This window comes from Clinocottus analis, unplaced genomic scaffold, assembly GCF_023055335.1.
Source record: "Clinocottus analis isolate CAN_PGR_092001 unplaced genomic scaffold, fCliAna1.0.p SCAF_27, whole genome shotgun sequence".
Taxonomy (NCBI): domain Eukaryota; kingdom Metazoa; phylum Chordata; class Actinopteri; order Perciformes; family Cottidae; genus Clinocottus; species Clinocottus analis.
In genome coordinates, this window is record NW_027176009.1 from 2,270,001 (window position 1) to 2,325,000 (window position 55,000).

Below are 55,000 nucleotides of genomic sequence, written 5' to 3' on the forward strand. Positions count from 1 at the left end.
GGAAGCAAAAGCCAAGGTTAGCTGGTGGATTTGATGCTATGACGCTACTCATGGACATGGATGGACAGTCTCACTCTGGAGCTCTCGTTGGATGTCTTTGCCATTGTTGAATTGCTGCCATGATGGTTTCTGAAAGTTACAAGGATTACATGCGAGGGTTTCCTGAGAACAGCAAACTCTCTTACAATAAAAGTGAGTTGTGTGTTGAGAGTATGACCAAATTTTCCTGGAAAACATGCTACAGCTTTTGTTAGGATCAACCAATATGGTGATGGACTGCAAATGCGCCAGCAGGGACATGGAAAAGGACTTAGAGGAGTTAGCAAACAGACACCAGTGTGGACTTTGGTTTAGACCTGCGGGTGACTAACAAATAAATCAGACAATGGTTTAGTCTAGTGGGAAGCTAAGGCTAGCTAACGGACCAATCTATACCAGAAAGGCCTTCCCCCTCCTCCCCCTCTAGTCATTCAACCCAAACGTTGAAGTTTGACCCTTCTGCATTAATCTGCGCCTGATATTGAATATGCTCTCTGACACCACTTTTCAACACTTTTCAAGGGATAACTAATGCAAATAATTGTGCTTCAACCCTTAAATTACTAGTCTCCCAACACGTTGTTGTATATATATATTCATATCTACTTTTATTTTATTTTAGTTCTCTTTTTTTCATATAAAATATTTTTCTTCATATCTCTTCCGGATTTTGTTGTTTTCCTTTCAACATCCTCATAATCCTTTTTTCCTTCAATATTTTGCTGCGGCTCTCCTTTATCCCTCATCTGTTTTTTCTGTCTATGCACCTACATGCCTTGGACTGGTAAAGAAAACATAATTCTGCCTCTCCACCCTCTTCCACTGGTCTGGTTAAAAAAAACAGAAAACATTGTTTTATCTGCTTTCTTCCACTGGACTGGTAAAGAAACATGCTCAGTAACCATCAGTACCAGATGTCGGGTTTCTCCCCCTCACAGTCTGTTCCCACAGACTCAGTCCTTCAACCTGGGCTTATGACGCTTTCTCATAAAGCAAATGGTATGAGAAGAGGAAAATGAGTTAAATGGTATGTTTCATTGAGGCTCAAGAAGGTGCTTATAGCAGACCGGCTGTTTTATGGTACGGGGCCAAACCAGGCAGGCAGAGGCAGGAGTCAGGAGACGGCCAGACCAATTTTTGCGTTGTTATGAAGCATTATACATCTTCATCCTGTGTTCCTTGACTGTCAGACCTTTCTCACTCTTTTTGCATGACCTTTCTGATCTTCTCCTCCTTCTCAGTCATGTCAGTTTTCTGTCCCATTGAGAACTCTTTTTGTTCCCTTTTCAGCTTGTCTTTACTGCAGTGATTTTTCCTCTGGATACTTCTTGGCTTTCCCTCTCTATTTCCATTCCAGCAATTACATTTCTGAATGTATGTAATCTTTTCTTTTTATCTCGTCTTTTGTCTCTTACCCATCACTCACCAAATGCCATGACTAATTGTTGTCTCCACTCCTTATTTGCTATTTATTTACTCGTTAAAAGGGCAATGTGTAGGATAAAGTCAACATTTTTGTTCAAAACTAACATTAATGGAATGTGAAGAGGTCAAAGTGACGACGTTATGTCAAAGACGACTATTCATTGTATGAGAGATATCTACTGAAAAGAGTCAGCGTTTCCCGGACCATACTTCCTTGTAAAACCACTTGTTCATTGAGAGGCGATAGTGAGTCACTGCAGCTCCCGTCTGTCTTCAGTCCAGAGCCTGGAGTCAGAGGTCTCCTACGAGGCTTGTCAATAACAAATCCTCGATCCCCGTGCATTTCATAGTGTGTTCTTTGGATTAAATTCAAAGTGGCAGAAATAAGAGAAAGACTGGCACCTTCGCCCTGTCGTCACAACTGCCGGTAGGCTACTTCACAGGTACTACAGCGTGCTGCGACTCTTACACAGCCAGCACAAACCCCACCGGGACTCTGATCCCCGGGGACTGCTGCCCCGACTCACCGCCTGACGAGCAAACATTCTCTTGCTGCCGTTACACAGTCGAGACCCCGCCCTCTCCGTCTCCTGGCGGTGGGTTTTCTAGCCGCCACAGCCGCTAACTAAAGCTTGTCCCCCCTGAGCCACTGCACACTCCTCTCCCTGCGGAGCAGTCTCAAGTCAGCGGGGAGGACACACACCTGAGTTGTTCTCTTGTCTTCTCCCCCCTGGATCCAAGTCAATAAACAAACTATGTTCACGCAATGTTACAAGGACCAACCAGGCCCCGTCTAGTGGCCCAGTAAATACACAGATGGCTCACGTAGACTTTATATAGGCCACCGCCACATGTGAGGATTATAAGATATCAGTGTTATTTTGACCTGCTTTGATTTGATTCCTTGTCTTCTTGCCCCACTGTTAGTTAGTATTTGACTTTTTGAATACAATTTCTGACTGTAAACTTAGATCGTAATATGACCCAGTGGTAGAGATGTAATGATACCCCTAATTATTTTGGAGCAGATGGCTTGGTATGACATTGCAACTTTAATGTTCTTTTTCCATTTCAACTCAAATATCAGGATAAGTGTCCCTTCACTCTCACACTATGCCCCATCTCAAACAGGAAAAGTCAAGAAGGTCCAAAATATGATTTTGGGGGTTATTTTTGATATATTCAATCAGTCTCAGATGGGGGGGATCAGAGTGAATGGCCTCGAGCTGGCTAACCTAGCACCCAACCTTTGCGATGGCTGGAAATCAAAAGATTTGTGTGTCAGAAATCCCCCTGGAAGAAATTCTGGATGGATTTATGTGTGTGGACTTGACTGGATTAAGGCCCTGAGGCGTACTTTCTTTTTTTAAACAAAGTGATACACAGGTGCCTTTGCTGCTGTTGGTAAAAGCACATCACAGTCTGAACGTTCACACTACCCTCAGTGGAACATCTGCAAGTGACTCTGGAAAAAACTATATATTTATCAATCTACCTATCTATTTAGTTTTCGGTCTTTTTCCTCCTCTTCTCTCCTGGTTTTGTAGAACTCTCAGTATATTCAGCTGAAAAAAGAACAACTCAATCCTGGTTTAAAGTTTGATTTTCTGATGTGTTCCCCTATGGTTTTATTCTTGATAATAAAAAAAGCACAAATTATGCCATGTATATAACAATACCAATAAAATAAAAAATAAAATACTATTGTTTTTAAAGAGAATCTCTGGCGTCTTCAGTGTTGTTGATTTTGCAATTATGGCTTTTATGTTTCTGTTTTTCCCCGACGATTACCAAAAACTCTACATCATTTCATATGATTTTATTTTTAATAGTTAACTGGCTCTAGAGGTGTCCTGCCACAATTCATTTCACAGACAAAACATTCTCAATATCCAATTGATTTAGCTTTTACTTTAACAAATATTATTGTATTCACACAAGAGACACAGGGAAACAAGCTGTGAACATCTGAGACACAATCAAAGATGATCTCTGGATAGTTGTTTATGCACCATTATGCCAGTGTTCTTTATATTTTACAAGAAACATTGTAGAGGAAAATTTTATTGCTGCCTGAATTATGTTCAGCGGCAGCCTTTTGGCAACAAAAGAAGAAATTTTCATTCTGAGTTCTGAATGTGTTTAGGTTTAGGCAACAAACGCAGTTTTGTTAAAGTTTGGGAAATACTGTATTTTGGGGGGTTTGGATACTGGTCCAGCAGGTCCTTCTGTGTGGACCCTGTTCTCCCCGTGGCAGCGTGGGTTCTTTCCGGGTTCTCCAGCTTCCTCCCACAGTCCAAAGACATGCTGCGTAAGTCAATTAAACTCTAAATTGCCCGTCGGTGTGAATGTGAGTGTGAATGGTTGTCTGTCTCTCTGTCTGTCCTGTGATGAACTGGCGACTTGTCCAGGGTGAACCCTGCCTTCGCACATTGACAGCTGGGATCGGCTCCAGTGCCCTAAAGGATAAGCGGTTTGGATAATGGATGGATGTATTTTTTGTCAACTCTTAATAAAGAGAACATCTTGAGTCTTGCTTCAAGGCAGTATTGACTTTTTTCCACGTTTCCCCTCGCCTTAACCAGATGCTTTAATGAGTGCTAAAAGCTCATTATAGAAACTGCATATGATGTTTGAGTTGTTTTGAAAACATTGGAGGGAAAACATAAAGTTCTTTGTGACTGACACATTCAGTATCAACCATTTGCAACTTGGCAGACAAATTCCTTCAAAATGTGTACTCTTTATGTGATGGAAAAGGTTTTCTGTAGGAACATAGTGGTATAGAAACGTCAATTCAGAGTGACAGGGTTGATTGATACAATAGCAGACAGAGACAGTCCCTAAAGTACAACATGAAATCATGTCTCTTCAATGCACATTACTAACTCTACTTCTTCCCGGGAGCCTCTGTTCTTTCTTGCATCAAGTTTCCATTAATAGTCACAGTGTCTGGAGCCCTCCTCTCTACGTTCTTCTGCTGACCTGCATGGATCGTGTTTATCTGAATCGTGGACCATGCCTACTACTCATTACATGAATAATCTAATTGAATGTGCTGTACCTCTGTTATATTGTTCATTCTGTGCTCATAACATATATTACTTCTGTCCATCCAGGGAGAGAGATCCTCCTCTTTTGCTCTTCTGAATTTCTTCCTTATTTACCCGTGAAAGGCTTTTTTTTTAATTCTTTGGGGATTTTTTCCTGGTCCGATGTAAGGTCCCGGAACAGGCATGTCGTATGTGTACAGATTACTTCCTGTACAATTTATCCAGGAAACTATACCACATGTATCAGCTGCTCCATAAACACAAAAGCCCCAACAACCACCGTACCATCTATAATAAAAATGAAAAAAAACAACCTTTTATAGCACTTTTATAGGTACACAAAGATGCTTATTAACACTAATATGCCCCATCCAGAATGATAGATGGATACATGCAGAATGAATATGATGATGCATCATAACAGATCTCCCTTTGCCAAAAAAGGAAGAGATCAAACATCTTTGAGAAACTGGCAAGAGTAAACTTTTTTTTTTTTTAAAATCCAACACCAATGTTGCCAACACTTTTCCACTGAAATTAACGAGCAGCAGTAGCTCCAAAAGTCACAAATCTAACACCAAAGTCAGTCTACACTGATCAGGCAGGCAGGTGCAAGCATTTCATTTGAAATGCTTGGACAGGCTTTTCACAACCCTCAACAGCCACAGACTACAGATTGTTAGAACAATCAATTTATGTAAGGAAGTAAATGAGAATTTCAACAAATATAACATGTTTTTGAAGAAGATTAGCTAGCTATAAGTGAGCTAGATGAATATACAGATTGTAAATCGTCAACTTGATGAGTTTATATAATAAGGGTTATTCATGAAGTCCGGCTTATTCCAATCAAGGTATTCTTAATAACAGGCTTTAACCTGGTTGGTGGTTATGTTTTTATTGTGGGCTGCAGCACTCTTGACCTGATGATTCACCGCAGCACACAACCTCCTACCTTCTCTCGCACGATGTCTCTTTTCTCGTGGGCATCGATGTTCACCCAAACGCCTCACAAATGACTTCCTCTGATCTTGTGTTGTCACTGTATCTTTTTGAAGTATTCGACCTGCAAACGTGATATCATTGTTACATTCATGTATTCACTAGTACAGTTCAAACCTTTCTAATGTATACGTTTACCTTCAACTGTGACACATTAGGAAATGGAAACAAAAAGCTGTTCTTGACTACTGGCAATGGGAAAAGAAGTTGTTCGTCTATATTTTAGCTGGTCTGTATTTTTATATTAAAATCCTGCATATCCACATTCACGTACGTGCTTTCATGTCAGGATGCTGTGTAAAGCACTTTATTTTATTGTCTTTTTAAATGGTCCCATTGACCCATAAGCCTGTTGACAGTAATGGGTTAACTTTAAAAAAAGGGAGTGCAAGCAATATTCCCCCATCTCCCCCACTTTACTCATCTGGTGTCTTTATCCATCTCAAGTAGAACGAATAAAATGTTTGTTTTTTTACCACACAGCAGCTGCACTATGACATGCTGAGGTAAGAGAGTAATGACTAGGGATGGGTATCGTTTGGGTTTTTGTCCGATACCGGTGCTAAACCGATACTTTTAAAACGATACCGGTGCCCAAACGGTGCCTGAACCGATACTTTTTTATTGCCAAGGCCATTTTTTTCTTCAAATTGAACAATACATTAACTGTTTTAAGAATACTATGAATATAAATACATACAAAACACTTCAAACTACAGCTTCAAACTCTTTAACTTCAAATTATAAACAATATATATATGTATTTAAAAAAAGACAGACCAGCTTAAGGTGGCCTGATAGGGATTTGCAACAGAACTCGACTCAGAAACGGTTGTCTTCTACAAACTCTGCTGCTTTACTGGACAACACGTCATCATTAATATCAACTGGAGAGCTTCACTGGACTACAGCTTTGTTCCAACAAGCATCGCACTGCAAAAGCTCCTGTATTTAAACAGTATTTAAATCGGCCCAGGCACCGAAAGGAAGCACCGAAATCTGCGTTGTGTTTCGGGCGGGTAGGTACCGGACGTCTTGGAAGCGGTGCCACATTAGCACCGGTTCTCGGTACCCAACCCTAGAAATGACACATTCACTCACTATCTGTCGGAGTTTGGATAGCTTTTCCAGAACACAGAAATGAAGTGAAATGATTTTGTAGGCAGCATTGTGCTCATTCTTGACCAACCTCAGGTTGGAGCTTGCTCACTCTGAACATACATAGGCCTTTAAAAAAAAAATGTTGGCATGTCATGGTGGAAAGCACAGGAGGAAATAATAGACTGTGGCTTACTGGGACATTTGAATAAAGCAGAGCTATCTGTAATGACATCCACAACACCTGTGCTTTACCTGCTATAACAAGTCAAAATGTCCAGTGTAAAAAAGGCTCATTGAGCAGAAACGCAGAGAGAGACACAGCCAATGAATCTAATATGGGACAACACCCACTTGGTGGCCACGGCTGTGGGCAAATTAGATACTTCAGCACACTTAACATCCATTTCAGTCCATTTGTGGACTTTGGGAATAAATTCAGTCCATCATTCAAATCCTAGACATAAAGAACAGGGGTTGAGGGCACGGATCATCACACATAAGTAGTTCGAGTTTTGCAGCAGCACTATTACAGTGTTGACCCTGTATTCCTTATTAGCCGTGACCAAAAGTCGGTCTTGCCTACGAGCATGGCATTTAGTAAAACCCATTGAATTGTCCTTGCAACTGCGGAGAACACTGGGGACATTGATTGTATTCAATTTGCACTTTCAATCTTGTGAATTGTGAAAACCAATGAATTGGCAAATTGGATAAGAAACAGTATCCATTTGGAGTATCTTAAAGGTTTTTTTGCTGCAAAATCCACAGAGAGCTCATTCATCACGGTAGCTCAAAGAAATGAGACTGAACTGAATTTCTTAGTTAGCTGGACAAAGACCCGAGAGTGGTTTATGAACAGATAACATCTCCTAAACCCTCTGAAGTATTTTTTAAAGCTAATTTCAATAGCAGGATGGTCTGTAATGAAGAGGTAAGCTAGTGAGAATTTAAGAATTCAGCTGCATAACAGAACTAACGAGAATATTGTGCTGGGATCTCTCCAGCCGCAACACCAAAGTAGACCAGGGGCACAACGTGGGGTGGCCCTGTCAATTTGACCTTCATTTGTATATCAACTACACACCTGTAAGGTGTAGTGATTGCATCTTGCAAGGTTGTACCGCTTCCACAGTGATCAAATCTGTGAACATTGCAAAGTACTTCAAACTAAACCGTTCATGGTATTTTTCTCGCTGTGGACTAAGAGAACCTCCCAGCAAATAATACGAGAGACTGACACAGAGTTTATTGTGGAAATGGAGGATGATGAAGAAATCACTTGTGAGCATAAAAGTCAACAGAATGAAGAGCCAAGACCAGGAGGAAGATGTAGTTCAATTGTATGACCAAGAACAGCCAGATTGACGCAAACAGGCTACCTTTTGGCATGTTCTCTCCTCCCTCCTTCTGTCTCGACAGTAGTAGATGGAGTGTTGGTATAATTATCAGAAATGTTTCTTTAGAGAGCATGGGGGTGTTGAGTGGCTTTGAGTGGATTGAAATTAAGTTCTCATCCCTTTTCCTTTTGCAGCTATGAGCTCTGACTGTTCTAGCTCAGGTGCCTTGCTGGTTTAACTGCTGTTAGCGTGAGTAGCATCCATAGTCTAGGATAAACAATACCAATGAGACATTATTGATAAATTGACGCATTGTCCCTTTTATGTGTGTTACAGTATTACAGGGGTGACTCATTGTGTTCCAGAGTCAAATGGCAGCATTCACATGAGCTGCCCTGACAAACCGCTGCTTATCTATGACACTACTGCACCTCCCCCCCGCCCCCCCACACACACACACACACAAAGGCCCAGTATTGTCAGTGGATGATGAAAGTGTGTATTTGAACGACGAGCGCCGTCAAAGCCAGCAGAGGACAGAGATAATATTCTCTCATTTCCTCCTCGCTTGTTGAGACACATTACCGAGGAGAGGAGAATGGTTCGGTTAATCACGACGAATGAGAGAAGAAAGGAGGGAAGAGCAGGTGAAAATGGAAAAGGAGAGAAATGATGGTGGAGAGGTGAAGGGGAGATAAGGTGCTCTGTTTCCATGAATGGCCAACACAGTTTTTGGCCGTTTCATAACCAGATGTGCAATGTGTTGAAGAGGGAGGACTGAGTTATCAGTACGTGTTGTGAGGCCTGGCGTCTGTCATGGCCGCCTCCATCTGCTTCTCAAATCCTTCATACCTGCTGCAGCTTAGTCTCATAAAGCAGAGAACACAAACTGGCGAACCTCAGAGATAAAAATGAACGGACAAAGTGTCCCAATGTGGTCTGGAATATGCAAAGGAAAATGTGTGATTGTATGGCTCCCCAGACGTGTCTCAAAAGGCTTTTTTTTTTATCTCCGTCTAGAAGGAGAAAACACTTTCAAAAGCCTGCACACCATGTTCTCTGTGCATCCATGTTCATGCATGAACGGCTCTGTGTTAGTTTCAGTTCTGCTTATTTTTTATGTCTGACTAAGTTTGATGTTTGATGTTAGGAAGAAACACTGTAATAGGAAAAAGAATAATCTGTTTATCAATGCATGGACGGATGTCAAGCAGAAATAATGCTGTTAACAGAACTGGAGAGAGCTACAGAAATTTTGGTTCAAAAAATATATAATCTGGTTGGCTCCAGAAACTGGCCTTTCAGACGAGGATAGTACAGAGTGAAGGTGGTCCTGAGGGAGTTCTTGGAAGACCTGCAATATTATGGAAATATCTCATCCATGAGCGCCCAGAGGCCTGTCTCACGAAGCTGGATTTCGGTTTGGCGAGGTAACTTCTGGATTAACTCTTTTGTTTTCCGTCTCACGAAGCTGGTTCACGTCTCAGCCGGGTACCTTGACCCGGTAACTTACACTGAACGCCTAACCTGCTCCGGAGCAGGTTAAATTCCTCAGCAGAGATATAAGACGCCGACTGGCCAATCATTGTCCTGGAAAAATGGCCCGCCCATTTCTACAGAAACCCTTTGAGGAAGGCGCACGGACAGTAAGAGCGGCGCTCCGCAGAGAGCGTGTGTTTCGTGACCGGCAAAATCATCCATCATACATGAAGCCTGGAAGATATTATAATAAACTCACTGACCGCTTTGAACTACGTTCTTGTAGTTTGTTTTAACTTCCTCTCATGTTCTTGTAGCTCCACTGGGGTTGCAACTGAAATGAGGTTAAATTGTTAAAACAAAAAAAGATAATAAAACATAGGCACATACATTTGAGACAGTGATTTCATATTAAAATCCCAGTCATTTACGCAGCAGGGTTGCATTTTGCTTTTTGATTGTATTCTTTCTCTATATTTTTCGTACATTTGTAAGATTACGGTTTGCTCCTCCGTTGTAAAATACGTTGCTGTCGGCGGCTTCTCCCTGGTGCACGATTGGTCTAACGGACTTAACTCCGCCCCTTTCATGTGCACGAGCACAGAGCTCGAGGAGACACTCCTGGGTTGACTTAACGAGTTGATAACCGGCTTCGCGAGACCAAAAAGCGAGACCTCGGACATCTGGTTAAGTGCAGCTGGATACCTGAGGGAAACCCCGGGTACGTTAACCCAGCTTCGTGAGAAGCTGCAGCTTTGACATAGAAAGTTTCAACATTTTTCAGAGTAAAGTGAACCAAATCCCTTCAAATTACTAACTAACTTTTAAGGCCTATTGTTACGCAAGCAGTGATACAATCGACGTAAAGCAGATTTCTGCGGAGGAAGAGCCATGTATGGTACATCACCGCTAGTTCATATCTGTCTACATCTTGAGGTTCAGACAGCAGGCGGTGGCTGCCTGCTGGTGTTTGAGCGAACAACTTGAAAAAATAATGGAGGAAGAACACTCACTGCAAATATAAAGAGCACCAGCGGACTGTTTAACAAAGTTCAGTGATGTGAAGAGAAAATACAAGTGTAAAATGATGATCTGTATGATCTACTGCTGCAACCACAGGAGGTCTCAGTCTGTTTCCTGTGCTTGTGGTTCGCGGATGTGTGTGGACAATCTGTTCATAGAAAATCAACAAAACACACTCAGTTGCTCTTTAAGGCAGTGAAGTCATTCACTTTGTTTCTTTCTGCATGATCAGCAGGATAACCACAGTCAACATGCATGTTCCTTTTGCAATGTCTAATAATGTGGTCATGCGCGACAGTAAAGTCTTCTGAGAAAGTCATGCCAACTCAAAACCAAGTATAATGGTGTGAAGTTTGTTTTATTTCACTCTCAAGTCGTTCTCTTCCGTGTAATTTATATATATATATATATATTTTTAAAAGGAACATTTTCTTAACAGGAAAGAGGAAGCTGTGCTAGTGCTATGAGTATGCACCAACATGTTAAACGATGAAACGCCTACATTAAGTACCGTTGTGAAGCCACAGACATAGATATCTAAGCAACAACAATAACACAAGAGGTTATCTGAGACCTTCACTCATTTGCAAACAGCAAATGCCAACATTTTCAAAAAGTGATTTACACCCAAATACATATAAAGGGCCACTGTGTAGCATTTATGTATAAACTATTATTGAGTATGTGTTCTTTCGTTGATCATTACCAGAAATTGAGAATTGGTGTGTTTCTCTGCTCAAGAATGAGCCATTTTTATCTACATATGCAAAATATGCATGTGTGCATACAGATGTTGATATAATTCTAATCACAAGGTTAATTTGTTAGGTTCTCCTACTACCTGAATGTGAGTTGTAATTAATGGTATGCAACAATAATACTATTATTATTAATGTATAATACACACTTTTGATCATTAAACATCCAGCAAACGTTATGCATAAAAGTCAGTTTGCCGAATAGTTTTGTTAAACTTCAGACTGATCTTTCAGATAGTATGTTGCACGTCTACACGACACAGTGTGTGTGTGTGTGTGTGTGTGTGTGTGTGTGTGTGTGTGTTTGTGTGTACTTGTGTTCCTATATGCAAATGTACTGTCTTTATGACCTGAGAGCAAGCGAGTCGCATTCAGTGGAAAGGGAGGGGCTTCAATCTGGAAAGCGTGAGAGGACGGGTAAGTTAAATACTTTAAAATAGTTAAATACTGTTCAGACTTTGCCCTGTGATGAACTGGCGACCTGTCCAGGGTGAACCCTGCCTTCGCCCTTTGACAGCTGGGATCGGCTCCAGCGCCCCGCGACCCTAATGAGGATAAGCGGTTCAGATAATGGATGGATGGATGTTCAGACTTTGGTTGGACTAACCTGATAATTACTGTGTAAACTTTGTAATCCTTTGATCGTCATTTTCACGATGAGAGAAATCTTTACTTTCTCTTGCATTCTTTCAGGTGAGTTCATTTTTGTCTGGATTCTCTGTATTTCTACATCTTAAAGCTTGTGTGAGTGAATGCTGTAGTTTTATCTATGCTTTCTCTTTCGTTTGCTAAATGATCCATTTAGTGGTTTATTAAAAAAAAATCTTTTTGCCAGCACAAATAGTAAAAATGGACCAATATTAAAAGAAGTGTACATAGACAATATGACAATGGCAAATATGTTTCCTACATTTTCCCCTATAGCTCTGAGTTTTGTGGAGATGAAGATTCTCAACGTAAACGGTCGTGTTGGGCAAAGTGTGACATTCGAATGCTCAGACTGGGACGTCTGGATTGAGGGAAAAAGAAACGTTAAGTACTTTTGTTACAGTCCATGTTCGGAAGACTGTCACATCATCATCAAAGCAGCATATGGAAAAACTACACATAAAAACAGAATACAGTTAAATAACCAAGGAGAAAGCTTGTTTGTGACCTTCAAGAATCTCCAAAAGTCAGACTCCAGAACATATTTTTGTGGATTGGAGAGATTTGGTGGTGATTCATATATAAAGGTGAATCTTGAAGTCATGGATGGTAAGTTTATGCTTTTTATTTTCTCATTTTTTTAAAAACACTCCTTTGCTCAAACGTAACTATATCAAATTGTTGGTATATTTATATGATGTTTGTTTCTTTCAGCTCAGATCCACAGTCCCAAGACGACTCCAAAAACAGTCATTGTTGGTTCCACGCTCTCATTTTCAGTTACAAACAGCTCCACGATGTCTTCAAGCAGCTCAGATGTTACTGATGTGTCGACGTCACACATGACCTTCAATACGACACCACCTACTGCAGCACAAGCATCTGGTAGTGAGTGCAGTCATCTGAACCAGGACTCATGTTAATACATTTACTGCATATATTTTAATGTTGATTAAAGTTGCCACTCACAAGTATTTATATATAAATACACAAACACACACAATAGTCAATGCAACATTCTTGTTGTGCTCGGATACACACACATTGGTGAAATGCACCAGCCTCGTGCCGGTCACCTGAAATTTAATGATGCAGTCCATGCAACAAAATATCAGTATTCACGTCTTGAGAAAAGCAAGTTTGTGAAGTACCATGAAGTGTGATTGATCTTCTTCTTTTTTTTTTAATCTGTCTTCCTCTTTCTCTGTCTTTGTGGAGGAAGTGTACCATATTTGGGTGCAGGTGTCATCACCATAACAACCATACTGATGCTTTTTATTTTCTCATTTTTTTAAAAACACTCCTTTGCTGAAAAGCTAAATATATCAAATTGTTGGTGTATTTATTTACTGATATGACCACGTCACTCATAACCCTCAATATATTAACATCTACTGTCACAGCAACACAAGGAACTGGTATGATTGGCTTACTTGGTGCGTACGCTTCCCTTTTAACTCAAATTGTAATGCAGAGTACAAATGATACATCTGGTGCTACTGCAGTGATATTATCAAGCTGTTGACGTGAAACGAGAAATATGCAACTGAGTGACGAAAGAAAAATGTGCGATATGCGTTATTATTATTATTACTACTATTTGAGTTATGTTTAACAGACATGGAAAGGCACGACTGTGATCAAGTAGCTTTTGAGTTTTAAATCACATGACACGTGTTTTAAACCCAATCCATTGTCACAAGCGCCTCTTTAACCACGTCTTGCCCTTAAATCCTGATACAATAACACTTCCGTCTGATGTCATCGTATTTGTATTCATTTATATGACCCTTTAAGTGAAGAGCGAGCAGCAGGAAAATGTGTGATGAATCTCTTAATGTTTCTCTCATTCTCTCATTGGCCAGGAGTTGTACCATATTTGATTGCAGGGTTGATTTTCATATTAACCGTTGTGCTGGTCAGCCTGATTCTTACCAGGAACATGATCAAGAAGAAGTTGAGTAAGTCACACGAACCAACTGTGCACAGTGGCGGTATGATGTGGTGGGAATATTAAACATGGGACTTTATTGTTTAATTGTTCTTTAAGTACTTGAATGAATCAGGGATTGAAATAAGCATAGTGCAGTACACAATTGTGTTTTAATTTATGGTAAACATCCATTTTATTTTACATTTAAATGTAAATTTGAGTAAATGTAACAACATCTTTGTGGAGGGTGCTGACTGAGAAGCATCCACGGCCGCCACTGAACTGTGCACCTTCTGTTATATATCACCCAGTAACCATTATTTAGGCCTGATGGAATAACAAATGTATTTTTTCCAGTGTGCGTTAGCGCTCCACAAGAAGCCTCCAGAGAGGTGAGTTTTTACCATTTTAATCCACTTGGAGCTCAATGCCATGCTTAAATATTTCAGCGTAGTATTTTAGCTCGCATTTAAACATATGTATACTTTATCAGAAACACGTGTTCAACTGTGCGTTACCGCCAATATCTAATCAGCCGATCACGTGGCAACGACTCAATGAGGCAAATATATTGACAAACACGTCTGAATGAATCGGAACGAGGTCTGTAAACCAGAAGTAGACAACAGATCGGAACAAACAGGAAGTAGCTTGTTCTGTGGCTCCCTGTGTATTCTTTGAAGTCAGCTGAAAACTGTCCGACTCGACCGTAGAGGTTTTGTCGACGCCCCCTGCCGCTAGCGCCTGCTCGCGTCTGCATTGCGGGCGAGACGCAGGTTTTTTTTTTAACAAGTCTATAGGAAGCAAGTAAATGATGAGTGAGAAGTGATTGGCAGATGTATGAGAAATGAATGGCGGGCTTGCAGGAGTATGGTCTTCTGACTTAACTTACACGATAGCTTCATTTGTTGCCTCTGCGGTATCGAATATCAAGACACTCTTGGTCCTAAAATAATTTCTCCTCTGCACTTTGGCTTGTGAACACTAGCTTTAAAACCATTCAAGGGCACTTTGTAAACTTCAGTTCAATTAAATTAAAATACAATGCAACCCACTGTGTCTAATTTGCGAGTGTGTTCCCCAAGAGTGCGGGTCCTGGTGAAGTCTACCAGTCGCTCCACCCATTGACGATGGATGAGGACCAGGTCTACAGCACTCTCACTCCTACTGAAAGGATACGGCAGTCCACACATCTATGTCATAACTTTGAATGATCGCTGCAACCCTCGAACAGTAGACGGATGCAGGCTTGTACCGGTTGTACCGGGTTAATCCTTTTAAAAGGTTTACGCACATTTTCCCAGAAGATTGCTGAACACCAAAATACTTTGTCTCATGGGCTTTTATTTGCTATGAATTTGAATTACATATACTTTCTTTGAATAAATGCTTTTTCTTAAGTGGATGTGTCTTAATTTGCTAACAGGCTGAACTTCTATGGTGTCTTGTACACTTTTATTTTGTGTCGTTGTCTTAAGTGTCAAATCCGCGGTCATAAACATGATCTTTTATATTGCACTTGTATTTGCTATCTGTTCAATGTCTGAATAAATAATATTTTTAAAAAAAAATGTATGTCCAAGATTTTGTGCACACACATAGTCTTACACACAACACTGTAGGCGTTGTGTGTGAGTGAGTGTGTGTGTGTGTCTGTGTTTAGGAAAGGGGAGGAGTTGCAACTGATGACAGGAAAGGGAAGTGAAGGGGAGTTTAGCGGTTAAGACTGTGTTGAATGACCTAATGATTTCCATACACTTGTTCACTTCTCATTTTCAGGATGATAAACATCTACGTGTACTCTTGTCTTCTTTTTGGTAAGTTAATTTATTCTGTACTCTCTGGAATTTTCTCCTCCTGTAGCTTGTCTACAAATGCTGTAGCTGGTTTATTTTGCTAAATGAGTCATTAGGTTTAGCCATCACAAATAGTAAAAAATAAAAAGGATCAATATTAAAAGAAATGTGAACATAAAATATGACAATAGCAAAAAAAAAAAAAAAAATGTATTTTCACCTGCAGGTCTGAGTTTTGTGGAGATGAAGATTCTCAACGTAAACGGTCGTGTTGGGCAAAGTGTGACATTCGAATGCTCAGACTGGAGCGTCTGGTTTGATGGAAAAAGAAACGTTAAGTACTTTTGTTACAGTCCATGTTCGGAAGACCGTCACATCATCATCAAAGCTGCATATGGAAAAACTACACATAAAAACAGAATACAGTTAAATAACCAAGGAGAAGGCTTGTTTGTGACCCTCAAGAATCTCCAAAAGTCAGACTCCAAAACATATTTTTGTGGATTGGAGAGATTTGGTGGTGATTCATATATAAAGGTGAATCTTGAAGTCATGGATGGTAAGTGTATGCTTTTTATTTTCTCATTTTTTAAAAAACACTCCTTTGCTCAAACGTAACTATATCAAATTGTTGGTATATTTATATGATGTTTGTCACTTTCAGCTCAGATCCACAGTCCCAAGACGACTCCAAAAACAGTCATTGTTGGTTCCACGCTCTCATTTTCAGTTACAAACAGCTCCACGATGTCTTCAAGCAGCTCAGATGTTACTGATGTGTCGACGTCACACATGACCTTCAATACGACACCACCTACTGCAGCACAAGCATCTGGTAGTGAGTGCAGTCATCTGAACCAGGACTCATGTTAATACATTTACTGCATATATTTTAATGTTGATTAAAGTTGCCACTCACAAGTATTCATATATAAATACACAAACACACACAATAGTCAATGCAACAGTCTTGTTGTGCTCAGATACACACACATTGGTGAAATGTATCAGCCTCGTGCCGGTCACCTGAAATAAAACTGATGGTGTTAATTAAAATATCAGTATTCACACTTCTTGTGAAGTACCAAGAAGTGTGATCAAACTTTTTTTTAAATCTGTCATCCTCTTTCTCTGTCTTTGTGGAGGAAGTGTACCATACTTGGTTACAGGTGTCATCGCCATAATAACCTTACTGATAGTGTTACTGACGGTTATGAACAAGATGAGGAAACAGAAAATAAGTAAGACCCACAAATCAAAACACACCTTGCTTATATGTGGCTACCCAGTAAAGCCACACAAAGACATATTAACTAATAATGTCTTATATGTTTACAGAAGTTGTGTCAAGTGCTGATACGCAACCAGAGGACGCACAAGAGGTCAGTTTTTCTTCCATAACCATCTGGAGGGCAAATGGTTTCTATTGGCTCTCCACTGAAACAGCTTGCTTGAAGTACTTTCAAATACTTTCCTTCGTGGGTAAGGCACAGGCTTTTTCTCCCACAGCTCTGGCATTATTTTCTCATTTCTAACTGTAATGCCACTCAGGATCATGTTACAAACACACAAAGAACACCTGGAATATGGGCTTTGAATTACATTTTTTTCATAGATTATTGGCACACAGAAACACAACAGTAATGTGTCCCTGAAGTAGCATGGAGACACTATTTTCAGCTGGGTGCTTATTTTGTGCAAACACTTTGGAGTGTCAGTGGCAGAGGGGGAGGGTAGTTGCTGGTGTGTCACTTCCAGCCAGAAGGCTCCACATCAGGTGTGGCAGGAGACACGGCAGTGGACGAGCTCTCAGAAGGAGCTTGATTTTCTGTTGTTTTTTATTGATAAAGACCTGCAACTGACTCCGCCTCTGACTTCTGCGGCGCCATTTATATCTGGATCCTCCGACCAATCCCGGTTCAGGAGACACAGAGAGAAGTAGGCAACGCATCGAGTGAGATGGTGAATGACAAAGCGTAGAAATGAAACATGAGAAGCATCATTGCATATAGTGATGCCTCGCACATGAAATGTCCCTTCATATCACACGTTACTCTGCAATTATATATTCTCGTTATCATTAAAAGTCAAATCAGCATGCTTTTCTGCTGTATCGTGTAGATGACTGTAAGCATGTTTAAATTGCTACTGATATAAACCAACTCCAACCTCAAATAATATTTCATCAGGAGCGACTGAACCACCAACACTTGTGGTCATGAGACATTCCTCTGCTGTAAGAGGAACCGCAGAACAGAGCCTCGCTAGTTTTTAAAAAAAAAATCCAAATACGGTGAATACATCACCAACTCCGATGTGAGTTTAATGAAGTGTTTGTGAGTTGAATCGCTGCAGTGAACACAACTTTTTTCCTGAGTTCGTTCGCACTGCTTAAGCAGAAGAACTGGAGTGAACGAGTGTTCTTCTTTTCGGTCTCAGAGATTCACGTGAAGACCATTTATGCATCAAATGTGGACAGGATGGGATTTATAAAAGGAAATGGCTCACAGGCATACACAAGGTTTCATAAATATGAATATATGTTGGCATTCGTGCATTTCCTCCTTTGCACGTCCGCAAACATTTAGTGTGTTCCCCACGCACTGTTTTATAAATGAGAAAATTAGACCCTGGATCTGTTTTCAGCACATTACACTGCTTATAATATATTCATTCAGCATTATGTGTTGAAGTAAGTGCAAGCTTAGAAAATAGTTGCAATCTGACTTACACTGTCAATAACAAGTTGCCTTTCATTTGTTGTGTGTGTGGAATATATTATACCAACATAACATTTCTTTTTTTAATGAATTAGGAAATGTTTCTAATGTGATTGACTGTTTAGCACTTCTATGTGCTTGCCACCTTGTTTCAGTTTAGCGGAACTTAGTTTAACAGTTTTTCTGTTTCCTATTTCTAGGATGTGCAATATGACGAAATAAGACCTGAACACCAGACTGACACCAACGTCCTCTATGCTAATTATGAATTAGCAGCTGAGAGCGGTAATAGAAACTCAAACGATCTTTATACAAATCTACTTTCCAGATGTGTGGTCGATTCAAGGGGCGCGTGTGCAGAGAGCAGAGTCTCTAATGACTTGCTGTACGCTGTTGCTCAACTGCCTGAAAATGAGTCTCTCTACTCTCTGGCTCAGCCATCACGAGCGACCTGAAGGAGACGACTGTGGGGGGAAGGCATGAAAAAGCTTTCTTCATTTTAATTCAGATCTTTATAGAAATTTAGAGCTGTTCTATATTAATAGACAAGACAGGAAAGATAAGGAAATGATACAATTAGATTAATATCCAGACACAATATCATTGCTTTATGACTCCATTACTTTATGATAGTGGCATCATGTTAGCCAAAGAACTCAGAGGGCAAACGACTCATTCTCCCGGAAATGTTTCCCTTGAAGCATCGCAACAGGAGTGTACTTTCTTCAAAATGTTTCTTACAGTTTTTTTTCCCATTGCTAAACGACAGTGGGCACAACTGGAGTCACATGTGTAAAACTCTAACTACCAACAGTCACCTGAGCTAAACAGTTCACATCACCTGCAAAACTCATTCCAAGCAACACAACTCTTAACACATGGCTCAAAACACGCTCAGTGCAGCCAAACACTACGCACAACCCTCACTGAGATAACACACACTGTCACTCAGAACACACTGAGAGGAAAAACACGAGCATCAAACACCAACACGGAAAATACAAACTGTTCACCTTCACAGTTTGAACAATTTCAGTGACGCCACACAAAATAATATTTTCTTCATAGAAAAGAGTGACCTTCTTTCACATGATTTATTACATTGTTTTAGAACGTAACAATTCTTTAAGGTGAATGAAAATTAGCAGTTTGCTTCAATAGTCTGTAGTCATTTACGGAATTACAGTAATGAGAATTGTAACTGTAATTCAAACAAATAATGGAGTCGCTAATCCTGCCTCTCTCTAGCATCAGGCCACATGTTTTCATCAACATCCCATCTAATGTTCTCTCTTGCCATGCACCTGGGGAAGAACCTTCTGGAGTGCCTCATCAATGCACCTTTCTCCCTCCACGAACCCGTCTTCCTGGTTCCAAAATGAGTCTTTCTGAGCTCTACCTATATATACTGTAATATATATATATACATGTGTGTGTGTGTGTGTGTGTGTGTGTGTGTGTGTGTGTGTGTGTGTGTGTGTGTGTGTGTGTGTTCACTAAAAAGTCTAAAACAAGACCCCTGCTCAGCCTTCCAGCTGAAGTTGCAATCAGCAGTGTTTGAAAGGCACGAGGCTGAAATCTCTTCTGTTTTGAATGTGTGGTTCACAGTTTTGACAGCAGTGTGTTAGCATTTGAACAAAGTGCTGTAAATCCACAGTGTTGTGCAGGTTGTGGTTAAAGTCATGCAATAAGTGTGTAGAGTTTTGAAAACTGTGTTCAAGCAATGAAAAACGAACTCGAGTTTGGTCCCCATGAACTGCTGCTGTGCAGACTGGAGGTAGAGTTTTGCACATGTGACTCCAGTTGTGCCCGCTGTCGTTTAGCAATCAAAAAAAAACTGTAAGATGCCTTTGTCTGTGTACACACACACACACACACACACACACACACACACACACACACACACACACACACACAACACAGCCAAATTATCAATAGGAAATTGATGCACCCTGCCAGTAATAGCTGTGGTGTATCTGCCTTCGGTACCAGGATCCTTCAGTAGCTTTAGCGGCTTCTTCTGTATCTGAACAGTCAGAGGAAGACTTCCCTCCCCACAGCCACATTACACGGCACACAACTGTTCTGCTTTCACGACTCACACTGGACAATTTAATACAAATCCATTACTATTCAAATGCGAGGCACCGCCAGCCCTCTTGTTTCTTTTTTTAATATCATTATTCCTCAGATGTATTTGTGTCTAAGCTTTGAATTTACTTGGGTTAGCCCCGAATGGGTGTCTTGTTATTTCCTTATTTTGTACTGAAGCAGAAGTGGCGCTTTGCATAACTTGACCTTTGTGAACCTTTTGTTAACTTATTAGGATATTGCATGGATACATTACTCGTGGTGTGTATGTAAACTAAAAGTAATTATTTACTTTGATCTGTTTTTAATCTGTTTGTATGAAGGATGTTACACAAATAAAATGATTGAAAGAACAATTTAGAGAATTGTGAAGATTTGTTTTCTTTAAATCTATGAAAACTTTGATTTGAGGATGAGTCAACATGTATTGATTAAGTTTCATCCTGTTATGGAAAATAAACTATACTTTAATTTCTACCACTTCCTACCACTCAAAGCGCTTCAACACTCCGTGTCATCATGTCATCATTCACCCGTTCATACACTGATGACAGAGGCTACAATCTAAGGTGCCACCTGTCAATCAGAATTATTACACATTCATACCTGTTCGTGGCACAGCTTTCGGGAGCAATTTGGTGTTAAGTGTCTTGGCCAAGGACACGCCGACATGGACTAGAGAGGAGCCGGGGATTGAACCGCTGATTATTCTGCTTGAGGGACGAGCCGCTCTACCTTCTGAGCCGCAGTCGCTCCGCTGTATGTTTTCATGGGCATTGTTCACATGAGTGAGGCCAACAGTCATCACCTGTTTCTCAAATGAATACATGAAACAAACAGAAATGTTATATTTACATTGTGTTGTCTATGTTGTCTTTCACCGTTTAAGGTTTGTTCGTTTGTGTTACTCTCTCCTTCTGCAGTAGTTTGATGAGACTCTACTTGAGAAACAAAACCATTGCAGATTTCTACAAATTCAGGCAAAATTTGCTTCACAGTTGGATGGAAATGTGTGTGATATGGTAACGTTACTCCGAGGGACTGAGAATAGTAAGACAGCACAAGTTAGACACATGATGAGGCAATTATGATATGCAATATCAGTCACCATCTAGAAGAAAAGTCATTTATATACAATACTCAGTCTACAGTTTGACACATTTAACTATAGATGCGAAATGCACTCAGCTAGTAGACTGATTGTTTTTTGTTTTGTTTTGGGATTGTTTCAACATATAACTGTAGCAGCAAGTCATGAATGAATAAGCCATAAAACAAATCCAGGAATGGATCTTTATTTCGTACATTTTCCAACCAATATCTGTCTTTTTTACACAATCTTTCCTCATTCTCTTTTTTTTGCAATTTGCCATGCATGCACGGTCGCACAAAATACGACTACACACACACATTCACGTGCATACGAACACACAAGCTAAACACAGTAAAAGGCGTGCCTGACAGTAGCTAAGCTAAACATGAAATTGATGCAGCCAATTCTAGTTGTCGTGTTTGCTACCATCTTTATAACAAACTTGATTCGCTCATTATACAACCCCCTGTTCTAACACACACACACACACACACACACACGCACACGCAGCCAGCAGAAGTCACCTTGGCAGCGGGAATGCCCTCCAGTATCTGTTCTTGTTAGGCTCAGAGAGTGAGAGCAGCTTGATGTTGATGTTATTGTTGTTACAGTCGTTGTGTACCACCAGGGGAAGAGTGCGGCCTGGGGTATCTACTCTGTTGTCAATGACAGTCAATGACACTCTGCTGCTAAGTGAAAAGGATTAGCCAGCTCTCTCTCTCTCTCTCACACACACACACACACACACACACACACACACACACACACGTTTCCAGGACAGATTGCTGACAGTTGCCACTAGAAGGCATATTTTGGAAAAGGTCCTGCACACCTTCACAGGTGTTATCACTTTTACACATTTCATTCTCAACCATCGATAGCCTTTTAAAAGCTGCTCAGCTTCTGGAACAAATACTCCGTCTCTCACAGTCCACATGTGAGGAGTGTGCATCTTTTTTGGAAACATTATATCTGAGATTGCATTGTATGTATGTGGAAACTTAACTGGATCATCATTATTTGTAAAAAAATGTGTTCAGGGGAACACAGTAATATCATCATCCAAAGTTGACGCTTTTTTAGTTTTTTCATCATGAACTTGAGTCTTCAATTTAGAGGCATATTTTTTTACTTTTAAGCAAGACATTGTAAAAATCCTATTCAAATTAATTTCATCAATTCTTCCACGAAAACAAGATCCATTTGAGTTTCAGTCTCGCTTAGAAGGGAACACAGCACAGTCTGCATTTGTTATAGTCATAAATAATATCAGAGTGAGTGCAGATAATACAACTGTCTTCATTCTTCTCCTACTTGATCAAAGTGCTGCATTTGATACCATCGATCATGAAATACTGCTAAACCTACTTGAAAATGAAATTTGTTTCAAAGAAGCCTCGTGTTTTGTTGACTGGAAGTTGTTTTCACATTAATTTCAATTCGGACTGAAAAATGTTTTGATATGTTTTGAAAATGTTGATATGGGAAGCAAAACAAGTTCTCTCCAACAAGCGAGTAGCTCGCTCTTTTATTCCTGGAACATCCCTGCACATTAAATCTGATTAGTTTTTACCAGCAGTTTGATTAATAACTTCATCCCACAAGCTAATTGGCACCGAGGTTTTTTCTCTCAAGTCTTTCTGGAAAAGGAGTTTCACATGCGTGCTGTGACCACAGTTTCTATATTATTTCAAAGAAATACTAACTACTGACAACAAGGAGCTCATGTTGGCAAATAGTCAATCAAATGGCAGTGGCTCAACAGGCAATCCTGCCCACTTGGCATTAAATCAAGCATCCACTTTCATTTTCAATTTACAGATCTAAGCAGCCATAGCCTAGCGGCTTAACTTTGTAAAGCTACTTGTCTAATAACATGTGCACTGGACTAACTAAGCAGCACAGGTACAGTTCAGTGTTACATTTTTCATGAATTTAAAATAGAATATTTGTTTATATTGACTTGTCTCAGGGTAAATGATTATTTCCAACAGATGTTTGTGTGTACCTCGCTCTGTTTGTCAGGATCTGCGCGAGGCCTGCCGCACCTCATTGTGAGCTGATTGCTTCTGTAGTAACTTTTAGAGCAGAAAACAAATCCTGTTCCCCTTCTCTTGGCGAGGAGCATGTACTTTGTGTCATTGGTGCCACAGTCAGCATCAGCGGTCGCTCGCCTCATCGCTGCATTAAGAGGCGAGCAGATGGGTAGACATGCTCCTCTTGTAAAGGGTGAGCTTTTTCTTTTTAAAATCTATGCAAAGTCGCTCAACCAATTTATTTAGTCAATTTTAATACGGCTATGCCACTAATGGGTTAGATTTGCGAGCAAAATCAACGTCTCATTCCAACCTTTTCCAGGCTTTGGGAGGAGCACTTACGCTCGCAATTTTGAGGCAATTACACATTTGAAAACAAATGGCAGTAAATGTTTTGCTGAAGAAAAACATATATCTTTGGTTGTGTTACAACACACATTAGCAGTATGCTTATCTTCATCGTAATACTCAATATAATGATGTATGTGTGAAGAATTGTAGCTGGACTACATTGTGCCTCTTACACAAATGTCGGTACAATTAGTCCATTGGAAGAAAATCCTCCGGTCTCCTCCAAGACACAGTATGCATCCCCAGCATGCTTTTCGAAAGTTATAAATTAGAAACACTTTCACACATGAACACTGCTTCCTATTTGATACGCAGCCTAGAGGAGATCATCGTTTCCATCCGGAGAGAGGAGCACCGTTTGGAACATAGAGTCATGTATTAATATACGTCTAACTCAAACAGTTCACAGCAATGAGGGTAAAGTTGATTTACCAGTCTTTAATACACGTGGTAGCACTCCTCGTATGTAAGCTGTTGGAGCAACTGTCGAACAACAGGCTTCTTAACGTGGACAGCATCCACCTCGCGGGCAGCTCTCGTGAGAGTGTTTCCATCTTTATCAGAGGACAGTGATTGAGAATTTTCGCAGTAGTGAATAGTGTTTACTTGGCCTGCCAGGTCCTTATTGTTACACATAACCACCTGAGAAGTCCGTGCACACTTTCGGTTTAACTTCCAAAAATGATTAAATACAATATAATGATTGTTTAAATTAGGTGGTTTGGATAATCTGACTGACAGGTCGGTTTGTTTTCAACATACGTGATTGTCTGTTCTGTTTCCTGCAATGGTGAACGCATCTTTTTTCAGTTTTACCGTGTTCCAAGATTATAGCAATCAACTTCGTAGCAGATTACATGACTTTAATTGGACATGTGGTAAACTTTAGCTGCACATCCTTTTTAATCAGGGAGAGCGCTGTACAATTTTAAAAGTTATCTTTTCCATGAGCAAAATTGCATTTACTTTTGTCAACATTTGGACGAAACACAATTTGGGCCAATGAGACTAAGACTGTGTGGAGCTGGCACCCTATTGAGTCGAAGGGGACACACTATTGATGCTGCAGTGGACAAGAAAGCTTACTTCCAACATTCATCCCAAAGGAATGGTCAATGTTGTAGTACTGTACATGGAACGGAAAAGGACCCTAGCCAATTTAAAACCTTTCCAATCTCTGTTCTGAAATCAAATCGACCAGGTTACAAGCACACCTATAGGTTCTAAGTGCCTTAAGCTAATTACTGTCTACCCCCTGCCCATGCTGTTAAAGTCAAAGCTAACAATTACAATCTTGGACGACCTGAGTTACGCTTCTTACATTAGCCAATTACAGCTACTTTCAAAGTCATATCATCCAATTACTTTTCTTGCTACCCTGGATTCTGCAGACCTATTAGCCAATCATACATTTCACACACTAGGTTATTCTGGCACACGCAGGCAGATCCTGGACTCCGTGAATCAACATCATGAAAACACATTGCTCCCTCAATCTTTTTCTCAAGTTCAAATGCTGTTATTAGCACCCATCTAAGCCCAAATGTGGTTCAATTCAACTCCACCGAAGGCGAAGCATGCCCTCATGCACCTTCTCCCTTGTGATAATATGCCACTTTAAACTCACCTTCGCTGGAGCAAGATAATGATAAGAGAGATGGCTGCTCTGGGCGCAGCATATAAGCTTGCAGGTGTCTAGAGTGGTAATGGACAGTTTCAGAGTTCGAAGTTCCTCGTGTCTGTTTGACTCATTGTACCGGCAAAAAATGAACTGCCTGGTGCCTCATGAACTTTGTGAAATGAACCCTCTAAACTTCCAATAAGCGCATATGAGAGAAACACGACTAGTAAGACGTGGTCGTTTTACATTAACAATGCAGTGTTTAAATAAAAGTAGCAGCGTTGTCGTTGGGTTGGTTAATTGGACCATTTGAACTTGCTGTCATGACATTGAGTTTTCTCTTGTGTCTTTATTTAGACATGTTTAAACCTAACCTTACCCTTATCACAAAGTGATCTCTCTGTGTTTTTTTATTTTTTTATTCTTGCTTCATACAATCTGTGAATGGTAATTAAATTAAAAGAAAAACTAAAAGTATGGTTAATTTTAGGGAAAGAGCACATTTTTGGTTAGTGAATAAGTTAACATTAATGGCTGGTTTTTAGGATGAACTACTTTCTATGGTTTATTTATCAACTGAGTCAATTTAGCATAATAATAGCACCTTTGACTTTGAGTCGGAAAAGTACAACCGCTGTCTAACTATTGGTTATTGACTCTCAGCCGGGATACTTCGCGGTGCTTCCAGATCAAAGTCGATCAAAAACCACATCATCGTTTGTTTGTTCATAATCTCAGCCTCTAATTCTCCCAGTGATTATCCCATTAGCTGTTTGGGGGGGGGGCGCGCACACAAAATGAACCAATCAGATTCTTCACAGTTTCTGTAAACCAATCACATTGGTGTTGTCAAACTTTTAAACTAGTTCTCCTCTCTGCTGTGCGGTCAGCATTCAGTCCTGCTCCTCATTCATCATCAGGTGACAGCAACTCCCTTCTTCAACGTCACCACCAGTGGCTGGACCTCAAGGGGATTCTGCCTCAGCAGATGTCAGCATCACGACCCCTTTCTTCTCCTAATTCAGGTTAGCCAAAGACTTTTTACTATTTAAACAAATGCAAATGAAATAAATTATTGTTAAAGTCCAATCAAGTCTCTCCTGATTGAAATACATACACATATGACCTTTGGGCTGCGTTTAACCCATCACAAGTGTTTAGGAGCACTGGGCTGCTGGGACACACCTGGAGAGCAACAAGGGATTCAGTGTCTCTCCAAAGACACTTCAACATGAGGACAGTAAGGGATCAAAGCACCAACCCACATGTATAATTCATCTAACTATATATGTGCAATCACTTTTATCACTGTCCGAGCAGAACTTTTTTACAAGTCAGTTACCTCTTCTGTTTCATGTGTGGCTGTTCTCAAAATGATGACTCACAGAAAAGCTGCTACTGGTGGAAAAAAAAATGCTGACAGAAAAGTCCTGCCACTTCAGAGAAAACAGCGTTTCTCTAAAGCTTCGACTCAAAATAAATGTACTGAGTGGAGACACTAGAAAGAATGGTCTTTATATTATATATATATATATATATATATATATATATATATATATATATATATATATATATATATATATATATATATAGAAATATATATATATATATAGAAATATATATATATATATATATAGAAATATATATATATATATATATATATATATATATTTCAGCAAATGGTGTGAAAAACCACAGTGCAAACAGCTGATGTCATCAGTAAAATGTTGTCCCTTAAAGTATGTTTTATCAATAAGGAAAATGAAACTTGCAGAGCGTTGACTACATTTTAAGCACCTGGACTGTTGCTAGTAATGATTACAAGCTGCGATAAGAGGCCAGGACTAAAACAGCAACAACAATAAAGAGAAAGAAAAGACAATATGCCTATTCAGGATAATTATTATAGTGCACTATTAATGGGCGGACTGGTCATAGCAGAGTTAAGAAAGACTCACAAACTGGCCGGTTGTCATAGAGTTTCTATTTTTCAATTTCTGACGTTAACTCTTACTGTATGGTGCCCCACTTGGCCCTCGCAGCTGCTGACAGCACCGCAGGGAACGTCACCTGACTTCCTCGTTTGCTTCTGTCGTAGTTACTACGACTACGAGGGAGCTTGTGTGCTGTATCTATAGACCTATCAGTGCTGAACATTTCAAATCATAAAGTCATTTTAAATCATTATACATATGTGCTTAGACTTTTCTTTCATCATCTACAGAGTCCGTAGACTCCGGCACTTTCCCCAGCATGGGAAAAAATATCCGTTGGCTCCTTGGCACATGACGGGATTTTTTATTTTTTTTTACAAAGGTTTTAAGTGTTTTGTTTTTGTCCATATATCTGTTAGATTTTTTGGTAGCTGACAGTGTTTTTTAAATAATTTTTTGCCAAAGACCTTAGAGTAATGTGTTAATATGTTCACCTTGTGCATTATACTGTCAGGCATATGAGCTTCTGTTATGAATGTGATGGATACTGCAGGTGGTATGATTATTAATTTATTTGAAGGTCAGACTCATTCATTCATTTGGCTTTGTTAAACATTTGTTAGATACTTCTACTTGGTGCCCTTTTGGACATATTGTACAAACTACACACACGTGTTTTTTTACACACTTATTTCATGCAAAACCAAAATTTAAAAGATGAGCACACTTGGATGTGACTGATAATTTACCAGTTGGAAGAAAAACAGGAAAAAGCAAAAAGTAATGTTGTTAATTTGAAGAACCCCGAGCATTGCTTTTTATTTGCTGTTTCTTTGTTGCCTTAATCAAATTAAGCTAGTTAAAGCCATCCACGCCTTTGGTAAAATGTCACGTTGGTTTGAAAATGTAATTACCTGTCCACTCTGCCACAAAAGGGCTGATTTCATTTTAAAATATGCAAAGACTTGGTTGCCCCATGACTCACTCCAGGTGGAGTTCGGGTGTACTATGAAACCAACATTCACATCACTTCCTCTCATTTCTCTCTGCAGGATAACATAGAAAATACAAAACAGCCCTCAGGGGGTCTGCGTTTTGTGGGAAGCAAGTCCCTTTGTCTGAGGTATCAAGGCAGCAGAAGAAGGTGATATTAAAACTGTTTCTTTTTATTAAATCACTTTCTTCCATGGGGTTTGTTTGTGCCGCTGTCCACGGGTTTTAATGCAGTTATAATTTGCTCTGTGGCACATGTAACGCAGTTACGTACCTATTGCAATTGAATACCAATTATCTGTGCATGTGTATGGATGGGTAATGACTTTAAGGTATATCCTGTGGAGTTTGAATCAATTTCGCAGGCTATGTAACAGGGTTTGTGATGCATTTCAAGTACATCCTCTAGTGATTGAATAGCCATTTGTGTTTTCATCTCTGGTTCATTAGCAGTCATCTTGCTTTTGGTCAATACTATCGACCAGAGGCACCAAGAGAACATCCTCTGCAATAAAGACAGATTTGTTTGCCTTTATCCGTGTACAAACTTTATCGTGTAAAGCATGCTTTAAATTGTGTATATTCAACTGAGACCACTGTGTCCACTTGACATGTGTGTTTGTCGCCGCTTGATTTTACCACCTTGAGACAATAGATTCGTGAATAGTTTTGCAAAATCCTAAAAAAATGGGATTGACCACTCATGTTTGTTCTTTTTCTTTTTTTAAACTCAAACTAGATCACGTTTTGTTTCAGCAATGAGCAGAAATTTGGAAGACACACAAATTCTTGCTAAGCAGCTGCAACTTTATGCGACACACTGAATATATGGACCACTGCTTTCTACAAGTGTGCTTGAGTGATTTTATGAGAACTAATCTCCTTTTTTAGAAACTATATAGATGGGAAATGTGGCTTATTCAGCTTTTAAAACACTTCAAACACCAAACAGTTCGCCATACCGACACGTAAGGTGATATAATGTCACCTTTGAACCTCCTTTCTGCAGCTCCCCAAAGGCAGCGATAAAGCCACCTTTGCCTAATCTTCGTTTGAATTTTAGAGCATTCAAATACAACAACAATGGATACGAAATGAGAGAGCGAGGCCATGATGTGACAGATGACAGGAGAAAAAGAAACAAGGATCCAAGCGGATAAAGGCTGTAACAGAGGTGAGAGAGAAATGACGATAACAGAAAGCCTTGCTGCACCAAGAATACTCATCAACCTGTCCCCTCCTATCCAACCCAGAGCGTTCAGCATTCTGCAATGAAGGAAAACGATGTGCTGAAAAGGGGAAGAAAATAAAGGGAAAGCCGTTCATATAGTCCCCCATCCTGATCTCATGAGGAGGAGAAATTGGAAACAGAGACACGGCTCTTGGGACCTTGAGGAAATTAAATACTGAATTCAATGGGCAGACCGACTCAATCACACCACGCTTTTGTAAAATGACTCGGGAATTGAATCCCTTGCCGCTTAGCTGGGGATGTTATTGCTCTTGTAGCTATTTCTGTTTAACTAGGCCCAGGCACAGCCCGGGTCACACCAACACACACACACACACACACACACACACACACACACACACACACGTGTATATCCATTTAGAGAAAAATAAATTTAATATCACACTAATCGGTACACACATATATACACATGCAAACACACACACACACACACACACACACACACACACACACACACACACACACATACACACACACACACACAGACCTGCAAGCATTAAGTGTTTAATACAACAAATGAACAATCGGTCACAAACTCCATTAAGGTTCAATTGCTTTTGTTTTGCAAGAATGTGCAATAACAAGCAGGATGGTGAAAACAAGTGGATCTCTACTTATTTTACAGACATCGCACATAATGTGCGAGCTGATACTTAGTCAAATGAAAGCTGGAGGGAAGACGTGACATCTTCTGGGTCACCTGCATCAGACACCTTCAGATTATTCATTATTTCTGTTTAGTTTTTTTGTTTTTTGTAGGAAACATGGTGACGATTTGTCATCCTTATTTTTTGCATGAAGAAACACAGAGACAAGAAATGCATTGAGATTAAATACATGACACTGTTAGTCATAACTTCTACACAAGAGAATATGTTTGAAGGAACCTGAAAAAATGATATTTTGAAGTCTGGATTTAGATTTGCTTCACTCACCAGCTTTCATCTGTCAATCACTAGAGTCAGAAATGTTTGCAACAGAATAATGTTGATATACCCTTCTTGCTTCTCTTTTTTAAAATATTAATCAAGGATGAATTTGTCCTTTAGACTCAAATGTCAAATCTCCAGCACTACATCAGAGGCCAAACAGAAGCAGCTGCTGTCCTCCATCCTCCACCTTTATGGCCACACTGGTGAAGCTGAATAGGACCGATACATTTAGTTTTGTGCCCAAGTGGAAAATAGATGGACCTGTTGAACGATATTTTGGGTTGCAAAGCATGTACAGAAAGCATGAGTCAAGAAAAAGCTGCTCTGCATTGGTCCAATGTCTTCACAGAGAATTTGAAAACACAAAACACAGTTCTAACAGAGGAAAAGGAACATCAACAACTTTTTCCTTCTCTTGTTTACAACTGTTGGCAACAGGAACAGCAGATCTGCGGACAAACTGGAACCCAAAGGAGTCGGCAAGGGGAATTTGTGTTTCAGATTAAGGTTCTTGTCAGGCTTTAGAGTTCTGTGAGTTCTCGTGTGTGTGTGTGTGTGTGTGTGTGTGTGTGTGTGTGTGTGTGTGTCTTCTCGCTTGACTTTACAGAGTAAGGCACCATGCTGATTGGATCAGTGTGGATACCATATGGGCAGGCTAATAATTACCGTTTACCTGGTAAATGTGTATCACACACATGCTTATCGCCAGCAGACACTGAAGCTAACCATGGACCAGAAACATTCACATGTTAATGGACACAAATGTCCACACATTATCTTCTACCTTCAGCTTCCAGTAAACAGAGTGCAACTATAAAGAGAATTCATTCAGTTGGTGTTGGCGAGTGAAATGCTGATGTCAGACTGAGAATAAAAATACTGCACAAATACTGTCACACTGAGTAATTCTCTGTTGATGTAGTGTGAGCTATGAAGCTATGGACCAGTTTGGAAAGCAATGAATAACTATTGATGATTAATATTTAAATGGCATAGACGCGCACACAATTAAGGGCTTCAACATAAATCTCAGCACGAGAACATCCAGCCAAAAAAAAAAGATAAACATGTCATTTTTGTCTGCAAACTGTGGAACACGATGTGCGCTTCATGACATCATTGATAGCCCATTTGAAGTGTGCTTTTCTTTATACCTACTTGATATTTTTTCTCAAAGATATATAGATTTGTATTCACGCCTGAGCGTTTGCCTGCTTCTTCATGGCCTTTGCATTAGTAGTTTTGTGACAGGTGAGCAGTGTTGGAGAAGTGTTGACCTCATTGACTTCAAGACCCAGAAGCACATTTTGTACTATTCTCTCTTCTGCCTTTTTTTCCAAGAGTAAAACCGACATGACTGACCTCCTTAACCTCATCCACCCCCACATTTATACTCCTTAATTTTTAACCGACCTACCTACGTTATGAAAACACATTCTCATATTCAGGGCGAAGAGAGGTTGCCTTTCTTATGCGTGTGTTTTATGCTAAGCCGAAAATTGCATTTGCTGATGTTCTGGGATTAGCTTTTCTAGGATTTACTGGAAAGTAGTGGATTTTTCTAAACAAGCCACAGAGGATTTGGGCTGTGTGTGTGTGTGTGCGTGTGCATGTGTGTGTGTGTGTTTGTGTGTGTGTGTGTGTGTGTGTGTGTGTGTGTGTGTGTGTGTGTGTGTGCAAATGCATTTCCAACTATATGTGCAATGATGTGCATGTGTTTACCTTGCTAAGTTTGCTGCTCTCGTTGTGTTTGTCTTTGTGTACCAGTGTGTTTCTGTTTGTGTGAGAGTGCATTTGTGTACAAAAACATGTGTGCACGTGTGTGTTAATGTGCGTGTAAGCTTTCTATATATGTTTGCAAATGACACAAACAACAAACAGTAGAGAATTTGGCCTTGTCACGCATCAATTTCCCCAATGTCGGCACACTTCAAACTCCCATAATCCTCTGTTAACATTCCCTAACGCTGTCAGCGCGGGCTGTGGAGGCACTGGTTTGAATTGCAATTTCTTTAGTGGTTAAGTACATCAGTTTGTACATGTATCCCTTTAATATATAATTGATTTGGCCATCTATTTTCTTGTGTGGAAGTTTTTAAAATTTTGAAAACATTTTATTGTTTTACCTGCCATCATTTGTAGAGATAGATAGATAGATAGATAGATAGATAGATAGATAGATAGATAGATAGATAGATAGATAGATAGATAGATAGATAGATAGATAGATAGATAGATAGATCTCTTTGTGTCAGGGGACCCCACACTGACTGACAAACCAACAAACACACAAACGCAGATGTGCACAGACACACAAAGCAGGTCAGTGAGTGTTAAGTAATGTCAAATGTGAAAGGATCCACGCTGGTTTGTTCCACTTGGATTCATTTAAGCATCTCCTTCTCTCCTTTGATGGTCTTATGTAAGGTAAATGACAGACTATATCCATGACGAGCAAGAGTAGGATGAAGAACTGGTGGTTGAGGAAAGAAGAAAAGGTGTGGGAGTTAAGGGATAGAGGATGAAAGCAGAGACTCTCAATTACAAAATAGAAACGCATGGGACTGCACTAAACTCAAAAACATTCCCACCTAGGTGAACACACACAAACAAACACACACATACACAAACACACACAATACATTTACACTTTTTTTTTTTTTAGCATGAACAGTAAATAACACCAGCAACAGTTACTCTTTATTCACGTGTCCACTAATACCTCAGTGATGACACAAAGGTATAGACTTTAGGCTGAGAATTTGTATTTCTCAAATTACCCAAGCTCTTCAAAGCCATAACTCATGGGATGGGAAAAAAAAACAACTGTCATCCAAGTTTTGCTGTCAAAGCTGAAGGCTCCAGACAATTAAGAATTGAGGACAGAACTGCACATTATCTGGGGAATATGCAGGGATAAAGCATGTTCTGTGTTAGGAAAATGACAATATTTTCTGTCTCGTACTGACATTATCTGTATTGTGGATGTGAGGATTTGAGTGGAATGTGTGTATACACCTGCATTGATTATCAGTGAAAATGGTTGACAGTCAGTTGCTGGAGAAGGATGATAAGACCAACTTCTCACTCTTACCCCCTCCCTCTCTCTGTCTTCATCCTTTTTTCTGCTTGTACTTTTTCATCCTCCGTCTAGTCACCGCCTCTCTTCTGCAGAGAGCCATGTCGTACTAATAATCAGATAATAACACTGAATAAATATGTGCATTGCTGTACCAGCCCCAGTAGTTGTTGTTCATTATCGTTGTAAAACTTGTAAATGTACAGTGAGGTGTTTTTATCAGCCTCTGTGGCGATAAAAAAGGGACTGATATCTAACTCAGCCACAATGGGAATATCGCGGTTACACACTTTGTGTCCTTGGGCGCTGCACTGGTGCTCAAACTCTTGTTATTCTCAATTTTATTTTTACGTGTAGAGAGTGTAAAGAAATATTGGGTTATTGGTTTTGTGAAGAAGCAGGGCCAGGTGCTGCATTTTTTAAATTCATTTTTCTATCAGTCTGTGTTGAATTTTCTTGTTGTATTATTGCTAATTGAGTTTTAACCAAGTCCTGGCTTTTCTCCACAGCTTTTGTTATGCTTGAATATAAATGAATACGCACAACAAGTGATGGAATGTATCTGATATATGTTATTGTGTTCAGTCATGTTCAATGTTCATTGTACAACACAGACCAAGTGGATAGTAGAGACTTTGGAAAATGTGACAAATTATAGATTTACACCTGTCTTGGACTATAATTCAGTGAGTACAGAGAATTTCCTTGAGTACATTGAGCCCTACATACTACATGTGATCAGTGCCTAATGTGATCCATTGCTTCAGGCAATCCGTGCTTTCATAATCCTGATAGAAGCTGTTCATGTGGCTTGTTTGGAGGAGGAGAGGCACTTCTCCAGCTGGCAAGTAACTGTATGTTGTACTGATTTAGTTGTATATGGCCGACTGATACTAAACGTAATCCGTGCGGTGTGTGTGTGTGTGTGTGTGTGTGTGTGTGTGTGCATACCAAAACAATAAGTTAAGTAACGGAACCTAAACTAACTCTGATTCCAGGTGCATTATAGTCACATTGTAATAAAAAACAATATCAGTATACTCCTTTAAAGGATTTACATTCTGGTGCCATGCTGTTGAATAACTCTCAAAAATGGCTTCGTCAGTGATGCAACGTCCCCTTAATACCGCACAGAAAGAATGGAAAAAATAAAAATGGAAAAAATAAAAAAAAGGTCGGTTGTATTTTGAAAAATGACCGGATACATCCGTCTGTGCGTCTGAGCCTCTTACTTTTGACACCTGTGATGAGGTTACGTAATAACGTCACACCAAAAATGAAATCTAAATTTACGTTTCAAGTCTGCCAAAGTGCCAGTGTTCTGGATTAAAATCAAGGCTGAACTTCCAAAATTATCAAAAAGCTCTGAAAACCTGCAAGAAACAGAGTGTGAATACAGTTTGCGATCAGTAGTGTTGCATGCTGGGTATGGAAACTATGAGTGTGAGTACAGATCGAAAGGAGTAGTATGAATATCAGTCATTTATTTTTTAAATTTAGGTTTTAGAGTAATTTAACGTGTTTTGCTAAGGACAGAATGTAGTCGGGGCCGGCGATGTCTAAGGGAGGGCCGGCTGGTCAACAGGAACACAAGAGTCAACAAGATTTGATTTAATAGAAGCAACAAAGTTCATTTAACATTTTTTTTTATCTTTTAAATGAAAATGTCGCCTTTATTTGACAATCATGTGATATCACTATGATATACTCAGGAGATAATCCTAACTCATGCGCCTCACTAGGGACATTAGGCAAGGTTGAGAGTCTTTTTATTTTTTTTATTCTGGAAGTTCAACCTGAGCCGTTATTATAAGTTTACATTAACCGACAGACATGAATGAACATTGTGCTGGTGGACTGTGTGTGTGTTTGTGTGTGTGTGTGTGTGTGTGTGTGTGTGTGTGTGTTTGTGTGTACTTGTGTTCCTGTATGCAAATGTACTGTATGTGATTGCATGACCTTATGACCTGAGAGCAAGCGAGTCGCATGGCTTTTTCTTTTAATTAACTCTGATTCACGTGACTCTGACCTTCAGAGACACATGTGACCCATTATGTTAGGTTTTCAATCTAGAGCCCTGGCTTAAACATTCTAGTTTTTTACTTTGTTCCACCAGATTGAGCCATTTTCGTATGTTTGTCTTATGGGGCAAAAACATGTTCTCTGGATTTCTTGTCTTTCAAATCTCTCCAGACTGGTATTATGGATCTCTGCAGGCCAATTTAGAAAAAATGTGTGATCTTTGACCCTCACATACACACACCTTCATTCACCCACCCACTCATCCACCCACTTGCACACATCGGCCTTAATAGAATACAATATACCATCTAGGTGCAGTTTAGCTTTGAAGCTTTGTGTGTGTGTGTGTGTGTGTGTGTGTGTGTGTGTGTGTGTTTGGGATGACTGCACCTTTGTAGAGGTAGTGTCTGCCTTTATGCAAGTTTATTCGATTGTATGAACAATTGAGCTGATGAGCTCATATGAGCTGGAAGTGAACATGTAAGCTATATTTTTGCTTCATTTCTAGAACAAAATAGGCTATTGGAATGTAAAAACGTTCCAGGGTAATAATAATTTGAAGGTTAAACACTTTGAGGGGTTATAGAAGTCATAAAAAAGCCATAATGGACATTTGACATGGACTATAAAACAGGAAAGATTCTTTAAACTAATACTGCGCAAAACCTAGAGCGGAAATGTAAAGGACTGACTAACTCCGTGAAAGAGGAAAATAATATTAATATATATTGTACAAAATGTGTTTTCGAAGCAGGCTTTTTTGACCTTGAACGACATCAAAGAAACTTTTTTAAAGTGATGCACAAAGGTTACATTTTGTTATTTTCCTACAGTTTGCCCAATTTCTTGCACAGCTGACCTTCGGTGCCCACATTACTGTGTGCTTTCACCAATCATCTCCCACTTTTGTCCCTTTCTGTTTCGTCACTCACCAATTCATCTCCTGGTGTTTTTCCATCAGCAGATGTTCAATGCATGACGAAATGCCATTCTCGTAAAAAATGTCAGCCTGTACATATGAAGGCAAACAAGATTACAAATGTACATGCTGTGCAAAGGTAGAACATGCAGGCCTTTCAAACGGCCTTCAGTGCATAAGAGAAGCAAGGCAGAGTAGGCATTTCTCATCATCCGTGCATTTTAGTCAATTAATTTCCTTCCATCACATTTAACTTATTCTACGTGTAGAATTCCTCAATTCCTACCCCCCTTCGTATGGCTCGCCTGCTCGAACCAAACAAATCTTCACACCTGGAAAGTCGTATGACTGCATCTTGCACAGTTGTGATGCAAATAAATTCAAAACAATACCGGCCACACACTGTCGCTGCCGGAAATTAACATTAGCAGGGCCAAAGATGTTGTCAACCCATCCACATTTCCCGCTGTTGCTGCAGGTCTATCATTAAGGTTTGAAACTTGCCTGTGTTCTGCAATGGAGTTTTTGGGGAATTACCCTGAGATAGCAATGCTGGTATTGCTTTTTTTTGTGCATCTGTCTAAGAGTCATCAAGATAAAATGTGGTCCTGCAGGCATTTATTATATCAGGAACTACCGCAGTGACAGTTTTGAAAAGTAGTTTGCCAAGTGTTTTGATTTCTGTCTATCTGTGAACAGATTTTTGTTACAGTCGTGCAAGAGACAGTCAGGAAACTTGACAATTGTTGAGATCAAAATGAAGTGTGTGTTCGAAGACAGGCATGGTGCAAGCAATCGAGGCCGAAGGAGCCATTTCCCCCCTCCATCTGACGGCCCTGGCCCGAATGGGTGTCACAAAACCTTACAGGTGTGTGTTTGTGTGTTTGTGAAAGTTTGAAAGAGAGAGCGAGAGGGAATGAGAGAGAGAATGAGAAAGAGCATCTGGCGTGTTGTTTTCATAGAACCACAGACAGACATAACAAGGATAGATTACAGCAGAAGCAAAGATGAATTACCACTTTAGAGATGTACACTAGAAAACACGGCAGTTTAGAAATTAGTTTTTATTTCCCAATTTCAGTCTCCCTTTTGCACATGAGGTTTTGAACGCGACATGACATCCCAATGTAAATAAGATGGATGATAACAGTTTTAAAGATCGATTATGGCAGAGGATGTTCACAAATACAATACCCCTGGTGGGATGTGTGGTCAAATTAAACAAAAGTAGTACAGGCCTATACTCCATTTTATCCATAAATAAGATGGAGACGGTTTTGGAAAACATGCAATACCGTACGACTACTAACTATTAATACCGATAACAACGCAATATACATATTTTTTAAAGCAGCTACTTTACACTTGGTTGATAACGGGGACCAAAGTGAATGCTTTGTCCAGTTTGGTGCAAACACGTTCAATATGAATAAACTTTGAAGAAACAAGTGAACACATTTTTTTAGACATTAAGAAGTGCAATTTCATTTAATAACAATCACCAGTAAAAAACGATCTTTAATTAATTAAAGGAGCTGTGCAAGATCATGAAAATGACCTGCAAATATATCAAAAGAAAAGCAGAATGTTCACAAATTACAGATTTATTTCCACCGAAAGATGATAGAGGACCTTTATGTGTAAACAGGAAGTGTTGAGTCAAAAATAATATAAACTTGTTTCATGTCTGGTTCTGCAGATATAGATATAGACATGTACTAATGTTTGCTGGTAGGATGTAAATATACATTTTGTCTCTGACTCCCTGTTGTAACCTATTCAAAGGTCTGTAAAATCACAACATAATGTCTTATCTGAATATTGTGCATTATAATCTGTCTTGGTTATGCACAAAAGTCAAACAAGAAGAAGCACCATACTTTTTGTCATGAATACCATGAGTGCATGAAAATGCTTGGACGTTTGTGTGTTCTGTCCACTAGAGCAGCCCGGCCCGGTACTGATCCGCATGTTGGTTGGTACCGGGCCGCACAGAAAGAATGAATGAATTTTTAAAAAAGTTTTTTAAAAAAAATAATTTGAAGAAGAAAAAAAAGTTGGGAAATTGTTTTATTTTGAAAAAGGACTGGATACATCCATCTGTGCGGCTGAGCCTCTTGACACACGTTACCTCAAAAACAAAACTTAAAAGTCTGCTTCAACTCTGCCGGTATTCTCGTCTAAAATCGAGGCAGAATATCCTGAGATTGCCAAAAAAGCTCTGAAAACCTGCCTGCATTTCAACATCCTGTCTTTGTGAAGTGGGATTTAAGATGAGCAACAAACTGGACATGCAGGTCTAAGTAAAGCAGTAGGCTGGACATAAAGGTCTAAGTTACGTAGTAGACCAGATATAAAGTCCACACATCGAGTGTCTCCCATCACTCTGACCCGGCTCCTTGCAGAGAAACATGCTCAGGGCTCACACTAATTTGACATAATGGTGAGTTGTATATATATGCACTTTATAATTGCTTCATGCCGATTGTATAATTTTATCACGTCATATTTATTGCCCACACCGTGAAGGCCGGTCCGTAGAAATATTTTTCTGACACAAAACTGGTCCGTGGCGCAAAAAAAGGTTGGGACCGCTGCGCTCGATTCAGGTAGTGTGTGCCTTCATGAAGAGTCAAAAATCCCTTTGTCACTTTTAATTACAGTTTTTATTTGTGTGAGCACCAGGGATGTATTATGTGCAATTTATCACACACAAAACAAACACACCCTGTTTGCATTTGGGTAAAATCAGAGACAGAAAAAGCCTCTATTTGCCAAGCAAGAGACATGAGGACACGCATACAGAAGGACACACACAAACAGTTTTGGCACATGAACACACAAACCCAGCGAGTGTGTGTTTAATAAATACTGAGATACACTGAGTTCTTGTCCAGAGATCATGACAAGCATTTAAAGGCACGAAAGATAGCAGTTTCTGAGTATTTTGCAGCTGATGGAAGGAACAAAAAAACCAATCCTATCAGTTTTATTCTGAAATAGTTTTGTCTCAGTGATACGTTTGAAGGAATCTTATCTTTCGCCCCTGTTTTATTTAAAAGAATTTCGCAAAACACAAGCGGAAATGAAATATATGCAATGGTTAAAGACACTAATCTCTTTTCTAGTATTTCTTGACATGAATTGTGATGACTGATATCTGATACTTAACCAGAGAAAAGACAAGATCTTTCTAATTTAAACGGCTCGCTACTCCAATCCAGTATTTGATTACGGTCAACTTTAATAAAATCCGATGTGTTTTATGCCTCGCCACAAGTCATAAGAAGCAAGCTGGGCGGGGGGGATAAAACTAATTATTTTCACAACTAGGGTTCACATCCAGAGTCCAATCTGTAATTAGATGCAGATAATAATACCATTTTGGTCAAGGAAATAACATTATGTTATTATATAAGAGTGAACTCCCTCGTTTCAACCCACTGGGGAATTTCTCAATGGAGCCTGGTTCCCGCAGGCATCTAAACATAACCATAAAAACATTTGGCCACACTTTAGTTGCTACAAGCAGATATTGTAAAAGTGGTTGTTGGAGGTAAAATTAATTACATGTTGGTAATGAACATTTGCCAACGTGTTCACTACCTACATTTTGAGACTTGGCATATACGTTCATTAACTACCTGTTCTTATCTTAATTAATATGGAAAACACTTATAACCTGTAAATTAGTTCTATGTAAACGTTATATCGGGGTCGTGGTTGAGTTATTTTAAATATATAACAACAATTTTGGATATGTCAAAACAGGCTAAGGGCCTTGGTAAAGACAAGGATGTCCAGGATGTCCAGCTTGAAGTCATTATGGGATAAGATAAGCCAGATATTACACACTGTGTTTGACTGAGGTTAAGTAAGAGTGATAAACCTGTGAGGCCAAGATTCTAGCAAAGTGGAAATTCTCAATTAAGGAAAACTATGAATCCTCTATTTGAATGCTCACTGTGACCGCTCTCAAGATGGTTATGCAAAGTACTTCGTCTTTGTGGTTTGGTTTTGTTGTGTTTGTATTTGTTGCATACCTAACTGCGCAATTTTGTCTGATTGATTTTTTTATGTGTAAACCTCTTTGATGATATCGGCATGTGCTCTGACAGCTGTGTCTACATCGACCTTGATATTTGTTCAGGTTTGATTTGTAGATCAATCTTCATAGTATACAACAAAATTCATGGAAAAATGTGCACTATTTGGAAGCCAGTGTTGACATGTCCGCACTTTGTGAGTCATGTAATGATGGGAAAGAAAATATCTTTTCTACTGATATAACGTTTGAAGTGAAACAGCACAACATGGTGTAATGTACACTGGTAGTTTCAAACATTCTCTTCTTCAATCCACAAGGGATGTTTCCATGCACACATTTTCCGCGAACACTGTTTACCCTGTTTGGGAGTGACATAAGAGGGAGCTGACGGTTTGACAATGATTTGCAGATAGACACATTTCTGTCCATATGCTCCCCCATATGTACAGCACTGAAGCACAATGTCCAGACCTTGCACACATGCTGCAATTTGTACATCTGTAAATCCCTGTCGACCTTTAAATCAATTAGGAAAAACAACCAATCTTTGTTGATTAGCTATGCACTCTGTCGTTGTAATAACTTGTTGCGTTAACGGGAGCTCACCATTTGCTCAGTTCTCGCCTGTATGTTCTTTGCCGCAGGGGATCATGAATGTTTCATCCTATCTCAAAGCTTATTCTATTTGATTTAGCCTGCCTACTTTGCATGGAGTTGAGGAGGGATTGGTAACATGGTAGCCATGTAAAGTGAGTTAAGCTATAGTTTGACTAGAATACTATGAGAGCTTGTTAAAAAAAAATGCAAGATTGGAGTTATAGCCAAACTTGTGGTCTGACTGAGTCACTGCAATCTGCTTTTAACACACTTCATTGCACTTTTTATGAGAAAGTTGGTTTGTCCTTCTTAAACCACTTTCGAATGGAAAAATTGACCATACTACATGAATTGTGTCCTTATCTATGTTCTCTACTGACTCCTAAAAGTATCAGTACCTGCTACATTTGGTCATGCAGACACATTTTGGACATCATTCTTTAAACTGCACCGCTAACACTGCTTTTCTTTGTGAAAGCCTCTTTTTATTTCATTTTGTATGAGTTCTCTTCCCCTGTGTTCATCTGTGTTTGTTCACAAGGATCTGTAAAATGACAACAGGCAAAAAAAGAATAGTTGGACAAATAGCTCATGTGAGAATTTTAAGCAGCAGACCAGTGTACCGTGAAATGCAGGTTATAAGCCCATACGTTTTTTTCCCCCTCAATTTTGACCCTTGCGGTTTATATATTGGTGCGGCTGATTTGGGGATTTTTCAGATTCTAAATTTACAAGCAGTTGCAGAGACATACAAAATTCACGTGGAATATTCCCAAATCACCCGCCCGAGTGTTCTCACTGTAAAACAGGATCCTCTCAGCAGCAGCAGCCAAACTCCCTGCTGTCCTTTCTCAGCCCGCTTGGCTCTCCGCCCGCCACGCTTACCTGAGGAGGCGCAATGGAAAACAGTTCTGCGCTACAGGTCAGGGCTAGCTTGCAAGCTAACTAGCGCTTACTGTTAGCGCTTGCCGTTCCCTCGCCGTCAGACTTGTTTTCCGTTGTGCCTCCTTGGGTGCTGCCCTGCACTGTTTGAGCTCAAGTAAATAACACTGAACATTTAGCACAAAATAAAAAAGTGTTGGCAGCGCTAGCTGCAGCAGCTAGCTGGCTTCCCGACAACCACCGAAGATAACTGGACCAGCCCTGACTCGACTTCCGACTCAGGCAGCGGGGACGCGGGCAGTAGCAGCAGCAACAGCAGCTTATAAACCTCCGCGGCTCGTTTATGATTACATACCAAGATGGCGCCGATGCCAACGGCTGCCTGTCGCAGTCGCTCGCCATATGTTCTGTAAAGTGTTGCGCGCTACTCTGGCAACGAATTTCCCCTTGGGGATTAATAAAGTATATATGTATCCATACGACTTTTTTACTTTAAATTTATAGTAGATGCAGTGTGTAAAAGCGTGCGCCGTGTAACCCGCATTTTACGATATATGGGACCGACTTAAAAATAGCTGCCGGTGTTCTACGGTGTATTTTTTTAAAAATTTTTTTAGAGTTTTTGAACAGTAATAATCAAAAATACTAAAAGAAAATTGCCAGCCTCCTCCTTTACATTCAGAGCTTGCACATTCAAAGTACAAATAAAAAAAGCTGTTAGACAGACATGGAGCTCAGCTTAAAACACGTTTTGCTGATTTCGAGAGATGAACGGAAGTGTGCTGAATCCGCCTCTCCTAAGAGATAGAGTTTACCCTTGGGGTTGTTCCACTCCTCTCCAATGTAGATGACACAGTAGATGAAACAAACTTCCCCTAAAGTTTTTTTTCTTCCTCTTTTCTTTTACTTCCCTTCCTCTGTTTTCTTTTGCTTAAAGAAACAGAAACAAAAGCTTTCTGATGTTATTCCCTCTACATTCGGCATAGTTCTTTGTTTGAGGAAGCTCCTTCAGAAATACCTGCAGACGGGACTGAAAAAACAGAGGCTGAAAAGAAAGAACGCCAAGAGAGCCTTATGTAACAGCCTCAGACGGTATCCAAACAAATCAAAAAAGGCAAAAGGGGGCTTTTATTGTGAAGCTGACAGTTGTGCTCCCTAAAGTGGGGGATGATGTTACAACCTGATGGCATGAGATTGGACACAGGAGACTCAAACACACATGCGGGTTTGCAGGTGTGCACGTATGTGTGTAAGAACACACACACGCACACACACACCAACACACATATTATTCTTCCTTTTCAATCTATTGCAGACACATTTTTAAAAACACAGCCGCAGAGAAAAAAGTGAGTTGATTTCGTCATCCTCAGTCCGTGTGCGTGTGTGTGCGTGCGTATGTGTGTGTGTGTGTGTGTGCGCGCGCACATGTCAAGAAGTGGGAATACTTTGTCAGCTGCCCTGCACAGTGTGTCGCAGCATATCCTGATCCAGATCCTTTACCGAGAACTCCCTCCCATCTACCGTCACAGTCTGCGCCTCCTCCAGGGTCACACTGCAGGCTGCCATTTGAAAGAGGGTTGTGTGCTGCTGGCTGCCCTCTATCAGAGACCGAGCATGACACACAGAAAAGGAGAAGAGGGTGGCTGCCGGTTTGCAACTTGATGGATGAAATCACACCTTTCCTTAGCTGTAGCTGATATGCCAAACTTCAGGCGTTGATGATAATGGGCATTCAATGTCTAAAATGTGCCTGCTTTGCACATTTCACAATGCAGACAGCGGTAACCAATAGGCACACATTCCAGTATTAGCTCATAAAACAACAATAATAATGATAGTACGTTCAACAATGATAAATAACATCAACTAAAACATTGAAGTAGCAATCTCTTGATTTAGTGACTCGTGAACATCTGTCGCATCAAACCAAACCAGCAGAGTAAAACCCGCAGAGTTTGTCTAAAGCGCTGTGTCCAAGAGCATCTTAGAAATACTTCTTTCAGGAACACAACAGAGTCAAACTGTAATAACTACAAAAATCAATCAATAATGATCTCTTCCTGAAGAGGAATATGAAGGCCAATACAAACACACAAGCAATACGCTTTAGAAAGGTCACAAGATATAGTAAATTCAGATGAATCGGTTAAGAAGAGGGACAATATGGCCTTTTTAACACTAACATGTGTCGCAGAGATTGAACAGCAGATATGGAGACACGCTGACGGTCGCATTGGCGCCATGATCTCATCGAAGCGTTCGCTACTGTTCTCCTTTATTGATCTCAGTTTTGTGAGTTGTATTCAAGAAAGCAAAAATAAATCTTTCATGACTTTGAAAATACTTGAAATTGAATTAGTGCAGTAAATTGAATTAGTACAGTAAAAGGAATGTGTTGCATTGTGTCTATACTGTACTGCATGATCTCTGTGGACCTGATATATATATATATATATATATATATATATATATATATATATATATATATATACATATATATATATATATATATATATATATATATATATATATAATTCCAAACCCTCTCTGTACATAATCAAAAGCATGCAGAGCAAGCATATATGTTCCACTAAAGGTAAACCCTTAGGTCATCCTTTAGATGATGCATAATGAGACTATGCACTGTGTTTCTATATCCTCTGCCTGCTCACTCTCTCCTTTACACTCATTTAAAAATGAGCGGATAAAGACGCAGTCTTTGTTATCCACGGAAAAGTTCTTGACACATGGAATAAGTGATTCTTCTGTCCTCCAGATGCTCGCTAGATCACATTGTAAATAATACACATTGTAAATAATAATCCCTGCACAGACACAGTTGCAGTGTAATTATACTGAAACACGGTAAATAAAAGATGTCTTCTCACTCTCTGAAATCGTTTGGATGAACCATATTAGGGCAGCCTTGTTTCACATCAGCGAGGTTAAAAATAAGCCTGATCTTATTTCTTTCTGTGTCTAACAACCAGACTGGGACCGGAAAGACTACAAGGGAAGAGAAGGAATATTTTTTGGGTGTGTGTGGGTGTGTGTGTGCGTGTGTGTGTGTGTGTGTGTGTGTGTGTGTGTGTGTGTGTGTGTGTGTGTGCGTGTGTGCGTGGTGTGAAGAATGATGATTGAAACACAAAGAGACTGTAAGTCACTAAAGTCCTTAATTCAGCAGTTTGAAACTAGGCCATTAGAGTGTATATGTGTGAGCCTTGGAGACAGAGAAAATAAAGATGTGCAGGTCCGTGTGTGCGTGCGTGTGTGTGTGTGTGTGTGTGTGTGTGTGTGTGTGTGTGTGTGTGTGTGTGTGTGCATGTAGCCTGCAGCTGGAATAGAGATAGCCTCTCACGGCCGTTACATCACCTCCTGTCTTAAATTGACCAAATACTGACTGTGCTAAGTGTGTGTGTGTGTGTGTGTGCTAAGTGTGTGTGTGTGTGTGTGTGTGTGTGTGTGTGTGTGTGTGTGTGTGTGTGTGTGTATGTGTGTGTGTGTGTGCGAACAAACGAGAGAGAGTAGGAGTTAGAAAATGTTCAAAGTTGGTATTTTGCTGTGTGGAAATATTCATTGTGTGGGTGTTTGTGTGTGTGTGCCATTCTCATCTCGGCTTTCTTTGCATACGCACAATCTAATCCCCTGGATTGCTGTAATTTAGTGTGTTGCTCGTTGACAAAGCGGTGTGTGTGTGTCTGCCACAAGACTGAGTGTGCAGGTGTTGGCTTTTTGTGTGTTGGCCTATGCAGACAGAGAGACACATCTCATAAACAACTTGCGTTTGACTTGTGATTTGAGAATGAATAAAAAATAGAAATGGTTACGTACCTTGAATGCATTGAGCTCAGTGTGTGTGCATTCATTCATGTGCCGATGAGTGTAGCAGCAAAACAAAGCCACTCATTCAGTAAAGAATCAAATGAACTGAATTGATATTGTGCATTTATTGAAAGAGTTTTACACACACACAAAGGTAGCAGTGAGCGACAATGCAAACCACTGAAAACAATTTAGGGTTTTACCTGCTGATCCACAGCCAAAACAGTCTACAAATCAGTGACATAAAATTACCCTTGCATCCAGTTATCTGTAATAGTTACATATTCATTAACCTCAATATTAAGCCACCGACAGAGTTTCTGAAGAAGGGGAACTGAAATGTTTGCCTGGGGGTCTTATTTTCTGACTGAACATCTCCTCTTCCTCCTCCTCCTCCGTCTGTCTGGAAATGACAACATCGTCATTAAACAGGGCATCATTTTACAGTACTTTAAATCATTTGAGGCAAGACTAACGTGTATGGTAATCTTCTCTGCCGGCTGTTTTTACAAGACTTGCCCCAGTAAACTGGAATTTCAAGGAAAGGGAAATACAAAATTGTGACAGAAACTACGGCTTGGCACAAGCTAGTATTTGTCAAACAAGATCTCTGGGGCAAAATGTAGATAAGAACATGTACTCAAGGGTTGTGTGTGCATAGATACAATTAAAAGATACATTATTTGTGTATTTCCATATTTCTAGAGTACATCTCAGAGGGCAATAATTTGTTTTATTCAAACACACCTATTATTTACTTTTTAGATACAAGTTTACACGCAAACCATAACATAAGTTCATCAAAATTATTCAGTGCTTGTATTAAATTATTTAGTAGAATACAAAGTACAGAAAAGTGGCTCCGCATGAAAGGACATTAAAATCTGCTTACGTATTAATGAGTAGCCAAATTCAATATTGAAGTAAAATCGAGTGTATTGCATGCTTTTATTTTAAAGTAATGTTATCAGAACAATATAACAGACACTCTCGGAGCAACAGTTATGTAACATACATATATATATATATATATATATATATATATATATATATATATATATATATATATATATATATATATATATATATATATATATGTGTGTGTGTGTGTGATTTAGTAGTTTAACTAGTAGTATAACTTCTTTCTAGCTGCCTAGTTAGCTCACTTGCTGTAGATATATAACATTATTTTATTAATAGGCTATAATAAACGTTATCCTGGCTGTATTTCAGTGAAAAGGTCCTCTCGGCGTCCTCTCCTGGAGACGTCCTTCACACTGTTTACCTTGATAAAAGACGCTCTCTGGGAGGCTGCACAGGAAGTGAAATGTATATATATATACATAGATACATATATATATATATATATATACTTATTTGACAGTATCTAACTCACTGGTATGTTATGCGTGGCATCTGTTTCATAAGGGGAACACCAGCCTGTTCTCCTTAAATCATCTGATGTTGCCACACAGCAGAAAAGGAGGATTCAAAATGTTAAAATCTTTGATGTTGGATGTTAAAAACGTTGGCAGTGAACATAATCCAGAGTTGTTCTGTATTGTGCAACGTTCCCGTCAGGCCACACGTTGCCAAATGCACACATACAGCTACTAGCATTGATGATGATCATGTTAGAACCGTGCTGACATTAAGACTGCTCTTCTTCATCGTTCTCTCTCTCTCTGCCACTCACTTGAACCAGAGGGAGATCATTACAGACACGTTTCAGATGTCTGTAATATGTCTGCAGTTCTGTTTGGCCTGCTTTAGGTGTAGTGTGAATCGTCGCTCCGATACTCAAGCGAGTGTGTGTGCCTTTATGTACGGTATGACGGTTGATGAAGAGCAGAAGAAAAGGGCAGAGATATAATTGAAAGACAAATTCATACTGGGAACGTCAAACAGACTGTGTTGCTTGGCAACCGTCTTTTAAAACCTCCCATTAAAAATAAAATATGTATTCAATAGTCACGCTCTCTGTATTTACAAACGATGGTGTTTTAGTGCCTTTTTAAGAGCAATGAGGCAATCAAGGCCAAGCAGTCGGTAAAACTTGGTGTGTAACGTGTCGGAGCGCTTCTTGAATAACTGAACAATACTGAGTGGCTTATTGTCTTATTATATGTGGAGATTTTTGCTCAGACTAAAAATACTATTTTTATTGGAACTATGAGTGGGAGTTGAGTATATATCACATTAACCTGCTTTTTCCTCCCAGCCTGCTTGTCTCTAATTCGCTCTGTGGAGCTGGTGCACTGAGGAAGTGACTGACAGCTTCTGGCTGTTTCCTCAGACTTCAGTCCTGATTCCTCAATTAACCTGGATTACGATCACTGATTCTAATTGAGATACTCAAGTAAAATCTTTTTTTTTTTCAAAGCTGGTTCTTAGCTTTGGAAAATGATAAAGTGTCTTAACTTTTTCAAGAAGGTCATGTTCACTTCATGTTTACTTGGTTTGTCCAATAATAGCACGCACGAACACCAAAATATGTCAATGAGCATTTGGCACCACAAAGATTAACAGTGTTCGTCAATGCTGTTTTAAGACAATTACAATTCCATGCCAAAGGTCGTTTTTTTTAACCATTTTCTCATCTGCCCCTCAAATTTGGAAAAGTATTGGTTGGGCTTATGTGCGTAAAAAAAAACAATTCTACATTTCCATCAGATGATAGCTTAAATGGCCTTTGAACACTATTTTATTGTCACTGTGTTATCATCATTATTGGTTTTCCATATTTTGTTGCCGTGACAGTGAAAACAAATATGGAGGTCTGGAAAAGAGTGATCACTTGCTGCTGGTGACCGGAAAGAAACAGAAAACAGAAAAAAGAAAAGTTCAGAAACTCTGAAAATACTCTGGAGACACAGATGGAGGAAATGAGAGGGACTGCCACGGAGGCAGAGACACAGAGACTCATCGAATGCTATTAAAAGTTCAGAGAGGCAGACAGAATGAAACAATCCAGAAATGAGAATTTAATGAAGACATTTGGCACTTGTCATTTTTATCCTTCTGCATCTCACTCTCCCTTTTCTATTTATCTCGCTTATCTATCGCTCAACCCATTCACTATGTTCACACACAAGTGTGAATTCACTGCAAACACAAGCAGCACACAAACTATTCACTTAAAAACACAAATGGAAATAATGTACAATCACAAAAAACATCATTTGTGATTTTATTCAAACATGTGCCGTGCTCAAAGCATATAAACACACACACAGACACACACACACACACACACACACACACACACACACACACACACACACACACACATATTCATAGACCTCTTTTTAACCGAAATGCAAATGCTGCATGTAGCCTACACACACAATGTAAAATCATGCAAGCTTACGTATGCATTCAAAAAATATGGAAAGTTCCCAGAGGAGGAGTTCCCGGAGAGGAAAAGAGTCTTCAGTAATAACCACCAAGCTAAATTAGTTCAAAGTTGTTCAAATCATTTTCAAAAGTGTGATAATGAGACTACATCCTACACCCACACACACACACACACACACAGAGTACACCAGCACAATGTTACAGTATGCATATTGTGAACACATACACACATTGCTCTGCAGCAAAAATTATCAAAAAGGAGTTTCGCGCCTGCTGAGATTTGTAATGAAGGGACGATTTGAACAGAGTGTCTCTGAGGGAGAGAGAGGGCAGAAATAAATAGAATAATCTGGTGAAATGAAAATGGCCAAACATGCTGTCTTTTATTCTTTTCTCTTTTTTTTTTTTTTGGTGCCCTGGTGTTCAGCATCCTCTTGTGACCCATTTCTCAGAGAAGACTTTGCCATGCGGTGTCCATATTGCCCTCTGTAATGAATGAAACTGATTAATTATTTATAACAAATATAGAACGTGAATGGAAAAATTAAGATTTCATTTGAGAGCAGAGGGGTACTTTTTTTTAACAGAGGACATGTTGGCTTGTCACAGTGGGAAAAGCATGATTGTCAATAATTATGTTCATGGTCGTAATGGATGAACTCCATTGAGTTGCTTCAGTTTCAGAGTCATGGTACTGTGTTTGCTCGCTGTCACACGAGGAGACTGGAATAAAAAACCGGAGCCATCATTAATGTTAATAAAGTCAAATGATCTAGTGAGGAAAAGGCCGATTACCATCAGGTGAAAGTGCTTATCGTGCTGTATACTTCTGTTTCTGACCCAACGCAGCCGCGACTGCTCAGCCCTCCTGCTCCTGTAGCGCGGCATGATTAATTAAAAACAACTGGAGAAGTGATGATAGGGGGTGAGCGTATTGACCATAGTATTGACAGTTTGGAAACTGCAGCATTATTGATGGCTCCACCGAGCACAGGCTCAGTATTTGTCCTTCAACATATTGGTCCATAATGTTACATTAATGAACAGGTGTGCTTTACCAGAGGCCAACATGCAAATTTAGAAGGTGTGTGTGTGTGTGTGTGTGTGTGTGTGTGTGTGTGTGTGTGAGAAATCTGCATTTACAGTTAGTTTCATGACCATCGGTTTATATATATATATATATATATATATATATATATATATATATATATATATATATATATATATATATATATATATATATATCAATATTCTATCTGTGTCTGAGGTGCAAGTGGCCAACCTGCTCTGAAACCACACGTACTGAACAAGAGTTATTGAGGTTTTGAAATCAATAGCCACACAGTGAAGGCGTGCTACACTGTAACAAGCATTATGGATTATGATAAATCTGAGATGTCCGACAGTTGCGCATGCTGAACTCACACTAAAGTGTATTTGCTGCAAAGACACTTTGGGGAGAATGACTGTATTGTATGACGACTTGTTAACCACACCTTTCTCATGGCAAAAACTTGCCTTCCTGCAACGGAAGGATGCAAAGAAATTGAAATTAAAGCAGTCTAATTTGGGGAATTTAATTAAGCCCCATTTTACCCACATAGGTGTGTGTTTTCACTTTATTTGCCTGATTAGAGCCCTTCACATGGAGGGAGCGACTGTGATGGATTGACTGACATTTCCCAACCCCTCATGACAGCTATTGTACACCTGCTAAAGCAGGAAACTATTATCGACCATTTTTGAATGGTCAACATTCTTGACATCTCATACCAGGAGCATTAATATAATGGTTAAATCTTAACGGCTGCAGTGATCCAGAGCCCTTATATAGTCCATGCTGTCGAATTACTCAACGGAGAAAGATCCATTGCTACAACAACAACCATGACAATTCTAATTATGAATGTTAACAATTGATTATCGTTCTTCTCTTGTACACACAACTTGACTTCAGAAACCTTTATCACAGTTGACACATTAAGTAAAAGCAAAGCTGCAGTTCAATCATCATGGCTGTTGTCCTGATCCAGGATATGTTGTGGTGCATCCTGGCTCATCTATATGTCTTTAGGGCACCGTCATTGAACTGTCACCAGTTACACCAGTTCCTGCTTTGTCTGACGTGAAATCGGTTTGTTGCACTGTTGTTCGCGCGTTTAGGCCCACAATGGTGAAGTCCGTGTTTTTTTTCACAGGCCCTGCGCTTACACGTGTGTTCATTTATTGAGGCTGATTAGACCTCTGCCTCTGCTGTGGAAGTAAGGAAACGTCCGGCAGAAACCAGACACAAAGCGCCGCATGAGGAAGGTTCCATTTTAACGGGTACAACAGGAGGGTCACGGAGATGTCGATGAAGTACGGTCGGCACTCCGCCGCACGGAAGTGAAGTCTAATCAGGCGAAGAAAGTGACAACACCTGTGTGGAGCGATGGGCACAGCGGACTTTCACTTCCTGTGCGGCCCCCCCAGAGAGCGTCTTTTATCAAGGTAAACAATGTGAGAAGGACGACTCCAGGAGAGGACGCCGAGAGGACCTTTTCACTGAAATACAGCCAGCATAACGTTTATTAAAACCTATTAATACAATAATGTTATATATCTATAGCAAATGAGCTAACGAGGCAGCTAGCAAGAAGTTATACTACTCGTTAAACTACTAAATCACCTACATATATATATATATATATATATATATATATATATATATATATATATATATATATATATATATATATATATATATATATATATTCTCCCAGTTACTGCAGTGTTGGAAGTAGTTTAAAAGCCTGTTTTCACTTCCTTTATACATTCCCCCCAATTTCCGCAGCACTCCTTCTTATAGCCAACCTGTTAAGATTGCCATTTTAGTTCATATATTCGAGTATAATGAGAAATATTCCACAGAGGTTTTCTGGTTCCCCCTGCTACCTGCTCCATATATCGGCTTGCTGTGCCCGTAACAGGATGCAGCGCTCTAGCAAACAGTCTGAAAAATGTCCTTGTGCAAAAGGTTACATATTTGTATGTACTGTGGACGGTCATTACAGATAAAGCACGTATCACACTAACTTGGCTTTTATTTTAATCCTTTCTCAGAGCATTCTCTTGAATTATCTCATTGAGTGTCATGGCTTCTTCCAGTGCAGTGAGAATACACATGTCTTGCTTAGCAAAGCAGGTCTGTGTTTTGTGTTCAGGTTAGTTTACTGTCATACAAGACGTCAATTCTGCCGGATAGTGAAGTCTGCTCAGGTCTGAGTTTAATTATATGTGTATTTATATCTTAATTAAGTCTGAATGAAGCATATTTGGTTTGTCAGGTGTGATTGTTTGCAAAACAAGCGTAGGACTGTGCAGGCGTAATCCACTAAAGAGATGTCAATCAAAAATATTCCTGAAATTTAAATACTGAGATTAAAGCTGCAGGCGGTGACATATTTCTAATTAAACAAATGATATGAGTCAGCATCGTACTTCTTCACTGCAGACTTGCTTAAGTCTACACTAGTTGTCGGTGGTTGTCAGCGTTCGAAAGATCCCTAATTAGAGATCTGTCGAACGCCACTACACCCCTACACCTCTATTATGGTAGACCAGGGGAAAAGCTGACACTGCAGCTCACAGAAAGTTTCAGTGACACTACCTCCCCTGCTGCTCAACTGAGCTGGCAACATATCATAGCAGCCAGCTCCAAAGAAACAATAGCTCTGGCAAAGTTTGTGTCAGAGGTTACATGAAACGTCCGCAAATTCATCTGCAAAAGCCAGAGGCATAATTTCTTCTTTCTTTTCTTTTTTTCTGATTAAATATATGGCATTTTTTTGGCATTTTGGCTTATTTTATGTTTAGTCAAGTCCATGTTGTGTCTTAGTATGTGATATATTTTAAATGGATTCATATATGTGTAAATATCAACAAAATGTGACTTGAAATTCCTCATATCAGATTCATTATTGTCTTGACTGTGATGTTTTTCTTCCTTTGCTGAAGACTAAAGTCTGTTTCTATGCTTTTCAATAACGAGCATACTAGAACTGATGCAACTTTTCTAAATGATAATGCAGTTGTTGTTCCATACATGCCAGAACAGCAGATTGGACTTTGCTAAAATAAAACTTGATCAGACGTCAGTGACAGAGGGAGGTTGGACAGAGCCGCCTTGAAGACGAGCCGGTGAAGCTTGAAATCTGGGTTTGTGTTGCCACCTCTTGGCCAAGAGGGGTAAAAAAAAAAAAAAACATGACAAGGCAAATGCGTCACGAGTATTTGGGCTATTTGTGACTGAAAATGAGGGCAGAAAATAATGGGCTCACAACACACAGTAACAAGCACCCTCATCACCCAAATCACTTCAGGAGACAGTTGAGCGGAGAAGCACCGCTATTGATGCAGGAGGACAAAAGTGAACCGGCCAGAGTGGATTTTCAGTTTAAATCCCTAGTTTGTGCTTGTTGTGTTCTGAAACTAACACTTAAAACATGCTAAATAGCCTCAAAACAGTTCCACCTCTGCAGAACGACCGCCAGAAAAGCAAAGAATAGCTGCTTATAACAAAATGTTTAACAAAACATACAGCAAGTACTGCGAGGCTGCTACAACCATAACGCCTACAACGTTGGATGTAAATGATATTTGAATATTTGAACCTTGTCTGCACTCTCACAGCTGCTCGTTCTTTGATTCCATTTAGCTCAGTAGAGCTGAAGACCATCTTAGCAGAGCTTTGTTGTTTGATGTTGTTGTTCTTCCCAAGTGCAAACAAGTTTAATAATACTCTGCTTTGAATAATAATCTGTGTGTGATATGCTTGTCCACAAAAAAAAGTTAAAATAACTAGATAACATGTTTGAATGAAAGCCCACCTACTTCTACTCCCTCATTGAAAAATCCAAGTGAACTCTTATTCCTTCAGCAGATGAATATGAAACCGGCCCTCAGGAGTGAAACTCTTCATACATATCCTTCAAGGTCAAACGTCCAAGTGACCTCTAAGCACACACTCGCACCGATTTGAATAAAAGGAAAAGTATTGTCCGCTCAAATGGTCAGCGCAGTTGACGAATGCTGGATCCATTAAGATAGTAAACAAGGCTGCCGTTTATGAAATTTACGTTGCGTTGACGTGGCATTAAAAATGTTATCTTTAACGCACTCTTTCTTGCCTTCCTTCACTTTCTACCTCCACAATTTCCGCTGCATGCTTTAGGTTACATCTGAGCTAAAAAGAGATCCATTAGAGATAATAGCAAACCTGGAGAGGATCGGTTTCTCCTCCATTATTTCTTTTTTCCCCCCCCTGATGACACAGATGAAAGTCGGATGGGGATGCCTTATGAGGAGACGTCAATCAAACAGACACTCCATTTGTGAACATTTGATCCAGACGCAGGGAATTTGCATAATTTTAACTCAAGCTCCACTTTTGACACTTTTCTCGCACTGCTGCAAATTTCCAACACTTACCTTCTCTCAATCTTGCAGAAAATGTCTCATTCCGCCTTGAAATACTTGCGGCGAAGACCCGACTTCCCATGCTGCACATCAAAACACACGCTGATGCTTCCTATCTCTCTGTAGCTTTATGTTACTTCGCCAGAGAAACTCCCATAGTTCGTTTCTGCATTTGGAACGGCTCTACTCTGCTGCAA

The 55,000-nt window shown here is 39.7% G+C and overlaps 3 protein-coding genes across 4 annotated transcripts in view; all 3 read left to right on the forward strand.

Moving 5' to 3' along the window:
* The window catches only part of LOC137795085 (zeta-sarcoglycan-like), a 296,918-nt gene extending 293,779 nt beyond the window's left edge, over positions 1-3,139 (forward strand). For both annotated transcript variants that reach the window (XM_068592345.1, XM_068592346.1), the window contains exon 8: positions 1-3,139. This exon is cut by the window's left edge and continues 577 nt beyond it. The gene's annotated coding sequence lies outside the window, so the exon portion shown is untranslated.
* An 8,734-nt stretch (positions 3,140-11,873) lies between these two features.
* On the forward strand, positions 11,874-15,012 carry LOC137795030 (CMRF35-like molecule 5). The gene is made up of 5 exons (XM_068592242.1): positions 11,874-11,910; positions 12,142-12,474; positions 12,580-12,762; positions 13,734-13,826; positions 14,903-15,012. The coding sequence occupies exons 1-5, from the start codon at positions 11,874-11,876 to the stop codon at positions 15,010-15,012; spliced, it is 756 nt and encodes a 251-aa protein (XP_068448343.1).
* A 566-nt stretch (positions 15,013-15,578) lies between these two features.
* Positions 15,579-19,246, forward strand: LOC137795241 (CMRF35-like molecule 3). Its single transcript, XM_068592597.1, has 6 exons — positions 15,579-15,615; positions 15,821-16,153; positions 16,259-16,436; positions 16,744-16,835; positions 16,933-16,976; positions 18,515-19,246. The coding sequence occupies exons 1-6, from the start codon at positions 15,579-15,581 to the stop codon at positions 18,767-18,769; spliced, it is 939 nt and encodes a 312-aa protein (XP_068448698.1). The 3' UTR covers positions 18,770-19,246.
* Positions 19,247-55,000: the final 35,754 nt, after the last annotated feature.

What these genes read in the sequence shown, in the direction of transcription:
- LOC137795030 (XM_068592242.1), top strand. Translation starts at nt 11,874, where the DNA reads ATGAGAGAAATCTTTACTTTCTCTTGCATTCTTTCAG. An exon ending in GAATCTTGAAGTCATGGATG is followed by an intron (nt 12,475 to 12,579) that starts GTAAGTTTATGC and finishes TGTTTCTTTCAG; the next exon opens with CTCAGATCCACAGTCCCAAG. An exon ending in CATGATCAAGAAGAAGTTGA is followed by an intron (nt 13,827 to 14,902) that starts GTAAGTCACACG and finishes GTCCTGGTGAAG; the next exon opens with TCTACCAGTCGCTCCACCCA.
- LOC137795241 (XM_068592597.1), top strand. Translation starts at nt 15,579, where the DNA reads ATGATAAACATCTACGTGTACTCTTGTCTTCTTTTTG. An exon ending in GAATCTTGAAGTCATGGATG is followed by an intron (nt 16,154 to 16,258) that starts GTAAGTGTATGC and finishes TGTCACTTTCAG; the next exon opens with CTCAGATCCACAGTCCCAAG. An exon ending in AACCAGAGGACGCACAAGAG is followed by an intron (nt 16,977 to 18,514) that starts GTCAGTTTTTCT and finishes TCCTATTTCTAG; the next exon opens with GATGTGCAATATGACGAAAT.